This window comes from Etheostoma spectabile, unplaced genomic scaffold, assembly GCF_008692095.1.
Source record: "Etheostoma spectabile isolate EspeVRDwgs_2016 unplaced genomic scaffold, UIUC_Espe_1.0 scaffold00004905, whole genome shotgun sequence".
Classification (NCBI taxonomy): Eukaryota; Metazoa; Chordata; class Actinopteri; order Perciformes; family Percidae; genus Etheostoma; species Etheostoma spectabile.
In genome coordinates this window covers 1-70312 of record NW_022603208.1, presented here as the reverse complement: position 1 = coordinate 70312, position 70312 = coordinate 1, and the positions used below count along the sequence as shown (strand labels likewise).

At 39.4% G+C, this 70312-nt stretch overlaps 6 protein-coding genes and 1 long non-coding RNA gene across 10 annotated transcripts in view; 4 read left to right on the top strand and 3 right to left on the bottom strand.

Annotated features, from left to right (window-relative positions):
• LOC116677346 (uncharacterized) overlaps nucleotides 1–1358 on the top strand; it is a 6170-nt gene extending 4812 nt beyond the window's left edge. For both annotated transcript variants that reach the window (XM_032507902.1, XM_032507903.1), the window contains exon 4: nucleotides 1260–1358. In XM_032507902.1, coding sequence (XP_032363793.1) covers nucleotides 1260–1354 — 95 coding nt within the window. In that variant the 3' untranslated portion in view covers nucleotides 1355–1358. The remainder of the gene's footprint in view (nucleotides 1–1259) is intronic.
• Nucleotides 1359–2456: 1098 nt separating this feature from the next.
• Nucleotides 2457–6550, top strand: LOC116677347 (uncharacterized). Its single transcript, XM_032507904.1, has 4 exons — nucleotides 2457–2711; nucleotides 3274–3576; nucleotides 3661–3942; nucleotides 5979–6550. The coding sequence occupies exons 1-4, from the start codon at nucleotides 2663–2665 to the stop codon at nucleotides 6071–6073; spliced, it is 729 nt and encodes a 242-aa protein (XP_032363795.1). The 5' UTR covers nucleotides 2457–2662; the 3' UTR covers nucleotides 6074–6550.
• A 751-nt stretch (nucleotides 6551–7301) lies between these two features.
• On the top strand, nucleotides 7302–9820 carry LOC116677345 (uncharacterized). Of its 2 annotated transcripts, none has more exons than XM_032507900.1 (5): nucleotides 7302–7430; nucleotides 8117–8419; nucleotides 8510–8785; nucleotides 9343–9489; nucleotides 9636–9820. In XM_032507900.1, exons 1-4 carry the CDS (start codon nucleotides 7382–7384, stop codon nucleotides 9471–9473), a joined length of 759 nt encoding a protein of 252 aa, XP_032363791.1. In that variant the 5' UTR covers nucleotides 7302–7381; the 3' UTR covers nucleotides 9474–9489; nucleotides 9636–9820. The 2 variants fall into 2 exon arrangements, with proteins under 2 accessions (XP_032363791.1, XP_032363790.1); XM_032507899.1 differs by having other exon boundaries at nucleotides 7303–7430; nucleotides 8504–8785; nucleotides 9636–9693.
• Nucleotides 9821–11051: 1231 nt separating this feature from the next.
• LOC116677348 (uncharacterized) lies at nucleotides 11052–28679 on the top strand. Its single transcript, XR_004328970.1, has 3 exons — nucleotides 11052–11099; nucleotides 11993–11994; nucleotides 28519–28679. It is a non-coding gene; the product is annotated as an uncharacterized LOC116677348 (long non-coding RNA).
• Nucleotides 28680–36663: 7984 nt separating this feature from the next.
• Nucleotides 36664–42242, bottom strand: LOC116677343 (uncharacterized). The gene is made up of 7 exons (XM_032507897.1): nucleotides 42170–42242; nucleotides 41214–41297; nucleotides 40370–40672; nucleotides 40004–40285; nucleotides 38584–38706; nucleotides 38096–38139; nucleotides 36664–37061 (listed from the first exon to the last, which is right to left on the bottom strand). Exons 1-7 carry the CDS (start codon nucleotides 42225–42227, stop codon nucleotides 36897–36899), a joined length of 1059 nt encoding a protein of 352 aa, XP_032363788.1. The 5' UTR covers nucleotides 42228–42242; the 3' UTR covers nucleotides 36664–36896.
• A 6241-nt stretch (nucleotides 42243–48483) lies between these two features.
• LOC116677344 (uncharacterized) lies at nucleotides 48484–58495 on the bottom strand. The gene is made up of 6 exons (XM_032507898.1): nucleotides 58251–58495; nucleotides 56778–57080; nucleotides 56412–56693; nucleotides 50477–50599; nucleotides 49971–50014; nucleotides 48484–48935 (listed from the first exon to the last, which is right to left on the bottom strand). Exons 1-6 carry the CDS (start codon nucleotides 58306–58308, stop codon nucleotides 48771–48773), a joined length of 975 nt encoding a protein of 324 aa, XP_032363789.1. The 5' UTR covers nucleotides 58309–58495; the 3' UTR covers nucleotides 48484–48770.
• A 128-nt stretch (nucleotides 58496–58623) lies between these two features.
• On the bottom strand, nucleotides 58624–70295 carry LOC116677342 (ATP-sensitive inward rectifier potassium channel 10). 2 transcript variants are annotated; one of them, XM_032507896.1, is made up of 6 exons: nucleotides 70220–70295; nucleotides 65549–65862; nucleotides 63686–63897; nucleotides 62482–62613; nucleotides 62151–62328; nucleotides 58624–61031 (listed from the first exon to the last, which is right to left on the bottom strand). In XM_032507896.1, exons 1-6 carry the CDS (start codon nucleotides 70246–70248, stop codon nucleotides 60640–60642), a joined length of 1257 nt encoding a protein of 418 aa, XP_032363787.1. In that variant the 5' UTR covers nucleotides 70249–70295; the 3' UTR covers nucleotides 58624–60639. The 2 variants fall into 2 exon arrangements, with proteins under 2 accessions (XP_032363787.1, XP_032363786.1); XM_032507895.1 differs by lacking the exon at nucleotides 70220–70295 and having other exon boundaries at nucleotides 65549–65894.
• Nucleotides 70296–70312: the final 17 nt, after the last annotated feature.

Below are 70312 nucleotides of genomic sequence, written 5' to 3'. Positions count from 1 at the left end.
TTTGTACACTTAGTCATCTGAGAATGCAAGAGGTGCTGAATAGCTATGATAAAGGAAGGGGTTACTCTTGCAGTAAATACACAGTACTGAGCAGTTTTCTCATGGTTCGTTCCTCATCTTCTTGTCTTGACATGACAGTGAAAATGATCCTGAAGCTAACTTGCAAAACTAGTTAAGTTCATTAAAAAATAACAGAAATATTTTGGTAGTTTCTTGACAGATCTCGAGCCTTATAGCAGAGCTTAGGGAGGACGTTGATGAACATGGTAACATCCTGACAGTGTAGATGTAGAAGATAGACAAAGTGTGGTTTTGACAGGAAAGAGTAAAAGATTGAACCCTGCTGTAAGACTAAACGACAAACAGCTGATGATAGCCTAATGAACACTTTGAAATTTAACAAAAATGTATGTATAAGTTCTGAACTTGACTAAACCACTTCGCAGGGTATAAATGTTACATAACCCTTGTGTTGTCCTCGGGGCAATTATGACCCGTTTTCAAAGTTTGTTGTATGAGGAATATGGGTTTCTCTGAACCACAATGTCCGAAAATAACATGGATGTAGGGTGTATGTTGTATGGAACCCATAGTTCTTTGCGACTAAAATTAATGATTACTTTCGTGGAAAATTGGGTGTTTTATTTTATTCATAGCATTTTTTTTAAATGGTTTCAAAACAATATCCTAACTAAACTTTGACATAAGCCAGACTGTGATCCACTCAACCTCCTCTGAGAACTATTAGTCTAAAGGAATCATAATTTCTTAATTTTTTTGAAGTGACAAAAGGATAGACAAAAGGGACAAGCGACAAAAAAAAGTAATTTTCAATTTGACCCAGAACAATAACAGGTTCATGGTTGACAAGAAGACAACACAAGGGTTGAAGGAACATTAAATGACAACAATTTGAAATAAAATAATATGTGTAACTGTGTGGTGCATAGAATGGGCCATCTGCCTCTTTAAGTGTATTATTAAACAGAGAACACGTGGGACAGCCCTTGATTGTGAGTGTTTGAAATAGCACAACTATATATACCTGTTAAACTGAAGAACAAATAAATAATGCATCATTATCATGCTGTTTAACAGTCTGTAGAACTCAACTGCACTTTACTGTGCATGCATTCTGAATTGTAGGAGTTAAAATACAAAGTACACAAGATATCTTACCTGATGTGTTTAGTCTGGTCCTGGTGCCCTGCAGAGTCCCAGATAGGATCTGTTGTGAGTATTGTAATGTTGTGTTCCAGGTCCAGATAGTGGCTCTGCTGGTATCTCTGTGTGCCTGCTGAAGACAGCCGTGGTGTCCATCAGTCTGATCATCACGTGGGTGCAAACATTGTAAGATTTAAAAAATAATTGTAAAAGATCTGGGAAAAAATGCATTTCAACTCATTTGTAAAGCTTACATGAATCTTTAATGCAATTTTACAAGTGTAACTTCATGTAAATATTATTTCTTTCCAAGAAGACTCCACAGGGCACCTTTTTACGCAAATACAATGATTCTTAATTATCTATTGATTATACCTAATAATAACTGTGCTCACTGTGTAAATAAAATGATTGTCCAGAGATGTTCCAAAATCCTTCAGGAGCATGTTATCTTCTTAACAAAAACAACATTTATATTCTCATCATTTAGAACAAAGATACAAGAAATAGCCTTCATGTAACCCTGCATGTTATAACAATGTTCTAACAATATGTACTGTATGTGTTTGTGTTATTAGTATGTTATTATATTTGTTCACCTTTGGGTGACTGCAGTTTCTGCTACATGCACCATTATCTGAGAATCATTAAAGCTATACTCATATTATATTTTGTGGTGATTTTGTGAATTCATGGAAAGATCCCGGCTGCTGACTCAACCCAAACCCGGGGTAGATTGTGAGTTTTCAGCAAGGAATCCATCAGTTCTACTGTATTGTTACAGGAAACACACTGATTGTAAAACATATTGTGAATATTTACTGACACAATGAAAAATAAAATATTTATGAACTGAACTTGAAGGAATCCATCTTTTGAGCATTAAGGTGCTTTAAAGGCTTCCTTTCTTACTTTACCATAGGTCTGTTTAGTTTTCCACTCCAGTCATCTGAGAAAGTTAACACAGAGCTATGAGAAAGGAAGTGGTTATTGTTGCAGTGCAGTGAGACACACAGTATAAACTACAGCATTTAGTAGTTTTTATGCAGTGGACTCAATTTTGAAGTTATTTAATTCTTTTGTTCCTCATCTTATTGTCCTTTCAAATGACATGGAGAAAATTATCCTGAAGCTAACTTTCGGGGGAAACTTGCAAAATTAGTTCTTCCTAAGTGGATAAAAACAAAGACATAAATAGAGTGCTACTATTTATTTAAATTACCCAAAGGAGACTGCATTACTCTTGTTTAGCATATTTCATGCTTCCTTGATGATGGATTGAATTTAATCCCGTCAGTCTTTCTCAACAGATCTGGAGCCTTGTAGCGGAGCTTAGAGAGGAACGTCCAATAGAGAAGTTCATGAACATGGTAATGTTCTGATAGTGTGGTTTTGACAGGAAGACTGACAACCCCCTTGTGTGTCTGTTAGTACAGAACCCAACACCCACACCGTTGCATCGTGCAGTCAGGCAGGATAACTGGACGGAGACTCTGACATGTCTATCTTTGTGATACTGGGACTGCTGGTCTGCATAGAGGCACAAGGTAGGATCAGAACTCTGAAGTCTGATAACGTCTGATCAACAGATACAGCCATGATACGACAGGCTTCTTTATGAACTGAGCACCACAGGGTCGCTTCAGATTTCTTCTTATGATTACTGATACACACGTCAGGAGTGAATTGAATTGGCTTTTCTTTGTGATGAAATGAACTAAATGGTCACATATCTAAGTAGAGGGACTGATTTCTAAGAATATATGTAAAGTGAGTAAAATAATGTAATTCTAAGAAACGTTTTCTGATTCTTTCTGTATGTAAAGAAAAATCAGTTACCAGTTAAGACTTAAAAGATTTAAAGGTTAGGGATTGGCTGTAGTTTCCCCTCTATCCTGGGCCAGCTGTGTCTAAAGTTAATATTATTAGTGGTCGTAGTCATTTGGAATAGAATGGTGGAGCATTTTATTTATTTTATCAAAATGTATTTTTAAAGATAATGACGATCCGCTGCAGTATGTCATACATGAGGTACATAAATGGAGTATTGACTGAATTAATTAATAATATGTGGTGTTTTGATCATATGCTGTGTCTACTGTTTTCCAGAGCCCAGAGCTGAGACTCCTGTGTTTGTGAAGAAGGGAGAGGACGTGTTTCTGAATGTCACAATAGCAGATGTTACTGATGAAGATTTAATTTTCTGGAGATTCAATAAAAGTGTTAATTTAGTACGATTTGATGCTGCTGCAAAACCAACAATCTTTAGTGATTACTCTGGAAGGATTGAGGTGCTTGAGAAATACTCTGTGAAACTGAAGAATCTACAAGAGGCAGACAGTGGAGTTTATACTGCAGTACTGTCTGGGATTACAGACAAACAAATAACTGAATACAAGATCACAGTCCAAGGTGAGTTTATTAACAATCAGACACTGATGGAGAGTTTCTGCTGCCATGTTTCTAAAACCTCTCCACCTGCCTCTCCCCCCTCAGATCCAGTGTCTCCAGTTATTCTGTCAGTGGACTCTGTGTCCAGCAGCTCAGTCTGGTGTAACCTGACAGTGAGCTGCAGAGCACAGGACTCTCACATTAACAGCACCTTTAGATGTGACACCCACACCTGCAGTCAGGAGGGAGGAGAGAGACCACAGGTCACACCCTCTGCTTCTGCTCTCCATGTCTACCTGTCCAATGGCTCCATCATCTGTAACCATAGCAACCAGGTCAGCTGGACAAAGGACATGAAAACAATTAAAACTGTCTGCCAACATGCAGGTAAGACTGAAAGACAAACCACAAACAGCAGATCATAGCCTAATGAACAGTTTTAGACTTAGAGCATACAAACACACAAACACATTATTTTCATCTGAACATGACTAAACCACCTTGCAGGGTGAAATACAAACACTACCTCAGTCTAATAAAGGTTTTAACTACCTGTATCAGGTAGTATCAGACGTAACCAATGTAACTAATAGAAATAAATTGTAATAAAAACAAAACTGTGAGTCAAAACCTAAACCTAACTCAGAAAACCTTGGATATGTTTCACTCAAATGATGTGTGAAGATGTCACTAAACTGTCATTGGGTTGTATGCTACAGGAACTAAAACAAGCACACTCTTTACAAAATCTAGAAACTGCTAAGCATGCATACTCTTTCATCACCCTGCTCACACGCTTATAGCCACATGCTGCACAGGGATAGGTACAGAGCTCTGACTTGAGACTTCTCTGTGTCAAATGTTTCAGGTGTGTCTAGTTGTTATATATCACTGGTGCAATATACGTAAAGTACTCAGAAGTTCAGGTCAAATTAAAAGCGTGGCCTGCGTAAAAAACAGAATACTCACGCCCTATTTTATTGATACTTCTGGTTGGTTTTCTGTTAATTGTATTCCTGTTTCCTAGTACAGAGTGATTATTGTATAAAGAGGCCTGTGCAGGTTCCCCTTTTTTCAGCAAACAATGAATATAATCAGTGGAACATAGAAGTACAGTTTACCAGTTTACCATAGGTCTCTTCTGTTTTGTACACTTAGTCATCTGAGAATGCAAGAGGTGCTGAATAGCTATGATAAAGGAAGGGGTTACTCTTGCAGTAAATACATAGTACTGATCAGTTTTCTCATGGTTCGTTCCTCATCTTCTTGTCTTGACATGACAGTGAAAATGATCCTGAAGCTAACTTGCAAAACTAGTTAAGTTCATTAAAAAATAACAGAAATATTGTGGTAGTTTCTTGACAGATCTCGAGCCTTATAGCAGAGCTTAGGGAGGACGTTGATGAACATGGTAACATCCTGACAGTGTAGATGTAGAAGATAGACAAAGTGTGGTTTTGACAGGAAAGAGTAAAAGATTGAACCCTGCTGTAAGACTAAACGACAAACAGCTGATGATAGCCTAATGAACACTTTGAAATTTAACAAAAATGTATGTATAAGTTCTGAACTTGACTAAACCACTTCGCAGGGTGAAACACAAACACAACCAACATACATAAATGTTACATAACCCTTGTGTTGTCCTCGGGGCAATTATGACCCGTTTTCAAAGTTTGTTGTATGAGGAATATGGGTTTCTCTGAACCACAATGTCCGAAAATAACATGGATGTAGGGTGTATGTTGTATGGAACCCATAGTTCTTTGCGACTAAAATTAATGATTACTTTCGTGGAAAATTGGGTGTTTTATTTTATTCATAGCATTTTTTTTAAATGGTTTCAAAACAATATCCTAACTAAACTTTGACATAAGCCAGACTGTGATTTACTCAACTTCCTCTGAGAACTATTAGTCTAAAGGAATCATAATTTCTTAATTTTTTTGAAGTGACAAAAGGATAGACAAAAGGGACAAGCGACAAAAAAAAGTAATTTTCAATTTGACCCAGAACAATAACAGGTTCATGGTTGACAAGAAGACAACACAAGGGTTGAAGGAACATTAAATGACAACAATTTGAAATAAAATAATCTGTGTGACTGTGTGTGGCATAGAATGGGCCATCTGCCTCTTTAAGTGTATTATTAAACAGAGAACACGTGGGACAGCCCTTGATTGTGAGTGTTTGAAATAGCACAACTATATATACCTGTTAAACTGAAGAACAACTAAATAATGCATTATTATCATGCTGTTTAACAGTCTGTAGAACTCAACTGCACTTTACTGTGCATGCATTCTGAATTGTAGGAGTTAAAATACAAAGTACACAAGATATCTTACCTGATGTGTTTAGTCTGGTCCTGTTGCCCTGCAGAGTCCCAGAGTGGATCTGAGTATTGTAATGTTGTGTTCCAGGTCCAGATAGTGACTCTGCTGGTATCTCTGTGTGCCTGCTGAAGACAGCCGTGGTGTCCATCAGTCTGATCATCACGTGGGTGCAAACATTGTAAGATTTAAAAAATAATTGTAAAAGATCTGGGAAAAAATGCATTTCAACTCATTTGTAAAGCTTACATGAATCTTTTAATGCAATTTTACAAGTGTAACTTCATGTAAATATTATTTCTTTCCAAGAAGACTCCACAGGGCACCTTTTTACGCAAATACAATGATTCTTAATTATCTATTGATTATACCTAATAATAACTGTGCTCACTGTGTAAATAAAATGATTGTCCAGAGATGTTCCAAAATCCTTCAGGAGCATGTTATCTTCTTAACAAAAACAACATTTAATTCTCATCATTTAGAACAAAGATACAAGAAATAGCCTTCATGTAACCCTGCATGTTATAACAATGTTCTAACAATATGTACTGTATGTGTTTGTGTTATTAGTATGTTATTATATTTGTTCACCTTTGGGTGACTGCAGTTTCTGCTACATGCACCATTATCTGAGAATCATTAAAGCTATACTCATATTATATTTTGTGGTGATTTTGTGAAATCACGGAAAGATCCCGGCTGTTGACTCAACCCAAACTAGGGGTAGATTGTGAGTTTTCAGCAAGGAATCCATCAGTTCTACTGTATTGTTATAGGAAACACACTGATTGTAAAACATATTGTGAATAGTTACTGACACAATGAAAAATAAAATATTTATGAACTGAACTTGAAGGAATCCATCTTTTGAGCATTAAGGTGCTTTAAAGGCTTCCTTTCTTACTTTACCATAGGTCTGTTTAGTTTTCCACTCCAGTCATCTGAGAAAGTTAACACAGAGCTATGAGAAAGGAAGTGGTTATTGTTGCAGTGCAGTGAGACACACAGTATAAACTACAGTATTTAGTAGTTTTTATGCAGTGGACTAAATTTTGAAGTTATTTAATTCTTTTGTTCCTCATCTTATTGTCCTTTCAAATGACATGGAGAAAATTATCCTGAAGCTAACTTTCGGGGGAAACTTGCAAAATTAGTTCTTCCTAAGGTGATAAAAACAAAGACATAAATAGAGTGCTACTATTTATTTAAATTACCCAAAGAAGACTGCATTACTCTTGTTTAGCATATTTCATGCTTCCTTGATGATGGATTGAATTTAATCCCGTCAGTCTTTCTCAACAGATCTCAAGCCTTATAGCAGAGCTTAGAGAGGAACGTTCAATAGAGAAGTTCATGAACATGGTAATGTTCTGATAGTGTGGTTTTGACAGGAAGACTGACAACCCCCTTGTGTGTCTGTTAGTACAGAACACAACACCCACACCGTTGCATCGTGCAGTCAGGCAGGATAACTGGACGGAGACTCTGACATGTCTATCTTTGTGATACTGGGACTGCTGGTCTGCATAGAGGCACAAGGTAGGATCAGAACTCTGAAGTCTGGTAACGTCTGATCAACAGATACAGCCATGATACGACAGGCTTCTTTATGAAACTGAGCACCACAGGGTCGCTTCAGATTTCTTCTTATGATTACTGATACACACGTCAGGAGTGAATTGAATTGGCTTTTCTTTGTGATGAAATGAACTAAATGGTCACATATCTAAGTAGAGGGACTGATTTCTAAGAATATATGTAAAGTGAGTAAAATAATGTAATTCTAAGAAACGTTTTCTGATTCTTTCTGTATGTAAAAAAAATCAGTTACCAGTTAAGACTTAAAAGATTTAAAGGTTAGGGATTGGCTGTAGTTTCCCTTCTATCCTGGGCCAGCTGTGTCTAAAGTTAATATTATTAGTGGTCGTAGTCATTTGGAATAGAATGGTGAAGCATTTTTTGTTTTTATTTTATTAAAATGTATTTTTAAAGATAATGATGATCCGCTGCAGTATGTCATTCATGAGGTACATAAAAAGAGTATTGACTGAATTACTTTATATTATGTGGTATTTTGACCGCATGGTGTGTCTACTGTTTTACAGTTAACTCGTAATTTTGGACTAATGATCCAAAATATAAGAAATATAATAGTAACCCGGTAACATTTAGTATTGACCAAAGAACACTACACTGTGTTTGATTGTGTGTCTACTGTTTTCCAGAGCCCAGAGCTGAGACTCCTGTGTTTGTGAAGAAGGGAGAGGACGTTTTTCTGAATGTCACAATAGCTAATGTTACTGATGCAGATTTAGTTATCTGGAAATTCAATAAAACTGTTAATTTAGTACGATTTGCTGCTGGTGCAAATCCAACAGTCTATAATGGTTACTCTGGAAGGATTGAGGTGCTTGAGAAATACTCTGTGAAACTGAAGAATCTACAAGAGGCAGACAGTGGAGTTTATACTGCAGTACTGTCTGGGAGTGAAGACAAACAAATAACTGGATACAAGATCACAGTCCAAGGTGAGTTTATTAACAATCAGACACTGATGGAGAGGTTCTGCTGCCATGTTTCTAAAACCTCTCCACCTGCCTCTCCCCCCTCAGATCCAGTGTCTCCAGTTATTCTGTCAGTGGACTCTGTGTCCAGCAGCTCAGTCTGGTGTAACCTGACAGTGAGCTGCAGAGCACAGGACTCTCACATTAACAGCACCTTTAGATGTGACACCCACACCTGCAGTCAGGAGGGAGGAGAGAGACAACAGGTCACACCCTCTGCTTCTGCTCTCCATGTCTACTTGTCCAATGGCTCCATCATCTGTAACCATAGCAACCAGGTCAGCTGGACAAAGGGCATGAAAACAATTAAAAATGTCTGCCGACATGATGGTAAGACTGAGAGACAAAACTATAAACATCATAGCCTAATGAACAGTTTTAGACTTACAGAGCATACAAACACACAAACCCATTGTTTTTATGTGAACATGACTAAACCACCTTGCAGGGTGAAATAAAAACACAAAAGGTTATTTTCAATTTGACCCGGAACAATAACAGGTTCATGGTCGACAAGAAGACAACACAAGGGTTGAAGGAACATTAACTGACAATAATATAAAATCAAATAATATGTGTGACCGTGTGGCAAAGAATGGGCCATCTGCCTCTTAAAGTGTATTATTAAGATAACACGTGGGAGTGTTTGAATTAGCACAATTATGTACCTGTTAAACTTAAGAACAAATAAATAATACATCATTATCATGCTGTTTAACAGTCTGTAGAACTCAACTGCACTTTACTGTGCATGTGTTCTGAATTGTAGGAGTTAAACTACAAAGTACACATATATACATATCTTACCTGATGTGTTGAGTCCAGTCCTGGTGCCCTGCAGAGTCCCAGAGTGGATCTGTTGTGAGTATTGTAATGTTGTGTTCCAGGTCCAGAGAGTGTCTCTGCTGGTATCTCTGTGTGCCTGCTGAAGACAGCCGTGTTGTCCATCGCTCTGATCATCATGGTAGCTGCTGTCATCACTGTTCACCTCATGGAGAAGCTCAAGAAGAACAAATAAAAATTAAAGGTTAAAGGTACACTGTGCAGCTTTTGAACACTAATTAAAGCAGTTTTTTATTTGATTTTTTTTAACTAGAGTCCCTGTTTTGTTTGTACTGTGCACGCTTGAGCTCTCAGAGACGTGGCTCATTCCTGCCACTGTAATCATGCTGATTGGCAGTAGGTGGCAGTAACACACCAGGAAATACACCAACAAAGCCAGAATACATGGACATAAACAATATAGGATTTAAAAAATATTTGTACAAAATCTGGTGAAAATGTATTTCAACTCATTTGTAAAGCTTAAATGATACTTTTAACACAGTTTTGCAAGTATAACATCATGTAAATATTGTTTTTTTTCCAAGAAAACTCCACAGTTTTTACTTCAAAGGCCCCTTTTACGCAAATGCTAATGATTCTTAATCATCCAATAATCATACCCAATAATAACTGTGCTCACTGTGTAAATAAAATGATTGTACAGAGATGTTCCAAAATATTTTAGGAGCATATAAGCATGTAATCTCCTTAACAAAAAATAACATTTATGTATGTATGTATGTCAGTCATAGGTTATATAATGTAACCCTGAATGTTGTTATAGTCATATATGGATGTGTATGTTTATTTTTACATTATGTTTTTATATCTGTTCATTTTTCGGTGAATGCAGTATCCAAGATTCATTGAAGCTATACTCAGCATATATTTTGTAATGATTTTGTGAATTTCCATGTATAGTAAATACATATCATATGTGAATTAAAATGCACACTTGGACTTTATCCTACCTCTCTTTGGAAGATGACAAATTGTTGCAAAAAATATGATCAGAATGAGAATAATAAAGACAACAGCAACCACTGTGTCAGTAACATTACTGCGGCGTACAGACAGTGTAAAGAAAAACAAAAGCTGGGTTAGAAAAGTACGCCTGGTTTAAATCATGCAACATAGCTGAAAATGCAGAACTTAACACCATGTAGTGTAATATTGCAATTATGCAACGGTTACCAACTATATGAAAATATAATCAACTGGATGCACATGGGGCAATTCAAGATGAGAAGCAACAGAGGCAATATGTAGTCCCTCCCTGTTTACTCAGCTGACTGATACTACTAAGCTAACGTAAGCTTTGTAGAGATTGTGGGATCGTTTGGTAAAAGACCTGAACTATAGTAATATTCATATAATTGTATATTTAATACCCTAAAATAATAATACAATACTGTCAGGTTGTCACACTGTCACTGAATGATCTTACTTAAACACCACCTGCCTCTAGCCCCAGGATTAATTCAAATAATGGGGTTATTTCTGCCACCGGAACAACTCTTATCTTACATGAGAAATGTTTAAACCTACAGCCTTCGCACCCTTAAAACACAATGAAATATACATGGACTCTAAAAAAACTATTTTATTAATCACACCATGAAAGCTACAGAACTACAAACTGTGCGTTATTATCAGCTGTTTTTCTTTTGTCTTCCAATCTTACCAGCATGGCAGAAATGTTTAATAATTTTGATGCCCTCGGTCCAAGTGACCTGGTTGCTATGGTAACAGATGATGGAGCCAATGATGATGGAGGGTGTGACCTGTGGTCTCGCTCCTCCCTCCTGACTGCAGGTGTGTTTGTCACATCTAAAGGTGCTGTCGATGTGAGTCCACGGTCAGAATAACTGGAGACACTGGATCTGAGGGGGAGATGTTTTAGAAACATGAAAGCAGAACGAAACTATCAGTGTCTCAAATGTTCACAATCTGACCTTGAACTGTGAGGTTGCATCCAGTTATTAATTTAACTGTATCTGCTCTACTGTCTGCCTTCTGTAGATTCTTCAGTTTCAAAGAGCAATCATCAAAGATATTTGGTCCTATACCAGGTCAGAAATCATACTTAATTAACTTTTTATGGTATTGAATCTCCCAGAGCCCAGTTTTTCAAAAGTAATCCAGTGAGATTCAGATAACAGATTGGACCACATCTTGGAAATGTTTTGTTTTTTCAAAAGCAAAAGAAGGATTGCGAATTAAGATCAGACCATGTAATCCGATTTTACATTTGATCTGGATCAAACTGCTCTCTGGGTTTTTCAAAACTTGCAAGTCAACAGTTTGGGATCTCGGATTTGATCAAAAAAGAAGAAGGGTGGATCCCGATTTTTCGAATTGAACTGGGTAAAGAACAAATCTTTCTTCTCCAACTGCAGCAGATAACAGTGCAGATGGAGATACATCTCCTAAAGGCAGAGGTGGAAAGAGCTGGCATCTGTTCTGTAAATGATTCTTGACTATTGGATAGTATTTCTTTTGTTCATTTATTAACAGTATGACAAAATAAGGAATGTGAATGGTTTCTGTTCATTACAGTGTTTCTGTTTCTTAAAATTAAACAAACGATGGCTATTTGTGACCCGGTATTTTGCCTACCTGTTCTATGCTAAGCCAGTAGGCTACACTGTTGGTTCCATTTCAGGCTCTGGTAAACAGGATTCTGCAATCCTGACATTTGGTATTTCACAGTGGTCCAATCCAATGTTCCTTTAAAAAACTGCCATAAAAGTAAGATGGATCAGGTGATCCTGGAAAGCAAAACATTGGATTTCCAAATTTGGATCAATTTGATCCAGATTACATTTTTGGATGATGTTCATGTTGTAACTTATAGTCACATTTTATTTTAGTACTGGAAATCTTGCAGGAAGCAAATGTACCATAGCAAAACCAGAAAAACAATGAACTTCATTCACAGAGTATTTCTTCATCAATCAAGTTCTCTTTTGGTGTTAAAATCCATTCCTTTTACATTTGGGGCTGCCAATAAGTACCGTGGAGCTGTGGATCAGCTGTTTATCTTATGTTGTCTAGTGTATTCTAATCGCCTCACCCAAGATCAGACACAAGCCAACTGCAAATATGCCTGTACAATCAATCAATATATACATTTGTTGAAATATCACATTTTCATTTAACCTGTATACTAATAGGAAAATATTTGCATCCTGACCTTCTAACAAGATCTTTCAGAGGGAAATAATATGATATCACACTACAGTTTTAACTGTATCTGCTCTACTGTCTGCCTTCTGTAGATTCTTCAGTTTCAAAGAGCAATCATCAAAGACATTTGGTCCTATACCAGGTCAGAAATCATACTTAATTAACTTTTTATGGTATTGAATCTCCCAGAGCCCAGTTTTTCAAAAGTAATCCAGTGAGATTTCAGATAACAGATTGGACCACATCTTGGAAATGTTTGTTTTTTCAAAAGCAAAAGAAGGATTGCGAATTAAGATCAGACCATGTAATCCGATTTTACATTTGATCTGGATCAAACCTGCTCTCTGGGTTTTTCAAAACTTGCAAGTCAACAGTTTGGGATCTCGGATTTGATCAAAAAAGAAGAAGGGTGGATCCCGATTTTTCGAATTGAACTGGGTAAAGAACAAATCTTTCTTCTCCAACTGCAGCAGATAACAGTGCAGATGGAGATACATCTCCTAAAGGCAGAGGTGGAAAGAGCTGGCATCTGTTCTGTAAATGATTCTTGACTATTGGATAGTATTTCTTTTGTTCATTTATTAACAGTATGACAAAATAAGGAATGTGAATGGTTTCTGTTCATTACAGTGTTTCTGTTTCTTAAAATTAAAACAAACGATGGCTATTTGTGACCACCGGTATTTTGCCTACCTGTTCTATGCTAAGCCAGTAGGCTACACTGTTGGTTCCATTTCAGGCTCTGGTAAACAGGATTCTGCAATCCTGACATTTGGTATTTCACAGTGGTCCAATCCAATGTTCCTTTAAAAAACTGCCATAAAAGTAAGATGGATCAGGTGATCCTGGAAAGCAAAACATTGGATTTCCAAATTTGGATCAATTTGATCCAGATTACATTTTTTGGATGATGTTCATGTTGTAACTTATAGTCACATTTTATTTTAGTACTGGAAATCTTGCAGGAAGCAACATGTACCATAGCAAAACCAGAAAACAATGAACTTCATTCACAGAGTATTTCTTCATCAATCAAGTTCTCTTTTGGTGTTAAAATCCATTCCTTTTACATTTGGGGCTGCCAATAAGTACCGTGGAGCTGTGGATCAGCTGTTTATCTTATGTTGTCTAGTGTATTCTAATCGCCTCACCCAAGATCAGACACAAGCCAACTGCAAATATGCCTGTACAATCAATCAATATATACATTTGTTGAAATATCACATTTTCATTTAACCTGTATACTAATAGGAAAATGTTTGCATCCTGACCTTCTAACAAGATCTTTCAGAGGGAAATAATATGATATCACACTACAGTTTACGATACAGTTCTGTTGTAACGAGTTGCTAATTACCCACTAAGAAGCCACTAATAGGGACGTGACTGGGAAATGAAAATGTGTATGTCCTGCAGCTTTCACAGCCAATATGTGATTGGATAGTCACATTATAACTTCTAATGTCATGCACATCACACATATATATATATATATATATATATATATATACAGTATATGAAGCAGTTTTTGCTGTTCCACTGATAGGTAGTAGGTGGCAGTAACATACAAAGAAAACAAGCAACAATGCAAGTAGGCCAGAAAACATTAATGTAAGATTTGAAAAATGTGTACAAAATCTGATAAAAATAGATTAAACACAATTGTAAAGCTTTAAAGATTCATAAATGATGCAGTTTGACTTCATGTGAATATGTTTTTCTTTCCAAGAAAACTCCACAGGGCGCCTTTATACCAATGCTGAAGATTCTTAATTATCCATTAATTATTCCCAATAATCATTGTGTTCACTAGAATAGACTGTCGAGTTTCAGATGAAAGTTCTCTTTTTCTGGCCATTTTGAGCGTTTAATTGACCCCACAAACGTGATGCTCCAGAAACTCAATCTGCTCAAAGGAAGGTCCGTTTTGTAGCTTCTGTAACGACCTATATTGTTTTCAGATGTGTGAAAATGATTGCACAAGGGTTTTCTAATCATCAATTAGCCTTCTGAGCCAATGAGCAAACACATTGTACCATTAGAACACTGGAGTGATAGTTGCTGGAAATGGGCCTCTATACACCTATGTAGATATTGCACCAAAAACCAGACATTTGCAGCTAGAATAGTCATTTACCACAATAGCAATGTATAGAGTGTATTTCTTCAAAGTTAAGACTAGTTTAAAGTTATCTTCATTGAAAAGTACAGTGCTTTTCCTTCAAAAATAAGGACATTTCAATGTGACCCCAAACTTTTGAACGGTAGTGTATATATATATATATATATATATATATATATATATATATATATATATATATATATATGTACAGTGTATGAAGCAGTTTTTGCTGTTCCACTGATAGGCAGTAGATGGCAGTAACACGCAAAGAAAATTAGCAACAATGCAAGTATGCCAGAAAACATTAATGTAAGATTTGAAATATTTCTACAAAATCTGATACAAATAGATTAAACACAATTGTAAAGCTTTAAAGATGCATAAATGATGCAGTTTGACTTCATGTAAATACGTTTTTCTTTCCAAAAAAAACTTCACAGGGCACCTTTGTACAAATGCTGAAAATTCTTAATTATCCATTAATAATTCCCAATAATCATTGTGCTCACTTTGTAAATAAAACGATTTTACAATGATGTTATATTATAATACAATATTGAATGAACTGTTATATTTGTACAATCAAGTCCAACAACACGAAATTGATGGATCTCTGAATGTGGTCCTGTTCACTATGTTCTAAAAAAGCATAGAATCCATCATTTTCATCATCATCCATCCATTTTCTGCACAGAATCCATCAATTGAATGTAAAACAAAGCATATTTTCAATGACACATGGCTCAATAAAAACCTTTTTGACAATAATAAACCACCACCATGCAGTTGCTTGTAGCCAAGGAGGACACAGAGGATTAAAAAACATGGAAAACATGGACGTTTAGAAGAGGTTATTATCTTCACTCTGCTTGTGCTTCTGCTTGTGAAAGTTGACGGATTACAACATTTTGTGAACATAACTATACTGAGAACTACAGAGAGGATTTCTAGTCCCCCCCTGTTAGTCTGCCCGCCAAGTTGAGCTAACGTTAGCTTTGTAGAGCTTGTGGGATTTCCAAAGCTTAATGAATAGCGCTACAATAAACTGTTGCTAGCTCTATCGTGTTATATCTGAGATATTTGCTAGAAAAAAAATTGAAGCAACAGTATAATAATGTAATGGCTTCACCCCAGGTATATACACACACACACACACACACACACACACACACACACACATAAATTAACACACAAACACACACACATATTAACATAATACTACAAAAAATACTACTAATATTACATTATATTACAGCTGTTTTCATTGAAATATTTCTGTATGGGAGAAGTCTCTCCATACCAGAGCAGCTCACATAAAAAAAGCCAGCGCAGTATATGTGTAATACCCTGCTGATTACCTGTTTAAGATTCTGCCAGGCTTATCCACCTGAGCATACAGACTCTCTGGCAGAGTCGAACTGGAATCCAGAGATGCAGTGTGAGGCCCTACCAAGCAGTAGGTGGAGGTCGGCAAAAGACCTTCAACTGTTGAACTCTGAGTTAAGGCTGTAGGTAGGACCTGGAAAATAAATCACATACAGTATGATTAGCTAAGTCTTTCTTTTCCATTTTTAATTTTAGAATTCTAGTTCTTCACATCTGAAACAACTTGAGTACATCAAACTCTCTTGGTTGCGAGAGCACAACACACTGCAGCTTACACACAAGCACATGAAGACACACAAGCACATGAAGACATCACTGTGACAGCACACAGAGCAAGTAACTGCAAATCACAGTTGTTCTACTTTACTTGATTTGTTCGAGGACTGAAAATATGAGTGCATTTGAGTCTTTTGCTCACAATATGTAATGTGTAAGAGAATGCAGAAGATAAAACAGTTTGGTATAGTAGGAAGTCACATGTAGCTTTGGTTAAATGCTGTGTGATAAAAACAGAATCAAAGGGAGAAAATTGTCTTTCAGGCACCAGTATGAGATCTGAGTTTTAGAATGAAGGTTTGAGAACACAACACATTTTGGAACATGCATTCGCTGTTTTGCAAAGTAGAACACAGTTTGGTCTTTTTGTCCCCTTGCCTCAAAAATGTAACTTTTGTTTTGAAAGGATGCAAAAACTATAATAAAACACAAGCAAACAACACGTACGCAGCATAAAGAAACACAAGAAACACAAACAGTGTTTAAGTAGAACGTTGCAGCAGCAGGTTTGGACAGATAGATTGTGGTGCATCGTGATGCATTCACCAGCTCCAAAACATTATAGTGCAGCGCAAACAAGCAGCACAACCAGTGTGTGTGCATGAGGCCGGACGGAGCAAGCAGTAAGAGCTGGAACAGCTGAAAATACAAAAGTTAGTATAGATAACTTGTTCAGGAAAATGTGTTACTTTGCCATCATTCTCAAACTGGTATATATTATTGAAATTGTGTTTGTCAGTGAGTCAGAAAAAAAACTTGATGCTCACCTGAGGAACTTCATATACTGTATTCTCCCGGATCTCTCTTGTATCTGCAGGCAGTCATAAAAACACATGTTGATTTGATATAATTTTCCTTTTTTCAGCTTTACCTTGATTACTTTACATTTAGATGATAAGATTTTGTGTCTAAAGTTCTCCATCTTCACACAGCAGCACACTTTAAAGCCTCTATATGTATAGGATTTGGTAGGTTGTGATGTTGGCGGGTCAGGGTTAGGGTCAGAGTTAGGGTTAGGGTTAGGTTTAGAGTACAAAAAAAATGGTCGAGTTTAAACGTTAAGATTATGGTTAGGGTTAGGTTTAGAAGGTTAGGGTTAGGGTTAGGTTTAGAGTACTAAAAAAATGGTTGAGTTTAAACGTTAAGATTATGGTTAGGGTTAGGTTTAGAGGGTTAGGGTTAGGGTTAGGTTTAGAGTACTAAAAAAATGGTTGAGTTTAAACGTTAAGATTTATATTTTGGATTAAGGGTTAGGGTTAGGGTTAGGTTTAGGATACTAACTAAGTGGTCGAGTTTAAATGTTTAAGATTTATATTTGGGATTAGGGTTAGGGTTAGTTTAGAGTACTAACTAGGTGGTTGAGTTAAATGTTAAGATTTATATTTGGGAATAGGGTTAGGGTTAGGTTTAGAATACTAACTAGGTGGTCGAGTTAAATGTTAAGATTTATATTTGGGAACAAGGGTTAAGGTTAGAGATCCAGGCTAGGGTTAGGATTTTCAGTTTAGGGTTAGGGTTAGAAGGTTAGGGTTAGGTTACGGGGTTAAAAGTGGAGGTAGGTTTGGATCAAGGGGCCAGGAAACTACAAGAGTGGTTGAGTCCAAATTTTGTGAAGAGTCCGGGTAGAGTAGAGATGAGAAGATTTGTCAGTTCGGGATTCATTTCCTTCATGTTGGATTCAGTTCTCTGCCTCCCACTCGACTCCATGAGGGAAGAGCGAGGAGGAGAGAGGTAGGTGTTGAGTTACTGTGAAGAAATGTCTAGGAAGGAGGTAGAGTCAGGGGGAAAAGGTTGGATCGGAGCCAATCCCCCCTGCCGGGTCTGGCATGTACACTCTACCTCCCCCTACTCCCTCATTCGCATGAGGGAAGAGAGGGGAGAAGATAGAAATGGTTTGTTTGAAGCTTCCCTGAGTTGTAAATGCATAATTAACTTTATCATCAAGTTGTAAAAAAAGGGGGGGAGGTTATTATCATGAAGCTTCTTAAAGAGAGGACTGGAAGGGAATTGGTGTTGGGTGTATTCTGGCCCTGCTGTCATGGAAAAAGGTTCTTAATCCAGACTTTTGCCTTGAATAAATTCCCAAAATGTCGTCACTTTCCCAACCAAATCCTCAAAAGAAACTTTATTTTGGAAAGAACTATTTATAATAAACAGTGTAAGTAACAATTTACAAAAGGGTTAAATCCATATTAACAGCTTGTTAAACTATATACAGGTATTCATTAAGGTATAAATGTTGTTGTCTTTGTTTACATTAATTTTTCATTGAGGCCAAAGGGGTGATCCGTTCCAAGTTTTATGATCCAATGTCTTTCCGCCCGTCTCCTTTGGGCAGTGGTCCATTCCTGATTGTGTTTGAGTCCTTTCAATGAGAAGTTTGGAAAGCCATGTTCACTGAAATGTTGAACCAGGTGGGTGTGTTTTTTGTGTCCGTGTGTTATGTTATATTTGTGGTTGGCCAGACGGGCCCTGAGCGTGTTTCGCGTCTCCCCAATGTATTGCTGAGGGCATATTTTGCATTTTACAATGTAAACACAATTAGACTGATTTGATGGAATGTTCCTGGGCAGAGAAACTCTGGCACCTGTTTTCCTGTTTTTAGCCGTTTGGTTCGTCGAGAGGGCATTCTTATGTCTGGGTGGGTGGAGTTTGGCCCTTACAAGAATATCTTTCAGGTTCGGGTTTTTCCTGTAGGCTGATATGACTTTGCAGTGTTTTGGTATTGTAGTTTGGGAGAGTATCTTGTTGAAGTTCTCTTTGATTATTTTGTTTGCCCTTATTGCGTATCCCGAATAGGTTGAAATTAGGGGGATGACGTTTTTCTCGACCTCAGTTGTCGGAATAGGGTTCCTAGGTTCGAAGATTGTATTTCTTTGGGTTTTTCGAAGAAAGGATCTTGAATACCCCCTTTGTCTAAGTGTTCTGACTAGGGTTTGTGTCGCCATTTCTTTGTCTGACGGGTTGCTGCATATCCTATGAAATCTAAGGAATTGTGATTTTAAGATTCCCTTAAAGACATGCTGTGGGTGGAAACTCTCTTTGTGCAGTAGTGCATGTGTGTCCGTAGATTTGAAGTAGACTCTTGTATCCAGGGTGCCTGTCTTTGAAAACTGTGAAGTCTTTGTGAACTGTGAACTTTGAAGACCGTGGTGTCCAGAAAGTTGACCTCGCTGTCATGTAAGATTGGATCGAGTTCAATTGAGTCATGGTGACTGTTGAGGGTTTGGACAAAGTTTTTGAACTCCCCGTCCGAGTGGATCCAGACTCCCCAAATGTCATCAAGGTATCTGAAGTACTTTAAAGGGAGTTTGTCACATTTGAGGAATGCCGTTTCCTCCCAATCCGCTATGTAGATGTTCGCATAGGCTGGCGCAAAGCGTTTGCCCATGGCTGTGCCTTTGACTTGAAGGTAATATTTACCGTTGAACTCAAAGTCATTTCTCGTTAGGCTCAAATGTAGAAGCTGAAAGATTTCGTTGTCGGGCATGCCCGGTACGGGGTATTTTTTGAGCCATTTTGCTATGGTTGTCATGCCCATGGGGATTTCAATGTTTGTATATAAGCTCTTGACGTCCATAGTAAAAAGCTTGCAGGGTTCATTTATTATGGTTTACCTAATCTTGTGGACAAAGTCGGCAGTATCTTTGAGGTAGCTCGGGTGTTTGATTGACAGTGGGGTTAAGAAGAAATCCAGTATTCTGCTATGCCATAGCTTTCGCTGCCGCAATCCGATACAATTGGTCTCCCTGGTGGAATATTATTGGACCAACTGTTTTTTGGTTTGTGTATTTTTGGGAGAGTATAGAAAAGACTTGATCTATAGGGGGCTTGCCCCTTAAGATAAGAGCATTATTTCCTTGTGAGACAGTGTTTTTGTGCAAGGTTTTGCAGGATCTGAGATATTTGGGTTGCTGTTGTGTCTTTAATTGGTTCTGCTAATGGCCTATAGTAATTGTGTCCTGGAGCTGGCGTAAGCCTCCTTTACGTAGTCAGTACGATCCATAAAACTATTGCGCTGCCCTTGTCCGCGGTTTGATGACAATATCCGTTCTTTCCTTAAGATCATGTAATGCCTGCTCTTCGTCTTTTGTCAGATTGGGTTTGTCTTTAGTAAATTTAAGTTGGTTAATTGAGTCTTGGTCTTTTTGTATCAAGTCTTTTAGGGATTGTGGTAGTTTCGAGGGTTCTGGTTCCCAATCAGAAGGTACATGGAATGGTTTAGTTTTGGGGGCTGGTGTCGGGCCAAATATGTATAAAGTTTCAAGCGCCTGTGATATTGTGTTAGGTCAACTCCAAAGGTATTTCGTGTGTTTGGATATATCGACGGTACGAACGAGAGACCTTTCTTAAGTAAGTTCTTTTGGGGGTTTGTCAGTTGTTTTTGTGAGAGATTAACTATATTTGTCGTGGGTTTGGGGACCTCATTTGAGGTCCCAGTTAGGCTAAAAAAGACACCCAGTGTTCCCACATTTCTTGTGCGGTTTGATTGGTCTAATGGAGGTTATCAAATCCCGTGGTAAATCTCTCTTTTTGTAGTCTTGGGATCTGGTGGGTGATGTCCTTGATTAGGTGGTTGAGACGTTTAATATTGCCATGGAAGTATTGTGGCAAGTTCTCAGAGTAGTTTATGGTAGGTATGACGATCGTTGCTTGTGGAAATGTAGCATCCGCTGCCCTGAGCATGGCCTGGAGGTCTTTTCCAAGGTGAGTGGGGTTGCTGATTTTACGATTGTTTAGACCGAAGGAAAGGATCACCTTCTGGACCTCATCCGAGGTTGGAGTCTTGTTTTTGAGGAGGTGTGCTGCATGGCTAAGATTAGCTCCCGGAAAGCAATCAACCTGTATTTGTGGGTTGTTTATCAAGGGCAATCTGGAGATGTTCGAATCACCATGATCAGTATTCGTCTGGTTGGACTTAGGGTCCAGTTCTTGTATTTGTTGCCATTATGGTCATGAGATTGAAATAGGGAGTTTGACTATGGTGGGTTGGGTTTGTGTTGCCCACTGACGGTGGGGGCAAAACAGGAAGTATTGGGCTTAGGGTTGTGTTTTGTGGGTCTGGTGTCGTGGGTTTCTCTGACGTGTAGAGTGGTTGTGGGGACCAGAGGGTTAACGGGAACTAAAATCAAGGGAACATCTGGCCTCACTGATGCGTCTTTTTTTAGTCTGGGGGTTTAAGTCCTTTGAGGTGTTAGTGTTGTTGAATAGGATTGTCTTGTTCCAAGTTATATGGTGTTTTGTTTGCGGTCTGCATCATGGGGGGTTCCAAAGGAGTTTGTATTTTGAGTATCTTTTCCTTTGCTTCCTGTATTGTTTGGTTGGTTATTCTTTTGAGGTCCCTTTTCGCCCATCTTATGGCGACAAACATTGCCTGGTCCCAATCTTCTCTGGGGGTTGGGGTAAGATTAACTGTGCAAGTTTCAAGGGTACGGTGATAATGTTCCTGTAACATTTGGAGGGTAGTTTGGGTCCAGTTTTGGGCATTGCCTGTCTTGAGCTGATCTGTCAGGGCGTTCGGAAAGCTGGACGGAACGTCAAGATTAAATTGTGTGAATTCTTGTGAGCCTGGCAGGGGTTGGGGTTGTTGGTTCACAATTTGAGTGTGTAAGGTGATGATAAGTCTTGATGAAGGTTGCCATGTTTTAACGATTGTCCGGAAGGTGTTTTTGGTTCGGATGGATCCGCCATGGTTGAGTATCTAAGAGATCGTAGAAAAAGAGAGAAGGAAGGATTGGGTGATCATTGTGTAATGGAATTAAAGTAAGTTATCTTGTCCGACAGGCACTGGCTAAGGTTAGGTAGAAAAAGTTGTCACGATGATCCACCCCGCTTCGTCCGACGACTGGGCAGTTAGATAGGGGATCAAAGGCAGATGCACGGACCGGCGCACGTCAGTATAAACTTACAATTCCTACAATGTCCTCTACCATATTCTCTATTTTGTTGTTTAGTGGACATGAATAAACTGAGGAGACAGAGATAAAATCTTCACCGCATCCGAGATGACAGTGCCCCAGATATTCAGCATCCTTTGGTTGTATCATATGTCGGGGTGTTGGATCTTATTGGTGATGTTTTATGGTGGACTTGATAAACTGGGAAGTAGATTGACTCTTCACCGCAGCCGAGCTGAGTGTCCCAATACTCTGCGTCATTATTTGAATCCCATGTCGGGGTGTTGGGTTTAAACTATTCCTGTTTTAATTTATAAAGTTTTTGCGTCCACTGTCTGTGTTTGTGTTTTAAGGTATTAGAGAGCAGGTTCATTTGTATCCCATGTCGTGGTGTTGGGTCATCTTTTCAATCAATGGGTGCTTTTAAGAGCGGAGCTATTTGTTTCCCATGTCTGGGTGTTGGTTTGTTCCTTTCCGGCCGGTGCTATAGGGTGGATTAGGTCTTACATTTGTATCTCATGTTTGGGTTAAGGTTGCATTTCTGACCAGTTGGTGGTTTTGTTTCTCACGTCAGGGTGTCGAGTTTGTTTCTAGGTTTGTATCAGTTGCTTGGGGTAATGAGTTTGTTCCGAGGTATGTATCCTATGTTTAGGTTAAGGTTGTCTCTTTCTGATCAGGTAAGTGTTTTCATTATTACTGTTGAGTCTGTTTTAGGTATTTTTCTCATCTCCAGTTGTTAGGTAGGTTATGTATCATTTTTTTGGAAAAGGTTTTTTAATGTATGGATGTTTTTCAGGTGGATACGGATGGATCGAGGAGGCCGTAATTGATTCTTCGTTGAGGTAGGTTTTGTATTCAATTATGTTGTTGTTATATCAAAGCGGTATTGTAATTAAGATAAGAGTTTTGTGGTTCTATAGTTGTAAGTGAAAGAATTAGATAAATTGTGGTGTCTATATTATTCCCTTAGGGGGAGCTAAAAATATTAGAAAGGGATTGGGTGAAGAAAAGTTGCTCAGTTTAGAATCAAACCGTATTTCTGGTTTCCTTCCCACAAGAGAGGGGAGTCGGAGAACCAAGGGTTACATTTGTAGATGAATATTTTTAGTAGGTTTGTTGAGAATTTGTTTAAATGCTAGAAGCAGTAATATATTTAGGTTTTCCAGGGTTAATTTTAGGGTTAGGGCTAGATCTTAGGGTAGGATTAGGTTTTAAGGTACGGGTTAGGGTTCAGGGTTTAGGGTTAGGTTTAAGATAGTTTTTTTTTTTGTTCAGTAAAAGACTATGGTTAAGTTAAGGGCTACATTTTTAGGGTAAGTTTTAAGGTCGCTGTTAAGTTCCTAGGTTGTAGTTAGATTATAAGACTTCAGTTAAAGTTTTAAGGTTAAATTTCAGGACACATCGTCAGTAGTGAACCTCAGTATCATCGAGTGTTTCGGCCATTACAAACTAGACACTCTCCACTGAGGGCGGCCCTCCCAGGATTGATCAAGTCCTGGAGTGTGTCCCATAGCCAATTGTTTTTTGTTGAGAAAATAGAGGCGTAGTTTTAGGATAATAAAGTTAGGTTTTTGGGTGTTTAGAAGAGGTTAAAGTCTAAATAAGGGTAAATTGGATCATAATGTCATGTTTAGAGGCCAATTTTAAGTGGTAAGCCAGGAGTTTAAAGTAAAGTTTTAGGGTTAAAATTTAAGGAGTCATAATGCTAAGTCTCAGGAGCTAATTCGTAAAGAAGTAGGTTAGCTAGCTAGGTAGATTTTGGAGCAAAGGAATTGGAAACGCGTTTAAGGATCATAATGCTACGTTTTGGAGTCCATTTTTTAGAAGAGGGGAAGGGGGGGCTAAAAAATCTACCACGTAGCGATTTGGGAATGAGCTGGAGATATCCTTGAGTAATGTTTCTAAAAAAGTCTGTTTAAGGCCTAGATCATAAGTTAGTTTAAGACTGGATAAGGAATTAAGGGCTAAAAAGTAGTTGGTGGTTAAGAAGTAACTAATGGCTAAAAAGTAGCTAGTTTAAGGCCTAGATAATAAGTTAGTTTTAGACTGGATAAGGAGTTAAGGGCTAAAAACTAGCTAATGGCTAAAGAGTAGCTAATGGCTAATAGATAAGTAGAAGAGTCGAAGCGGAGGTCCAAGCTGAGGGGGGGGCCTAGGTCCCGTTGCATCCACGGCCTGACCACCTAAGCTGGGTCAGGGGACGGAGAATTTAGGTGGTAAAAATTTAGAGGGTCCAGTTTCAACCAGATAAGGACCAGATTAGATGTATGTGGTGCAGATGGGCTGTTGCATTGAGCGAGGCTAAACCTCATAGAAGACTGGGCGACGTTTAAGGTCCTGATGCCCTAGACCACCACTCCCACAGTGCTGCTCTACAGTCGGGACATGGGGGGCCGCATACTTACCTCCTGGCCGCCCAAACCATTCGTTAGCACCGCTAGGTATCCCTGTTTTGGCCAGTACAGGACTGGAGATCTAGGTCCTGGATCTGGAATTTCAGCTAAAAGAAAGACTGGTTAATGAACTAAGAAAACAACCCAGCATAGGGCCAGGTTATTGTTTTTAGAAGCATTCCTGTACTCCATACAACGCTCATTCCCAGGAAATAATAAGGCTAAAGCTAATTTAAAGAGCCAAGTAATGGAATTTTAAAGAATAAAATTTTTATGAAAATTTAACTTCAAAACAATGTTTTAGACCTTTCCTGTGTCCCATACAACGCACAACCCCAGGTATGAAGAGCGACTCACCATAAAGGATGTGACTTCAGAAGTTCTCTATTTTGGATCAATTCTTTGAGGGTAGTGTTGTACGAATGATATTTTTCGATTACGGTGTATGCCCCATAATGCATCGTAACGTTTAAATTAAAGACTTCCGTCCAAGAAGAAATTGCTTCCTTGAGTCGCCACTAGGTGGCAGCAAAAACTAAGAACTGGCCAGATCCCAATTTTTTTACCGTAATACCAGAAATTAACCACTAGGGGTAGTGTTCTCCATGGTTTTCAATTGTAATATAAATGACCACTAGGGGTAGTGTTTTCACGGATTATTATTTAAATGTAAATGGCCACTAGGGGGAGTGTTGCCCTCGGATTACTATTTTAATATAAATGACCACAAGGGGCAGTGTTAACCACAAAATTCTATTTTATCATTAAAGACCACTATGGGCAGTGTTGTCCACGGATTTTAATATGAATGACCATTAGGGGCAGTTTTACCCACATAGTCCATTTTTAATATAAATTTCCTCTAGGGGCAGTGTTTGCCTGTAATTCTAATATAAATTACCACTAGGGGCAGTGTTATTTACAAATTCTATTTTTTTGAAACAATTAAAAAATTAAAAAATTAACCCGAATTTAGATTTTCATATATTATTATGCTAAATTAGGGTTAGGGTTAGGGTCAGGGTTAGGGTTAGGGTTAAGGTCAGGGTTAGGGTCAGGGTTAGCTTCTGCAGAGCTTGTAAATTGCAGCTGAAAATTCTCCAATATAATAAACCTTTATAATCAAGAAACAGTGTCAAGCGGATTCCTTATCAACACATCATCCAGTAATGCTGTTCAAACACCACACTACAACACTGAAATCCCATGTACACTTAATGTATATGTATTTGTTAATTAAAATGCACACTTGGACTTACCTTGTCCTTTCTTTTGATGATAACAAAATGCTGCTACTACTACTAATGCTGCAGCACATAGGAAGAGAAGGATGCCTATGCCAAGACCAGCACCCACAGAGATGGCACTGGTGGATGGATCATGAACTGTACAAAAGAAGAAAAAAAAAGCCAGTGAAGAAAAGGAGGCCTGGTTTAAGCCATGCAGCGTAATTGAGAGAGTAACACTGTTACTTTTGACAGACTGCAGGTTGAATTCATTGGTAATAGATCTCAACTGTAAGAAATCATTTAGTTTGTTTCATTTAACCCTAATGGGTGAAGCTAAACTGTCACAATTTCACTTTACAACTACCAACCTTCCAAAGGTCCCTGACTGATCTAATTTAACACCACCTTCCTCTTAGTCATATAACACCAACCTGGTAGAGGTTCATACTGATAGCTAGTTCGGTTTATTATTATTAATTCCACTGACCTACAGTATGTCTTTATGACCTACTGCATACTAACACTTGATGCTAGCTGATAGATGAGGCTTTTATTTCTTTTTAGTTTTTTTGCTATATTTCATTGAAAAATGTGTTAACTTTAAAGAAAATATGTAAAAACTACGTTTTATATCCTTCTCCCCAAAAGACACAAGTTTGTGGGTTCCATGTCCAAGAAAACACTGTTCACAGCAGCTTACAGTAAAAAAGGTGAAGATAAAATATCGTTACCAGGTTTTGCATTGCAAATGGTGCTTTTAAAAAAGCAAACCCAATATGGTTTAACTCAGTTAATGATTCATTTCTGCCACCAGAACAACTCTTGTTTGAGAAATGCTAAAATCCTCCACCATACACAGCCCTTAATAAAATACATGGTTTCACCATCATGTTGTCCTCAGGTCAAATTGACCCATTTTCCTGTATCAATGTTCTTTGTAATTACCCAAAATAACATTCTTAATTCCACACAACGCTCTTTGGCAAGTACAAATCTTTACTTTCATTAATTTTGGGGCGTCTTATTCAATTTTATAGCATTTAGAGTAGGGCTGCACAATTAATCGAATTTTAATCGCGATCACGATTTGGACTTCCCACGATCAAATTTGCGTGATTGAGCGATTATTTTTTATAAAGCGTCATTTCATAGAACGCTCCGGGTTTTTTGCAAAGCCCATCTCCCTCTCCGTAAAGCCGTCTGATCATGAGCCAGTCAGGGTAGTTCACTGCACCCCGTGCAGCTTAGTTTCTAGATGTAGACAGTCACAGAGGACAGAGTAGCGTGAGGAAAACTCAACAGATAGTCGATAATACGTCAGTCTCAAGGTTTACCAGTAAACGCAACACTTTGTCCCATTTGTTGTTTTTCAGACAACAGCAGTGACCAGTGCTAGTCAGCGTCTGTTAGCTGTTAGCTCTTCTAGGATGCACCTGTGCTAATGTCCTCGCATCCGCTGCAATGCTGTTTATATGGATATGGTTTAATTTTGCGTTACATGACCCATTTCGTCTGTGAAGCCGTGCCTGTGTTGGATCTTTCTACGCTCTCTCGTCCTACTCTCTCTCCTCTCCTCTCTCTCCTCTTACTCTCCGCGCCCCGCCACACAGCGGCCGCAGCCGCAGCGGATATTTGTCTACAGTTTTAATTTTTCATTAACACAGCTGTATATTGTTAAGTATGAGGGGGCAAACCAGTATTTGTACCAGTGTTTCCGCGGGTAACTGTTATCGCGGCCGCTACGGTGAAGAACACAGAAGAAGTTATTGAATTCAACTAACTTCAGTTGGTAGAGTAACAGCGTGGGAGACGGAGCTGCTGTACCGAAGCCTGGACCAGGACCAGGACCAGAGATGTGACCCATGGCCAGAATATCATAGTTCATAAAAATGCAGCGCAAAGAAGATACAGACGTTTAATACACACAACGTGTGTATCCGCCGTTCGACCCGTGCTGGACCTGTTCATAATGAGTCAGCCGTCTCTCTGTGAGTGCGTCCATCACACTCCCTCTCGCAGTTATAAATAGCCTATGTGACAATAAAATTTGTTTTGGTTAAAAACAAATAATCGTGAGAATAATCGCGATCAAAATTTTGATCAAAATAATCGCGATCATCATTTTGGCCATAATCGTGCAGCCCTAATTTAGAGAAATAAAATTGAAATGGTTTTAAAATGGTATTGAGTAAAAGTTGACATATTCCAGTTTGTGATTATCCATCAACATACATTCCTTTAATTTTAGTCTAAATAATTCCAAATCTCTGCTTTTCTAACTCAACATTAGGTATGATTTCCTATAAATGAGGTTTATTGACCGTAAATTCTAAGTTATAAGTTAGTGTTACGTAGTGTTGAAAACGTCAAAAAAGTATTGATTAAAAGCTTCAAAGAAAGGGTTGATTTCACTTTTGACTGAAAGACAACCCAAGGGTTAAACCTAGCAAACCTAATCAATGCATCATACCATGGTAGAAATCAAAACATATTAACTTGGACATATAATTTGATACTCGTACAAAACCTTAAACAAGTCTAACCACACTGTACATTATTATCAGCTGTTTGTGGTTTGTCTCTCAGTCTTACCATCATGTTGGCAGAGAGTTTTAATTGTTTTCATGTCCTTTGTCCAGCTGACCTGGTTGCTATGGTTACAGATGATGGAGCAATTGGAAGTAGACATGGAGAGCAGAAGCAGAGGGTGTGGACCTGTTGTCTCTCTCCTCCCTCCTGACTGCAGGTGTGGGTGTCACATCTAAAGGTGCTGTTAATGTGAGAGTCCTGTGCTCTGCAGCTCACTGTCAGGTTACACCAGACTGAGCTGCTGGACACAGAGTCCACTGACAGAATAACTGGAGACACTGGATCTGAGGGGGGAGGCAGGTGGAGAGGTTTTAGAAACATGGCAGCAGAACCTCTCCATCAGTGTCACATTGTTAATAAACTCACCTTGGACTGTGATCTTGTATCCAGTTATTGTTTGTCTCACTCCCAGACAGTACTGCAGTATAAACTCCACTGTCTGCCTCTTGTAGATTCTTCATTTCACAGAGTATTTCTCAAGCACCTCAATCCTTCCAGAGTAATCACTAAAGATTGTTGGTTTTGCACCAGCAAAGAATCGTACTAAATTAACAGTTTTATTGAATTTCCAGGTAAAAAGATCTTCATCGGTAACATTAGCTATTGTGACATTCAGAAACACGTCCTCTCCCTTCTTCACAAACACAGGAGTCTCAGCTCTGGGCTCTGGAAAACAGTAGACACACAATCAAACACAGTGTAGTGTTCTTTGGTCAATACTAAATGTTACTGGGTTACTATTATATTTCTTATATATTGGATCATTAGTTCAAACTCATGAATTACTTCAGCGTTAGCATTGTCTCTAAGATGCCTTGGATCAGATATGTCTCTGGACTCAGCTTGCCTCAGCATTGAAGACTTGGCTAAACTAAGCCCACTGAGACCAAGATGTTACTCAAAGTCTGGATTTTTATTTTTAACAAGAAAAAAAGTCTTTCCCTCTTCGGCCTCTTCTGAAAATTAGGGAACTTTATTTTCACCTTGTCCTTATTTTTCTCCTCTATTTCCCACATTAGTAACACAAGGGTTAAGTCTGTTCTAGTTCTTTTTTTAAAATTCTGCTTTACATTTTAAAACATATTCAACTTTACAGTAGATAACATCAGTGGAACTTTCAAATACAACCCTCTGGAGGTGGTTTGAGATGCATTATCAAATGTTGAAAACATGTCCGTCTTTTCAAGATGCATGTGCAAACTTAACCTCTCCCATGGTGTTCCAACCTCATGTGGTTACAGCCACTTCCTGTCTGATAGTCAGTCTTTCTCCTCTGTACAATTTGGGGAACTATAGTGTGGGTAATAGAGGAGAACAAAGGACAAGGTGAAAAAAAGTAGAACAGCCTTAACTCTTGTGTTGTCTTCCCGTTGAACGTGCAAATTTCTTTTTTTTGTTGCTAAAAACTTCAAATTAAAACCTTTTCCCAAATGTTTTAGAAGCTTTCCCGGCTGTTGTTTTGTCACTTTTCCTGACATTTATGTCACTTTTTCCAATGTCTTTGTTGATTATTTCTTCTTCTTTTTTCAAATACTATAAAATTGAATAAACCACCCAAATTCAATAAAGTGATCAAATGATCATATATTTTACTTGTGAAGAGCGTTGTATGGACAATTTGGTTAACAGAAACCTACGTTTTTGAAAATGGGTCAAATTTGAGGTCAAAGAGTGCATACTTCCAACAAAGACAACACATATTAAATGTGTTACTTAAATAACTTAGTTATTTGTTATCAGTATTCACAGTATATCTAAATCTAAAATCTACATCAGAATGCAGATAAAAATTTAAATACCAAAATACCATTGTGTGTTGACAGGTTGATAACTGAATTATCATTCTGTCTCAGCATAGAGATTAGGGCCTTGAACAAGAATAAACACATTTTAGTTAAATGTACTTTCTCTTAAAACAGAGAGAAACACAATCGTTTTGGGACCCATGGGTAAAGAATGGAGTAACATCTGATATAACTGTATATCTGAATACATATATCAAAGTCTTAGTTTTACATGTCATTAGGATTACTTTTGAAATAATCGACAATGAGCGTATGAAAGAGAAATCTACAGAGATTTGTATACATTTCTCAATACTAAATAATTCAAAATGAGTTCCTATAAAACATTACATTTCTTACCTAACTTCTATACTGCTGAAATAGTGCTACAGCAACTTTGACAACTTTGACTTTGAAAACCAACTAAGTTGATCAACCACAGGAAATAAAATAAAATTCATACCTTGTGCTTCACATGAATGCAGCAGAGACACGGCACAGAGTAGGATGACGAGCTCCATTTTGCAAAATGTGCCTTCAAGGAAGAAGTGAGGCTATTTATGAACTGAGCTCAGAATCTTCTCAGGTGTGTTTCTGGGCAATGCGCTGACAAGGCAATCACCTCTGGTCCTCCCCATGTTCCTGCCCTCTAGACCGGAAATAAAAGGGGCTGGGATAAAATGTTTGTTGTTATTCAACAATGTTAGTAACTCAGGAAACACATTGACATGCAGGAGGCTCCCTCTTTACACAGAAAGGAGAGCTTCTTTGATGTTTACAGTACCATTTGCAACCCACAATAACCTCATGGGCCTTCATATGCATGTATGATCAGAAAACATGATGTCATTTATATGAGTCAGTTTCCTTAAAGCCACTGAGAGAAAGAAACTGCAATCAGTTTTGTAGGAAGAAAGATCTGTTTTAAAGTCTATTCTAACTGCTTCAATTGTATTTCATTGTGTAAGTGCTTTTAGTGTTATTAAAATATATCTTCCTAAGTTAATCTTCCTACGGTGCTAGACGCACATCATGTACTTCCTTAAAGTGCTAACTTTCTGTAAAACAGCAGTGACAGCTGTACAGGAAATGCTTACACCATCGAGAGATTCAGCACAGAGCACCATGAACACAGAATAATCATCGGAAGTTTGCCTACTTTCCACTTGTAATGCTACATTAGTTTAACAGAAAGTGCTTTAGATACAAATTACACTGCATTCTCATTTACAATACACATACATGTCATGTTGTTTATGTTTCAAGAACTTCAGTCTTTTTACAACAGGAAATGTAAAATGATCAGTATCAGGGTGTTTCTAACTGAGTGGTGTAGGAGTTTTTTTAAGTCCTAGAAGAACTTAAAAACTGGCATTGCATTACTCATTGGTGATTTTTAAAGGGATTGAGTACCCATACCCTTCCCTAAAGTGGGAGGTGCTTGTGCACTTGCATCCCTCAAATGTAAATCACAGCTGCAGTTATGCCGTCACATGAATACAGGTAAACCAGTGTAAAACATGAGTCAACCCATGTATAACAATGACAAACTTCACATTTCCTTTCTGCATCATCTGGTGCTACTAGGGCATAGATATCATCCAAAAGTTAAAAGAGTCAAAGAGACAGTCTCCAGAGTAGTTTTGATGATGTCTCCTGCTGTCTCCGGCTGTCTCCTGCTGTCTCCTGACACGCTCCCTTCTCAACCATTTCATTTGTTCACACATTGCTGATGCGAACACTGAGAGGAGTGTCTCTGACACGGCCACGCTCCTCCCCTCTCTCCCTGTAACTCTGCTCCAGACGGATCTTCTCTGGATCAGACCCCTCAGACACCCCCGTTTCTCTGGTACCCGTGCTGAGGGCTGGATGTGTTTGAAGATGGGCGTGGTCTTGGTCTTGACCACTAACTCCCATCACGGAAAACATTACAGCCAACTATGTTTGTTGTTATTTACCGAGCTCCAGGACCATATTCTAAATTTTAATCTGAATTCTCTTAGTGTTTAATCAGGTGTAGTCCTCAAATCAGACAAAGTTCTTATTGTAGGTGATTTTAATATCCATATGGACATTGCCATTGATAGCCTTAGTATTGCTTTCAACTCCCTACTAGATTCAAATGGTTTCAGTGTGCAGAAGGTCACTCAGTGTTTTAACCACACCCTTGACTTGTGCTGACATATGGATCGAATTGAAGATTTAATGTTATTTCCGTAGAATCCTTTATTATCAGACCATTCTCTAATAACTTCTGAATTCTTACTACCGACTATACTAAAGTAAATAAAGCTTCTACACTAGATGCCTATCTGACAGTGCTATAGCTAAATTCAGGAAGATATTCCAACAGCGTTTAATTTAATTCCTTAATATACCAGAGGATCTTTATGTTAACTTTAGTCCTCCCAATTGATAAATTTGGAGATGGTGCGACAACCTGCCTACAGACAACTTTAGACTCTGTGCTCCTCTCAAAAGAAGATGATGAAGCAAAAAACTAGCACCTTGGAATAACTCCCAAACTTGAAAATGTAATCAATCCGCGAAAACTTGAGAGTAAACGGCGTTCCACCAAACTGGAAGAATCTTGTTACATTGGCAGACAGTCTGAAATGTATAGGCCCTCAGAAATGCCAGATCAGCCTCACAACAACCCAAGGTTTCTCTTCAGCACTGTAGCCAGGCTGACCGATAATCACAGCTCTATTGAGCCATCTATTCCTATAGCTCTGACTAGTGATGACTTAATGAGCTTCTTTAATGATAAAATTATAACAATTAGAGATAAAAATGAATCACATTTTGCCCGCAATTTCTAACAGTTCACCTTTACACGCAGTAGCACTACAAAGAACGACAAAACCTGACATATACTTAGACTGCTTTTATCCTATAGACCTTCAACAATTAATGTTAAATGGTAATGTTAATGTTAAATGTCTCTTCAGCTAAGCCATCTACCTGTCTCTTAGACCCCATTCCAACGAGGCTACTTACCTCGTAGCGTTACCTGTGGTCAACACTCCATTACTAGATATGATCAACATGACTCTATTAATTAACTGTGTTATTGAATCTCCCAGAGCCCAGTTTTTCAAAAGTAATCCAGTGAGATTTCAGATAACAGATTGGACCACATCTTGGAAATGTTTTTTTTTTTTTTAAAGCAAAAGAGGGATTGCAAACTAAGATCAGACCATGTAATCCGATCTTACATTTGATCTGGATCAAACCTGTTCTTTGGGTTTTTTTAAAACTTACAACTCAACAGTTTCGTATCTCGTATCTCGGATTTGATAAAAAAAAAAATAGAAGGGTGGATTCCGTTGTGATTTTTCAAGTTGAACTGGGTAAAGAACAAGTCTTGCTTATCCAACTGCAGCAGATAACAGTGCAGATGGAGATACATCTCCTAAAGGCAGAGGTGGAAAGAGCTGGCAACTGTTCTGTAAATGATTCTTGACTATTGGATGGTATTGCTTTTGTTTTGTTATTTAACAGTATAACAAAATAAGGAATGTGATTGATTTCTGTTTATTACAGTGTTTCTGTTTCTTAAAATTAAAACAAACGATGGCTATTTGTGACCACCGGTATTTTGCCTACCTGTTCTATGCTAAGCCAGTAGGCTACACTGTTGGTTCCATTTCAGGCTCTGGTAAACAGGATTTAGCAATCCTGACATTTGGTATTTCACAGTGGTCCAATCCAATGTTCCTTTAAAAAACTGCCATAAAAGTAAGATGGATCAGGTGATCCTGGTCAGCAAAACATTGGATTTCCAAATTCGGATCAATTTTATCCAGATTACATTTTTTGCATGATGTTCATTTTGTAATTTATAGTCACATTTTATTTTATTACTGGAAATCTTGCAGGAAGCAACATGTCCCATAGCAAAACCAGAAAACAATGAGATTAAAAATCTATCTCATGGGCTTTTTTGGTGTTAAAATCCATTCCTTTTACATTTGGGGCTGCCAATAAGTACCGTGGAGCTGTGGATCAGCTGTTTATCTTATGTTGTCTAGTGTATTCTATTCTCCTCACCCAAGATCAGACACAAGCCAACTGCAAATATGCCTTTACAATCAATCAATATATACATTTGTTGAAATATCACATTTTCATTCAACCTGTATACTAACAGGATAATATTTGCATCTATTAGGCATTTTTGTCAATGTGTTGGAATGACCTTCTAATAAGATCTTTCAGAGGGAAACAAGATGATATCCCACTAGAGTTTACGTTACAGTTCTGTTCTTATGAGTTGCTAATTACCCACTAAGAAGCCACTAATAGGGACGTGAGAAATATATACATAGTATAGTATATGTATACATATGTACATATATATACATGTATGAAGCAGTTTTTTCTGTTCCACTGATAGACAACAGGTGGCAGTAACATACAAAGAAAATAAGCAACAGTGCAAGTAGGCCAGAAAACATTAATGTAAGATTTGAAATATTTGTACAAAATCTGATAAAAATAGATTAAACACAATTGTAAAGCTTTAAAGATTCATAAATGATGCAGTTTGACTTCATGTAAATATGTTTTTCTTTCCAAGAAAACTCCACTGGGCACTTTTATACAAATGCTGAAAATTCTCAATTATCCATTAATTATTCCCAATAATCATTGTGCTCACTTTGTAAATAAAATGTTTGTACAGTAATGTTATATTATAATAAAATAATGAAAGAACTGTTGCATTTGTACAAAAATTGATGGATCTCTGAATGTGGTCCTGTTCACTATGTTCTAAAAGATTGCATACACATACATGTATGTTTACACAGTATGTACAGTATGTTATTATATATTTTCATATGTGGAAGCAGTTTCTGCTACTTGCACCATTATTGGAGACATATTAAAGCTCTATTCTCATCTAATATTTGTTTGTAATTTGTAAGTTAATGAAAAGATCATGTGCCACGGATTTTCCCCTCATATTGTGAGGTTTTCTGCACGGAATCCATCAATGCTACTGTACTGTTATAAGAAACACACTTGACACACTGAATGTAAAACAAAGCATATTTTTAATGACAAATGGCTCAAGAAAAACCTTTATGACATGAATAAACCACCACCACACAGTTGCTTGTAGCCAAGGAGGACACAGAGGATTAAAAAACATGGAAAACATGGACGTTTAGAAGAGGTTATTATCTTCACTCTGCTTGTGCTTCTGCTTGTGAAAGTTGACAGACTACAACATTTTGTAAACATAACCATACTGAGAACTACAGTGAGGATTTCTAGTCCCTCCCTGTTTAGTCTGCCCGCCAAGTTGAGCTAACGTTAGCTTTGTAGAGCTTGTGGGATTTCCCAAACTTAATAAATAGCGCTACAATAAACTGTGTTGCTAGCTCTATCGTGTTATATCTGAGATATTTGAGAAAAAGAATTCAAGAAACAGTATAATAATGTAATGGCTTCACCCCAGGTATTTACACACACACACACACACACACACATAAATTAACACACAAACACACACACATATTAACATAATACTACAAAAAATACTACTAATTTTACATTATATTACAGCTGTTTTCATTTAAATGTTTCTGTATGGGAGAAGTCCAGAGGTGGGTAGAGTAGCCAAAAATTGTACTCAAGTAAAAGTACTGTTACTTCAGAATAATATGACTCAAGTAAAAGTAAAAGTTGTCATCCAAATAATTACTTGAGTAAGAGTAAAAAAGTACTTGATGAAAAAACTACTCAAGTAGTGAGTAACTGTTGAGTAACGTCTGATTTATTTCTTAACACCAGCATCAATCAGACAGACAAAAATACAAAATAATCATATTTAGGCAAACTATTGTTCATCCAATCAACAGAATAAATTAAAATGTATTTATTAATTACAAAATAGCTTATTTGAGAGACTTGTCACATCAAATTAGGATGGATACTGCATGTGTAAAAAATATTGTATGTAACCTAAAAGACAAAGATCCACCTCTCCACAGCAGAAACTAAAACCACCGCTACGTCTCCTCAGGTTAGATGTTGAGTCGTTGAACGCGCACATGTCCGTTTGTTTTGGTCGACACTGAAGGCACCGCATAATGTAGCTGCTGTTTCCACTTTTCCTAAAAGGTAACCATGCTTTCACTATGAGGCCGGGGGGGGGGTCCTCCTGGTCTGCGTTGCCTTGGCGACATTTGATTCTGACGTCTTTGCTTTGCTACGACTGTAAAGTTAACCTGTCCCGCTGCTGCATAGACATATAAAGAGATACCTCTTTATATGTCTATGCGCTGCTGAAGCGAGTATGGTCACGTGACTGCACAACGACGTGTGATTGGTTAAAACACAGTCACGTGGTAGAGCCTTCAGCGGAAGACTCTCTCTCTCTGTCAAAATAAAACGTTAAAATGAGACGTACGCTGGGGTAAAAACAATGAGGCGTAGTAACGAGTAACAAGCTCATTGTAGCCTGATGTAGCGGAGTAAGAGTACAGTTTCTTCTTCACTAATCTACTCAAGTAAAAGTAAAAGTATAGTGATTTAAAACTACTCCTTTAAAACTAAAAAGTACAATTTTTTCAAAAACTTACTCAACTAAATGTAACGGAGTAAATGTAACTCGTTACTACCCACCTCTGGAGAAGTCTTTCCATACCAGAGCAGCTCACATATAACTTACATTACTGTTAACATCGAGAGCTAAACTGTAAATTGCAGCCAGCGCAGTATATGTGTAATACCCTGCTGATTACTTGTTCAAGATTCTGCCAGGCTTATCCACCTGAGCATACAGACTCTCTGGCAGAGTCGGCCTGGAATCCAGAGATGCAGTGTGAGGCCCTACCAAGCAGTAGGTGGAGGTCGGCGAAAGACCTTCAACTGTTGAACTCTGAGTTAAAGCTGTAGGTAGGACCTGGATAATAAATTACATACAGTAAGTTTAGCTCAGTCTTTCTTTTCCATTTTTACTTCTAGAATTCTAGTTCTTCACATCTGAAACAACTTGAGTACATCAAACTCTCTTGGTTACGAGAGCACAACACACTGCAGCTTACACACAAGCACATAAAGACACAGAAGCACATGAAGACATCACTGTGACAGCACACAGAGCAAGTAACTGCAAATCACAGTTGTTCTACTTTACTTGATTTGTTCTAGGACTGAAAATATGAGTGCATTTGAGTCTTTTGCTCACAGTGTGTAATGTGTAAGAGAATGCAGAAGATAAAACAGTTTGGATCAGTAGGAAATCACATGTAGCTTTGGTTAAATGCTATGTGCTAAAAAACGGAAGCAAAGGGAGAAAAAAAATCAGCTGTGATGATGTAGTTGATGTGATGTGCATAAAAACCTTTGGCCCAATGCTAACAATATTGGTACAGTATTGTCTTTCAGGCACCAGTATGAGATCTGAGTTTTAGTATGAAGGTTTGAGAACACAACACATTTTGGAAGATGCATTCGCTGTTTTGCAAAGTAGAACACAGTTTGGTCTTTTTGTCCCCCTTCCTCAAAATGGTAACTTTTGTTTTGAAAGGATGCAAAAACTATAATAAAACACAAGCAAACAACACGTACGCAGCATAACGAAACACAAGAAACACAAACAGTGTTTAAGTAGAACGTTGCAGCAGCAGGTTTGGACAGATAGATCGTGGTGCATCGTGGTGCATTCACCAGCTCCAAAACATTATAGTTAAGCACAAACAAGCAGCACAACCAGTGTGTGTGCATGAGGCCGGAAGGAGCAAGCAGCAGGAGCTGGAACAGCTGAAAATACAGAAGTTAGTATAGATCACCTGTTCAGGAAAATGTGTAGCTAGGGATATGAATGTAATCATGAGAGGCTCCAGTTTGTGATTTGAAATTTGCCATTATCCTCAAACTGGTATATATTATTGAAATTGTGTTCCTCAGTGTGTCAGAAAAAAACTTGATGCTCACCTGAGGAACTTCATATACTGTATTCTCCCGGATCTCTCTTGTATCTGCAGGCAGTCATAAAAACACATGTTGATTTGATATAAGTTTCCTTTTTTCAGCTTTACCTTGACTACTTTACATTTATATGATAAGATTTTGTGTCTAAAGTTCTCCATCTTCACACAGCAGCACACTTTAAATCCTCTATATGTGTAGGATTTGGTAGGTTGTGATGTTGGCAGGTTAGGGTCAGGGTTAGGGTTAGGGGTCAGGGTTAGGGTCAGGGTTAGGGTCAGGGTTAGGGTCAGGGTTAGCTTCTGCAGAGCTTGTAAATTGAAGCTGAAAATTCTCCGATATAATGAACCTTTATAATCAAGAAACAGTGTCAAGCGGATTCCTTATCAACACATCATCCAGTAATGCTGTTCAAACACCACACTACAACACTGAAATCCCATGTACATGTAACGTATATGTATTTGTTAATTAAAATGCACACTTGGACTTACCTTGTCCTTTCTTTTGATGATAACAAAATGCTGCTGCTACTAATGCTGCAACACATAGGAAGAGAAGGATGCCTATGCCAACACCAGCACCCACAGAGATGGCATTGGTGGGTGGATCATGACCTGTACAAAAGAAGAAAGAAGCCAGGTAGAAAAGGAGGCCTGGTTTAAGCCATGCAGCGTAATTGAGAGTGTAACACTGTTGCTTTTGACAGACTGCAGGTTGAATTCATTGGTAATAGATCTCAACTGTAAGAAATCATTTAGTTTGTTTCATTTAACCCTAATGGGTGAAACTAAACTGTCACAATTTCACTTTACAACTACCAACCTTCCAAAGGTCCCTGACTGATCTAATTTAACACCACCTTCCTCTTAGTCATATAACACCAACCTGGTAGAGGTTCATACTGATAGCTAGTTCGGTTTATTACTATTAATTCCACTGACCTACAGTATGTCTTTATGACCTACTGCATACTAACACTTGATGCTAGCTGATAAGTAAGGATTATATTTCTTCTTTTCTTTAGTTTTTTTGCTATATTTCATTGAAAAATGTGTTAATTTTAAAGAAAATATGTAAAAACTACATTTTGTATCCTTCTCCCACAGACACAAGTTTATGTGGTCCATGTCCAAGAAAACACTGTTCACATTAGCTTACAGTAAAGAAGTGAAGATAAAATATCATTAGCAGGTTTGGCATTACAAATGGTGCTTTTAAATTAGCAAACCCAATACGGTTTAAGTCAGTTAATGATTATTTCTGCCACCAGAACAACTCTTGTTTGAGAAATGCTAAAATCCTCCACCATACACAGCCCTTAATAAAATACATGTTTTGATCCATCATGTTGTCCTCAGATCAAATTGACCAATTTTCCTGTATCAATGTTCTTTGTAATTACCCAAAATAACATTCTTAATTCCACACAACGCTCTTTGGCAAGTACAAATCTTTACTTTCATTCATTTTGGGGCATCTTATTCAATTTTATAGCATTTAGAGAAATAAAATTGAAATGGTTTTAAAATGGTATTGAGTAAAAGTTGACATATTCCAGTTTGTGATTATCCATCAACATACATTCCTTTAATTTTAGTCTAAATAATTCCTAATTTCTGCTTTTCGAACTCAAACACTAGGTATGATTTCCTATAAATGAGGTTTATTGACCATAAATTCTAAAGTTAATAAGTTAGTGTTACGTAGTGGTGGAAACGTCAAAAAAAATATTGATTAAAAGCTTCAAAGAAAGGGTTGATTTTCACTTTTGACTGAAAGACAACCCAACCATGGTAGAAATCAAAACATATTTACTTGGACATCTAATTTGATACTCGTACAAAACCTTAAACAAGTCTAACCACACTGTACATTATTATCAGCTGTTTGTGGTTTGTCTCTCAGTCTTACCATCATGTTGGCAGAGAGTTTTAATTGTTTTCATGTCCTTTGTCCAGCTGACCTGGTTGCTATGGTTACAGATGATGGAGCCATTGGACAGGTAGACATGGAGAGCAGAAGCAGAGGGTGTGACCTGTTGTCTCTCTCCTCCCTCCTGACTGCAGGTGTGGGTGTCACATCTAAAGGTGCTGTTAATGTGAGAGTCCTGTGCTCTGCAGCTCACTGTCAGGTTACACCAGACTGAGCTGCTGGACACAGAGTCCACTGACAGAATAACTGGAGACACTGGATCTGAGGGGGGAGAGGCAGGTGGAGAGGTTTTAGAAACATGGCAGCAGAAACTCTCCATCAGTGTCTGATTGTTAATAAACTCACCTTGGACTGTGATCTTGTATTCAGTTATTTGTTTGTCTTTACTCCCAGACAGTACTGCAGTATAAACTCCACTGTCTGCCTCTTGTAGATTCTTCAGTTTCACAGAGTATTTCTCCAGCACCTCAATCCTTCCAGAGTAATCACTAAAGATTGTTGGTTTTGCACCAGCAAAAAATCGTACTAAATTAACAGTTTTATTGAATTTCCAGGTAAAAAAATCTTCATCGGTAACATTAGCTATTGTGACATTCAGAAACACGTCCTCTCCCTTCTTCACAAACACAGGAGTCTCAGCTCTGGGCTCTGGAAAACAGTAGACACACAATCAAACACAGTGTAGTGTTCTTTGGTCAATACTAAATGTTACTGGGTTACTATTATATTTCTTAAATATTGGATCATTAGTTCAAACTCATGAATTAACTTCAGCGTTAGCATTGTCTCTAAGATGCCTTGGATCAGATATGTCTCTGGACTCAGCTTGCCTCAGCATTGAAGACTTGGCTAAACTAAGCCCACTGAGACCAAGATGTTACTCAAAGTCTGGATTTTTATTTTTAACAAGAAAAAAAGTCTTTCCCTCTTCGGCCTCTTCTGAAAATTAGGGAACTTTATTTTCACCTTGTCCTTGTTTTTCTCCTCTATTTCCCACATTAGTAACACAAGGGTTAAGTCTGTTCTAGTTCTTTTTTTTAAATTCTGCTTTACATTTTAAAACATATTCAACTTTACAGTAGATAACATCAGTGAAACTTTCAAATACAACCCTCTGGAGGTGGTTTGAGATGCATTATCAAATGTTGAAAACATGTCCGTCTTTTCAAGATGCATGTGCAAACTTAACCTCTCCCATGGTGTTCCAACCTCATGTGGTTACAGCCACTTCCTGTCTGATAGTCAGTCTTTCTCCTCGGTACAATCTGGGGAACTATAGTGTGGGTAATAGAGGAGAACAAAGGACAAGGTGAAAAAAAGTAGAACAGCCTTAACTCTTGTGTTGTCTTCCCGTTGACCTTGCAACTTTTTGTTTTTTTTGCTAAAAACTTTACATTAAAACCTTTTCCCTAATGTTTTAGAAGCTTTCCCGGCTGTTGTTTTGTCACTTTTCCTGACAATTATATCACTCTTTCCAATGTCTTTGTTGATTCTTTCTTCTTCTTTTTTCAATTGCTGTAAAATTGAATAACCACCCAAATTCAATTAAGTAATCAACTGATTATATATTTTACATATGAAGAGCGTTGTAAGGACAGCTTATACCTCCAACAAAGACAACACATATTAAATTTGTTACTTAAATAACGTAGTTATTTGTTACAAGCATTTACAGTTTATCTAAATCTAATATCAGAATGCAGATAAAAATTGAAATACCAGGCTGATGACTGAATTATCATTCTGTCTCAGCATAGAGATTAGGGCCTTGAACGAGAATAAACACATTTTAGTTAAATGTACTTTCTCTTAAATCAGAGAGAAACACAATCGTGTTGGGACCCATGGGTAAAGAATGGAGTAATAACTGATATAACTGTATATCTGAATATATATCAAAGTCTTAGTTTTACATGTTATTAGGATTACTTTTGAAATAATTGACAATTAGCATATTAAAGAGAAATCTACAGAGATTTGTATACATTTCTCAATACTAAATAATTCAAAAAAGAGTTCCTGTAAAACATTACATTTCTTACCTAACTTCTATACTGCTGAAATAGTGCTACAGCAACTTTGACAACTTTGACTTTGAAAACCGACTAAGTTGATCAACCAAAGGAAATAAAATAACATTCATACCTTTTGTTTCACATGAATGCAGCAGAGACACGGCACAGAGTAGGATGACGAGCTGCATTTTGCAAATTGTGTCAATGAGGAAGTGGTAAGGCCATTTATGAACTGAGGTCAGCATTTTCTCAGGAATATGTCTGGGCAATGCGCTGACAAGGTTTTCAACTGGAACTGTTTCTACAAGACAAGTCATCAATTTCAACTATTTTGGAGCAACATAAATAATAAATAGAGCATGGTGTGTACTATACTGTAGGTTGTGGCTTGTGCCATGGCTCCCATCGATGTAAGAATTGTCTAATTCAATCTCTCCTTCTGCACTTTAAATCTATTAACATTCCAGAGCTTATTTTTAATTCAGAAAATGTTACAAATACCAGAAGTTCCATTTCCAACATATTCATATCCATCATTCGCATCCTTGCTTCCTCATTGTCACAGTTCACCTCCACGTATATAATCATTATCAGTGACTTCCTACATCATGTTTCCATTCTCAGCAATCACCTCTGGTCCTCCCCATGTTCCTGTCCTCTAGACTGGAAATAAAAGGGGCTTGGATAAAATGTTTGTTTTTATTCAACAATGTTAGTAACTCAAAAAATACATGGAGATGCAGAAGGCTCCCTCTTTACACAGAAAGGAGAGCTTCTTTGATGTTTACAGTAACATTTTAAACCCATAATAACCTCATGGGCCTTCATATGCATGTATGATCAGAAAACATGATGCATTTATATCAGTCAGTTTCCTTAAAGCCACGGAGAGAATAAAACTGCAAATAGTTTTGTAGGAAGAAAGATCTGTTTTAAAGTCTATTCTAACTGCTTCAATTGTATTTCATTGTGTAAGTGCTTTTAGTGTTATTAAAATATATCTTCCTAAGTTAATCTTCCTACGGTGCTAGACGCACATCATGTACTTCCTTAAAGTGCTAACTTTCTGTAAAACAGCAGTAACAGCTGTACAGGGAATGCTCACACCATCGAGAGATTCAGCACAGAGCACCATGAACACAGAATATTCATCTGACGTTTGCCTACTTTCCACTTGTAATGTTACATTAGTTTAACAGAAAGTGCTTTAGATACATGTTACTCTGCATTTTCATTTACAATACACACACATGTCATGTTGTTTATGTTTCAAGAACTTCCTATTTTTTTACAAGAGGAAACATCAGTATCAGGGTGTTTCTAACTGTGTGGTGTAGGAGTTTTTTTAAGTCCTAGAAAAACTGAAGAACTGGCATTGCATTACTCATCGGGGATTTTTAAAGGGATTGAGTACCCATAACCTTCCCTAAAGTGGGAGGTGCTTGTGCACTTGCATCCCTCAAATGTAAATCACAGCTGCAGTTATGCCGTCACATGAATACAGGTGAACCAGTGTAAAACATGAGTCAACCCATGTATAACAATGACAGACTTCACATTTCCTTTCTGCATCATCTGGTGCTACTAGGGCATAGATATCATCCAAAAGTTAAAACAGTCAAAGAGACCAGAGTTGTTTTGATGATGTCTCCGGCTGTCTCCTGCTGTCTCCTGACACGCTCCCTTCTCAACCATTTCCTTTGTTCACACATTGCTGATGCGAACACTGAGAGGAGTGTCTCTGACACGGCCACGCTCCTCCCCTCTCTCCCTGTAACTCTGCTCCAGACGGATCTTCTCTGGATCAGACCCCTCAGACACCCCCGTTTCTCTGGTACCCGTGCTGAGGGCTGGATGTGTTTGAAGATGGGCGTGGTCTTGGTCTTGACCACTAACTCCCATCACGGAAAACGTTACAGCCAACTATGTTTGTTGTTATTTACCAAGCTCCAGGACCATATTCTGAATTTTAATCTGAATTCTCTTAGTGTTTAATCAGGTGTAGTCCTCAAATCAGACAAAGTTCTTATTGTAGGTGATTTTAATATCCATATGGACATTGACAATGATAGCCTTAGTATTGCTTTCAACTCCCTACTAGATTCAAATGGTTTCAGTCAGAGTGTGCAGAAGGTCACTCAGTGTTTTAACCACACCCTTGACCTTGTGCTGACATATGGGATCGAAATTGAAGATTTAATGGTATTTCCGTAGAATCCTTTATTATCAGACCATTCTCTAATAACTTCTGAATTCTTACTACCCGACTATACTAAAGTAAATAAATGCTTCTACACTAGATGCCTATCTGACAGTGCTATAGCTAAATTCAAGGAAGATATTCCAACAGCGTTTAATTTAATTCCTTAATATACCAGAGGATCTTTATGTTAACTTTAGTCCTCCCAAATTGATAAATTTGGAGATGGTGCGACAACCTGCCTACAGACAACTTTAGACTCTGTTGCTCCTCTCAAAAAGAAGATGATGAAGCAAAAGAGACTAGCACCTTGGAATAACTCCCAAACTTGAAAATGTAATCAAATCTCGCGAAAACTTGAGAGTAAACGGCGTTCCACCAAACTGGAAGAATCTTGTTAACATTGGCAGACAGTCTGAAAATGTATAGGCCCTCAGAAATGCCAGATCAGCCTCACTAATAGAAGAAAGTAAGAACAACCCAAGGTTTCTCTTCAGCACTGTAGCCAGGCTGACCGATAGTCACAGCTCTATTGAGCCATCTATTCCTATAGCTCTGACTAGTGATGACTTAATGAGCTTCTTTAATGATAAAATTATAACAATTAGAGATAAAAATGAATCACATTTTGCCTGCAATTTCTAACAGTTCACCTTTACACGCAGTAGCACCAGAAAGAACGACAAAACCTGACATATACTTAGACTGCTTTTATCCTTTAGACCTTCAACAATTAATGTTAAATGGTAATGTTAATGTTAAATGTCTCTTCAGCTAAGCCATCTACCTGTCTCTTAGACCCCATTCCAACGAGGCTACTTACCATTACTAGATATGATCAACATGATTCTGTTAATTAACTGTTTTATTGAATCTCCCAGAGCCCAGTTTTTCAAAAGTAATCCAGTGAGATTTCAGATAACAGATTGGACCACATCTTGAAAATGTTTTTTTTTTCAAAAGCAAAAGAGGGATTGCAAACTAAAATAAGCCCATGTAATCCGATCTTACATTTGATCTGGATCAAACCTGTTCTTTGGGTTTTTTTAAAACTTACAACTCAACAGTTTTGTATCTCGTATCTCGGATTTGATTAAAAAAAATAGAAGGGTGGATTCCGTTGTGATTTTTCAAGTTGAACTGGGTAAAGAACAAGTCTTGCTTATCCAACTGCAGCAGATAACAGTGCAGATGGAGATACATCTCCTAAAGGCAGAGGTGGAAAGAGCTGGCATCTGTTCTGTAAATGATTCTTGACTATTGGATGGTATTGCTTTTGTTTTGTTATTTAACAGTATAACAAAATAAGGAATGTGAATGGTTTCTATTTATTACAGTGTTTCTGTTTCTTAAAATTACAACAAATGATGGCTATTTGTGACCACCGGTATTTTGCCTACCTGTTCTATGCTAAGCCAGTAGGCTACACTGTTGGTTCCATTTCAGGCTCTGGTAAACAGGATTTAGCAATCCTGACATTTGGTATTTCACAGTGGTCCAATCCAATGTTCCTTTAAAAAACTGCCATAAAAGTAAGATGGATCAGGTGATCCTGGAAAGCAAAACATTGGATTTCCAAATTCGGATCAATTTTATCCAGATTACATTTTTTGCATGATGTTCATTTTGTAATTTATAGTCACATTTTATTTTATTACTGGAAATCTTGCAGGAAGCAACATGTCCCATAGCAAAACCAGAAAACAATGAGATTAAAAATCTATCTCATGGGCTTTTTTGGTGTTAAAATCCATTCCTTTTACATTTGGGGCTGCCAATAAGTACCGTGGAGCTGTGGATCAGCTGTTTATCTTATGTTGTAGTGTATTCTATTCTCCTCACCCAAGATCAGACACAAGCCAACTGCAAATATGCCTGTACAATCAATCAATATATACATTTGTTGAAATATCACATTTTCATTCAACCTGTATACTAATAGGATAATATTTGCATCTATTAGACATTTTTGTCAATGTGTTGGAATGACCTTCTAATAAGATCTGTCAGAGGAAAACAAGATGATATCCCACTAGAGTTTACGTTACAGTTCTGTTCTTATGAGTTGCTAATTACCCACTAAGAAGCCACTAATAGGGACGTGAGAAATATATACATAGTATAGTATATGTATACATATGTACATATACATGTATGAAGCCGTTTTTGCTGTTCCACTGATAGACAACAGGTGGCAGTAACATACAAAGAAAATAAGCAACAGTGCAAGTAGGCCAGAAAACATTAATGTAAGATTTGAAATATTTGTACAAAATCTGATAAAAATAGATTAAACACAATTGTAAAGCTTTAAAGATTCATAAATGATGCAGTTTGACTTCATGTAAATATGTTTTTCTTTCCAAGAAAACTCCACTGGGCACTTTTATACAAATGCTGAAAATTCTCAATTATCCATTAATTATTCCCAATAATCATTGTGCTCACTTTGTAAATAAAATGTTTGTACAGTAATGTTATATTATAATAAAATAATGAAAGAACTGTTGCATTTGTACAAAAATTGATGGATCTCTGAATGTGGTCCTGTTCACTATGTTCTAAAAGATTGCATACACATACATGTATGTTTACACAGTATGTACAGTATTTTATTATATATTTTCATATGTGGAAGCAGTTTCTGCTACTTGCACCATTATTGGAGACGTATTAAAGCTCTATTCTCATCTAATATTTGTTTGTAATTTGTAAGTTTATGAAAAGATCATGTGCCACGGATTTTCCCCTCATATTGTGAGGTTTTCTGCACGGAATCCATCAATGCTACTGTACTGTTATAAGAAACACACTTGACACACTGAATGTAAAACAAAGCATATTTTTAATGACAAATGGCTCAAGAAAAACCTTTATGAAATGAATAAACCACCACCACACAGTTGCTTGTAGCCAAGGAGAACACAGAGGATTAAAAAACATGGAAACATGGACGTTTAGAAGAGGTTATTATCTTCACTCTGCTTGTGCTTCTGCTTGTGAAAGTTGACAGACTACAACATTTGTAAACATAACCATACTGAGAACTACAGTGAGGATTTCTAGTCCCTCCCTGTTTAGTCTGCCCGCCAAGTTGAGCTAACGTTAGCTTTGTAGAGCTTGTGGGATTTCCCAAACTTAATAAATAGCGCTACAATAAACTGTGTTGCTAGCTCTATCGTGTTATATCTGAGATATTTGAGAAAAGAATTCAAGAAACAGTATAATAATGTAATGGCTTCACCCCAGGTATTTACACACACACAACACACACACACATAATTAACACACAAACACACACACATATTAACATAATACTACAAAAAATACTACTAATTTTACATTATATTACAGCTGTTTTCATTTAAATGTTTCTTATGGGAGAAGTCCAGAGGTGGGTAGAGTAGCCAAAAATTGTACTCAAGTAAAAGTACTGTTACTTCAGAATAATATGACTCAAGTAAAAGTAAAAGTTGTCATCCAAATAATTACTTGAGTAAGAGTAAAAAAGTACTTGATGAAAAAACTACTCAAGTAGTGAGTAACTGTTGAGTAACGTCTGATTTATTTCTTAACACCAGCATCAATCAGACAGACAAAATACAAAATAATCATATTTAGGCAAACTATTGTTCATCCAATCAATAGAATAAATAAAATGTATTTATTAATTACAAAATAGCTTATTTGAGAGACTTGTCACATCAAATTAGGATGGATACTGCATGTGTAAAAAATATTGTATGTACCTAAAAGACAAAGATCCACCTCTCCACAGCAGAAACTAAAACCACCGCTACGTCTCCTCAGGTTAGATGTTGAGTCGTTGAACGCGCACATGTCCGTTTGTTTTGGTCGACACTGAAGGCACCGCATAATGTAGCTGCTGTTTCCACTTTTCCTAAAAGGTAACCATGCTTTCACTATGAGGCCGGGGGGGGGGGGGGGTCCTCCTGGTCTGCGTTGCCTTGGCGACATTTGATTCTGACGTCTTTGCTTTGCTACGACTGTAAAGCTAACCTGTCCCGCTGCTGCATAGACATATAAAGAGATACCTCTTTATATGTCTATGCGCTGCTGAAGCGAGTATGGTCACGTGACTGCACAACGACGTGTGATTGGTTAAGCACAGTCACGTGGTAGAGCCTTCAGCGGAAGACTCTCTCTCTCTGTCAAAATAAAACGTTAAAATGAGACGTACGCTGGGGTAAAAACAATGAGGCGTAGTAACGAGTAACGAGCTCATTGTAGCCTGATGTAGCGGAGTAAGAGTACAGTTTCTTCTTCACTAATCTACTCAAGTAAAAGTAAAAGTATAGTGATTTAAAACTACTCCTTTAAAACTAAAAAGTACAATTTTTTCAAAAACTTACTCAACTAAATGTAACGGAGTAAATGTAACTCGTTACTACCCACCTCTGGAGAAGTCTTTCCATACCAGAGCAGCTCACATATAACTTACATTACTGTTAACATCGAGAGCTAAACTGTAAATTGCAGCCAGCGCAGTATATGTGTAATACCCTGCTGATTACTTGTTCAAGATTCTGCCAGGCTTATCCACCTGAGCATACAGACTCTCTGGCAGAGTCGGCCTGGAATCCAGAGATGCAGTGTGAGGCCCTACCAAGCAGTAGGTGGAGGTCGGCGAAAGACCTTCAACTGTTGAACTCTGAGTTAAAGCTGTAGGTAGGACCTGGATAATAAATTACATACAGTAAGTTTAGCTCAGTCTTTCTTTTCCATTTTTACTTCTAGAATTCTAGTTCTTCACATCTGAAACAACTTGAATACATCAAACTCTCTTGGTTGCGAGAGCACAACACACTGCAGCTTACACACAAGCACATAAAGACACAGAAGCACATGAAGACATCACTGTGACAGCACACAGAGCAAGTAACTGCAAATCACAGTTGTTCTACTTTACTTGATTTGTTCTAGGACTGAAAATATGAGTGCATTTGAGTCTTTTGCTCACAATATGTAATGTGTAAGAGAATGCAGAAGATAAAACAGTTTGGATCAGTAGGAAATCACATGTAGCTTTGGTTAAATGCTATGTGCTAAAAAACGGAAGCAAAGGGAGAAAAAAAATCAGCTGTGATGATGTAGTTGATGTGATGTGCATAAAAACCTTTGGCCCAATGCTAACAATATTGGTACAGTATTGTCTTTCAGGCACCAGTATGAGATCTGAGTTTTAGTATGAAGGTTTGAGAACACAACACATTTTGGAACATGCATTCGCTGTTTTGCAAAGTAGAACACAGTTTGGTCTTTTTGTCCCCCTTCCTCAAAATGGTAACTTTTGTTTTGAAAGGATGCAAAAACTATAATATAACACAAGCAAACAACACGTACGCAGCATAAAGAAACACAAGAAACACAAACAGTGTTTAAGTAGAACGTTGCAGCAGCAGGTTTGGACAGATAGATCGTGGTGCATCGTGATGCATTCACCAGCTCCAAAACATTATAGTGCAGCGCAAACAAGCAGCACAACCAGTGTGTGTGCATGAGGCCGGAAGGAGCAAGCAGCAGGCGCTGGAACAGCTGAAAATACAGAAGTTAGTATAGATCACCTGATCAGGAAAATGTGTAGCTAGGGATAATGAATGTAATCATGAGAGGCTCCAGTTTATGATTTGAAATTTGCCATTATCCTCAAACTGGTATATATTATTGAAATTGTGTTCCTCAGTGTGTCAGAAAAAAACTTCATGCTCACCTGGGGAACTTCATATACTGTATTCTCCCGGATCTCTCTTGTATCTGCAGGCAGTCATAAAAACACATGTTGATTTGATATAAGTTTCCTTTTTTCAGCTTTACCTTGATTACTTTACATTCATATGATAAGATTTTGTGTCTAAAGTTCTCCATCTTCACACAGCAGCACACTTTAAATCCTCTATATGTGTAGGATTTGGTAGGTTGTGATGTTGGCAGGTTAGGGTCAGGGTTAGGGTTAGGGGTTAGGGTCAGGGTTAGGGTTAGGGGTAGGGTCAGGGTTAGGGTTAGGGTTAGGGTCAGGGTTAGCTTCTGCAGAGCTTGTAAATTGAAGCTGAAAATTCTCCGATATAATAAACCTTTATAATCAAGAAACAGTGTCAAGCGGATTCCTCATCAACACATTATCCAGTAATGCTGTTCGAACACCACACTACAACACTGAAATCCCATGTACATGTAACGTATATGTATTTGTTAATTAAAATGCACACTTGGACTTACCTTGTCCTTTCTTTTGATGATAACAAAATGCTGCTGCTACTAATGCTGCAACACATAGGAAGAGAAGGATGCCTATGCCAACACCAGCACCCACAGAGATGGCATTGGTGGATGGATCATGACCTGTACAAAAGAAAAAAGAAGCCAGGTAGAAAAGGAGGCCTGGTTTAAGCCATGCAGCGTAATTGAGAGTGTAACACTGTTGCTTTTGACAGACTGCAGGTTGAATTCATTGGTAATAGATCTCAACTGTAAGAAATCATTTAGTTTGTTTCATTTAACCCTAATGGGTGAAACTATCCATCCATCCATCCATCTTCATCCGCTTATCCGGTATCGGGTCGCGGGGGCAGCAGCTCCAGTAGGGGACCCCAAACTTCCCTTTCCCGAGCCACATCAACTAGCTCCGACTGGGGGATCCCGAGGCGTTCCCAGGCCAGGTTGGAGATATAATCTCTCCACCTAGTCCTGGGTCTTCCCAGAGGTCTCCTCCCAGTTGGACGTGCCTGGAATACCTCCCTAGGGAGGCGCCCAGGAGGCATCCTTACCAGATGCCCGAACCACCTCAACTGGCTCCTTTCAACGCGAAGGAGCAGCGGCTCTACTCCGAGCTCCTCTCGGATGACTGAGCTTCTCACCCTATCTCTAAGGGAGACGCCAGCCACCCTCCTGAGGAAACCCATTTCGGCCGCTTGTACCCTTGATCGTTCTTTCGGTCATGACCCAGCCTTCATGACCATAGGTGAGGGTAGGAACGAAAATTGCCCGGTAGATCGAGAGCTTTGCCTTCTGGCTCAGCTCTCTTTTCGTCACAACGGTGCGATAAACAGAATGTAATACCGCACCAGCTGCTCCGATTCTCCGACCAATCTCACGCTCCATGGTCCCCTCACTCGCGAACAAGACCCCAAGGTACTTAAACTCCTTCACTTGAGGTAAGGACTCCATCCCTACCGGAGAGAGCACTCCATCGGTTTCCTGCTGAGAACCATGGCCTCAGATTTAGAGGTGCTGATCCTCATCCCAGCCGCTTCACACTCGGCTGCGAACCGATCCAGTGAGTGCTGAAGGTCACAGGCCGATGATGCCATCAGGACCACATCATCTGCAAAAAGCAGCGATGGGATCCCGAGCCCACCGAACTGCAACCCCTCCCCGCCCCGACTACGCCTCGATATCCTGTCCATATATATTACAAACAGGATTGGTGACAAAGCGCAGCCCTGGCGGAGGCCAACCCTCACCTGGAACGAGTCCGACTTACTGCCGAGAACCCGGACACAGCTCTCGCTTTGGTCATACAGAGATTGGATGGCCCTAAGAAGGGACCCCTCACCCCATATTCCCGCAGCACCTCCCACAATTTCTCCCGGGGGGACCCGGTCATACGCCTTCTCCAGATCCACAAAACACATGTAGACTGGTTGGGCATACTCCCAGGCCCCCTCCAGGATCCTTGCGAGAGTAAAGATCTGATCCGTTGTTCCACGGCCAGGACGGAATCCGCATTGTTCCTCTTCAATCCGAGGTTCGACTATCGGCCAAACCCTCCTTTCCAGCACCTTGGAGTAGACTTTACCAGGGAGGCTGAGAAGTGTGATACCCCTGTAGTTGGCACACACCCTCTGGTCCCCCTTTTTGAAGAGGGGAACCACTACCCCGGTCTGCCACTCCTTAGGCACCGTCCCAGACTTCCACGCAATGTTGAAGAGGCGTGTCAACCAAGACAGCCCCTCCACACCCAGAGCTTTCAGCATTTCTGGACGGATCTCATCAATCCCTGGGGCTTTGCCGCTGTGGAGTTGTTTGACTACCACAGCGACTTCCGCCAGGGAAATTGACGACAATCCCCATCATCCTCCAGCTCTGCCTCCACCACAGAGGGCGTGTCAGCTGGATTTAGGAGTTCCTCAAAGTGCTCCTTCCACCGATCTATTACTCCCCATTTGAGGTCAACAAAGTCCCATCCTTACTGTATACAGCTTGGATGATCCCTCGCTTCCCCCTCCTGAGGTGGCGAACGGTTTTCCAGAAGCACCTTGGTGCCGACCGAAAGTCCTTCTCCATGTCTTCTCCGAACTTCTCCCACACCCGCTGCTTTGCCTCTGTCACGGCAGAGGCTGCAGCCCTTCGGGCCCGTCGGTACCCTGCAACTGCCTCCGGAGTCCTCCGGGATACATATCCCGGAAAGACTCTTCTTCAGTCGGACGGCTTCCCTGACCACCGGTGTCCACCAGGGTGTTCGTGGGTTACCGCCCCTTGAGGCACCTAAGACCCTAAGACCACAGCTCGCTGCCGCAGCTTTAGCAATGGAAACTTTGAACATTGTCCACTCAGGTTCAATGCCCCCAGCCTCCACAGGGATGCACGAAAAGCTCCGCCGGAGGTGCGAGTTGAAAGCCCGTCGGACAGGGGCCTCTTCCAGACGTTCCCAGTTTACCCGCACTACACGTTTGGGCTACCAGGTCTGTCCAGAGTCTTCCCCCACCCCTGACCCAACTCACCACCAGATGGTGATCAGTTGACAGCTCTGCCCCTCTCTTCACCCGAGTGTCCAAAACATACGGCCTCAGATCAGATGAAACGATTATAAAATCGATCATTGACCTTTGGCCTAGGGTGCTCTGGTACCACGTACACTTATGAACATCCCTATGTTCGAACATGGTGTTTGTGATGGACAATCCATGACTAGCACAGAAGTCCAACAACAGACAACCGCTCTGGTTTAGATCAGGGAGGCCGTTCCTCCCAATCACGCCTCTCCAAGTATCTCCATCATTGCCCACGTGTGCGTTGAAGTCCCCCAGGAGAACAATGGAGTCCCCTACTGGAGCCCCATACAGGACTCCATTCAAGGTCTCCAAGAAGGGAATACTCCGAACTCTTGTTTGGTGCATACGCACAAACAACAGTCAGAGTTTCCCCCCAACACCCGCAGGCGTAGGGAGGCGACCCTCTCGTCCACCGGGGTAAACTCCAACGCAGCGGCGCTCAGCCGGGGGCTTGTGAGTATCCCCACACCCGCCGGCGCCTCACACCCTGGGCAACTCCAGAGTAGGAGAGAGTCCAAACCCTATCCAGGAGTACGGTTCCAGAACCGAGACTGTGCGTAGAGGTAAGCCCCACCAGATCTAACTGATAGCGCTCCACCTCCCGCACAAGTTCCGGCTCCTTCCCCCACAGAGAGGTGACATTCCACGTCCCCAGAGCCAGCCTCTGCTGCCGGGTCTGGTCCGTCGAAGCCCCTGACCTTCGCCGCCACCCATGTGGCAGCGCACCCGACCCCTTTGGATCCTCCCACAGGTGGTGGGCCCATGGGCTGGAGGGAGAAGTGCCACGTTGCTTCTTCGGGCTGTGCCCGACCGGGCTCCGTGGCAAACCGGCCACCAGGCGCTCGCTCACGAGCCCACCGTCTGGGCCTGGCTCCAGACGGGGGCCCCGGGCTTCCAACGGGCAGGGTCCCTCTATCCCTTCCTTGATATTCCATAAGAGTTTTTGAACCATTCTTTGTCTGGCCCCTCCCTGAGACCTCTTTGCCATGGGAGACCCTACCAGGAGCACAAAGCTCCAGACAACACAGCCCTCAGGTTCATAGGGACACACAAACCTCTCCACCACGATAAGGTGATGGTTCCCGGAGAGGAACCATCACTAATGGGTGAAACTAAACTGTCACAATTTCACTTTACAACTACCAACCTTCCAAAGGTCCCTGACTGATCTAATTTAACACCACCTTCCTCTTAGTTAAATAACACCAACCTGGTAGAGGTTCATACTGATAGCTAGTTCGGTTTATTATTATTAATTCCACTGACCTACAGTATGTCTTTATGACCTACTGCATACTAACACTTGATGCTAGCTGATAAGTAAGGATTATATTTCTTCTTTTCTTTAGTTTTTTTGCTATATTTCATTGAAAAATGTGTTAATTTTAAAGAAAATATGTAAAAACTACATTTTGTATCCTTCTCTCCCACAGACACAAGTTTATGTCGTCCATGTCCAAGAAAACACTGTTCACAGCAGCTTACAGTAAAGAAGTGAAGATAAAATATCGTTACCAGGTTTGGCATTACAAATGGAGCTTTTAAAAAAGCAAACCCAATATGGTTTAACTCAGTTAATGATTCATTTCTGCCACCAGAACAACTCTTGTTTGAGAAATTTTAAAATCCTCCACCATACACAGCCCTTAATAAAAAACATGTTTTGACCATCATGTTGTCCTCAGGTCAAATTGACCCATTTTCCTGTATCAATGTTCTTTGTAATTACCTAAAACAACATTCTTAATTCCACACAACGCTCTTTGGCAAGTACAAATCTTTACTTTCATTAATTTTGGGGCGTCTTATTCAACTTTATAGCATTTAGAATAGGGCTGCACAATTAATCGAATTTTAATCGCGATCACGATTTGGACTTCCCACGATCAAATTTGCGTGATTGAGCGATTATTTTTTATAAACGTCATTTCATAGAACGCTCCGGGTTTTTTGCAAAGCCCATCTCCCTCTCCGTAAAGCCGTCTGATCATGAGCCAGTCAGGGTAGTTCACTGCACCCCTTGCAGCTTAGTTTCTAGATGTAGACAGTCACAGAGGACAGAGTAGCGTGAGGAAAACTCAACAGATAGTCGATAATACGTCAGTCTCAAGGTTTACCAGTAAACGCAACACTTTGTCCCATTTGTTGTTTTTCAGACAACAGCAGTGACCAGTGCTAGTCAGCGTCTGTTAGCTGTTAGCTCTTCTAGGATGCACCTGTGCTAATGTCCTCGCATCCGCTGCAATGCTGTTTATATGGATATGGTTTAATTTTGCGTTACGTGACCCATTTCGTCTGTAAAGCCGTGCCTGTGTTGGATCTTTCTACGCTCTCTCGTCCTACTCTCTCTCCTCTCCTCTCTCTCCTCTTACTCTCCGCGCCCCGCCACACAGCGGCCGCAGCCGCAGCGGATCTTTGTCTACAGTTTTAATTTTTCATTAACACAGCTGTATATTGTTAAGTATGAGGGGGCAAACCTGTGTTTGTACCAGTGTTTCCGCGGGTAACTGTTATCGCGGCCGCTACGGTGAAGAACACAGAAGAAGTTATTGAATGCAACTAACTTCAGTTGGTAGAGTAACAGCGTGGGAGACGGAGCTGCTGTACCGAAGCCTGGACCAGGACCAGGACCAGAGATGTGACCCATGGCCAGAACATCATAGTTCATAAAAATGCAGCGCAGTGAAGATACAGACGTTTAATACACACAACGTGTGTATCCGCCGTTCGACCCGTGCTGGACCCGTTCATAATGAGTCAGCCGTCTCTCTGTGAGTAGCGTCCATCACACTCCCTCTCGCAGTTATAAATAGCCTATGTGACAATAAAATTTGTTTTGGTTAAAAACAAATAATCGTGAGAATAATCGCGATCAAAATTTTGATCAAAATAATCGCGATTATCATTTTGGCCATAATCGTGCAGCCCTAATTTAGAGAAATGAAATTGAAATGGTTTTAAAATGGTATTGAGTAAAAGTTGACATATTCCAGTCTGTGATTATCCATCAACATACATTCCTTTAATTTTAGTCTAAATAATTCCAAATCTCTGCTTTTCTAACTCAAACATTAGGTATGATTTCCTATAAATGAGGTTTATTGACCATAAACTCTAAAGTTAATAAGTTAGTGTTACGTAGTGTTGAAAACGTCAAAAAAGTATTAACTAAAAGCTTCAAAGAAAGGGTTGATTTTCACTTTTGACTGAAAGACAACCCAAGGGTTAAACCTAGCAAACCTAATCAATGCATCATACCATGGTAGAAATCAAAACATATTAACTTGGACATATAATTTGATACTCGTACAAAACCTTAAACAAGTCTAACCACACTGTACATTATTATCAGCTGTTTGTGGTTTGTCTCTCAGTCTTACCATCATGTTGGCAGAGAGTTTTAATTGTTTTCATGTCCTTTGTCCAGCTGACCTGGTTGCTATGGTTACAGATGATGGAGCCATTGGACAGGTAGACATGGAGAGCAGAAGCAGAGGGTGTGACCTGTTGTCTCTCTCCTCCCTCCTGACTGCAGGTGTGGGTGTCACATCTAAAGGTGCTGTTAATGTGAGAGTCCTGTGCTCTGCAGCTCACTGTCAGGTTACACCAGACTGAGCTGCTGGACACAGAGTCCACTGACAGAATAACTGGAGACACTGGATCTGAGGGGGGAGAGGCAGGTGGAGAGGTTTTAGAAACATGGCAGCAGAACCTCTCCATCAGTGTCACATTGTTAATAAACTCACCTTGGACTGTGATCTTGTATCCAGTTATTTGTTTGTCTTCACTCCCAGACAGTACTGCAGCATAAACTCCACTGTCTGCCTCTTGTAGATTCTTCAGTTTCACAGAGTATTTCTCAAGGACCTCAATCCTTCCAGAGTAACCACTAAAGATTGTTGGTTTTGCAGCAGCATCAAATCGTACTAAATTAACACTTTTTTTGAATCTCCAGAAAACTAAATCTGTATCATTAACATTAGCTATTGTGACATTCAGAAACACGTCCTCTCCCTTCTTCACAAACACAGGAGTCTCAGCTCTGGGCTCTGGAAAACAGTAGACACACAATCAAACACAGTGTAGTGTTCTTTGGTCAATACTAAATGTTACAGGGTTACTACTATATTTCTTATATTAGTTCAAAATTATGAATTAACTTCAGCGTTAGCATTGTCTCTAAGATGCCTTGTATCAGATATGTCTCTGGACTCAGCTTGCCTCAGCATTGAAGACTTGGCTAAACTAAGCCCACTGAGACCAAGATGTTACTCAAAGTCTGGATTTTTATTTTTAACAAGAAAAAAAGTCTTTCCCTCTTCGGCCTCTTTATTTTCACCTTGTCCTTGTTTTTCTCCTCTATTTCCCACATTAGTAACACAAGGGTTAAGTCTGTTCTAGTTCTTTTTTTTAAATTCTGCTTTACATTTTGAAACATATTCACCTTTACAGTAGATAACATCAGTGGAACTTTCAAATACAACCCTCTGGAGGTGGTTTGAGATGCATTACCAAATGTTGAAAACATGTCCGTCTTTTCAAGATGCATGTGCAAACTTAACCTCTCCCACTCTGTACCAACCTCATGTGGTTACAGCCACTTCCTGTCTGATAGTCAGTCTTTCTCCTCTGTACAATCTGGGGAACAATAATGTGCGTAATAGAGGAGAAAAAAGGACAAGGTGAAAAAAACTAGAACTCTTGTGTTGTCTTCCCGTCGACCATGCAACTTTTGGTTTTTCTTGGTATAATTAAAATTAAAACCTTTTTACTTTTCCACAATGTTTAAGAAGCTTTCCCGGCTTTTGAATTATCATTCTGTCTCAGCATAGAGATTAGGGCCTTGTACAAGAATAAACACATTTTAGTTAAATGTACTTTCTCTTAAATCAGAGAGAAACACAATCGTGTTGGGACCCATGTGTAAAGAATGGAGTAATAACTGATATAACTGTATATCTGAATACATATATCAAAGTCTTAGTTTTACATGTCATTAGGATTACTTTTGAAATAATTGAGCATATGAAAGAGAAATCTACATAGATTTGTATACATTTCTCAATACAAAATAATTTAAAAATGAGTTCCTGTAAAACATTACATTTCTTACCTAACTTCTTTACTACTGAAGTAGTGCTACAGCAACTTTAAGAACTTTGACTTTGAAAAGCTAAAACTAAGTTGATCAACCACAGGAAATAAAATAACATTCATACCTTGTGCTTCACATGAATGCAGCAGAGACACGGCACAGAGTAGGATGACGAGCGCCATTTTGCAAAATGTGCCTATGAGGAAGTGGTAAGGCTATTTATGACCTGAGCTCAGCATGTATCTTTTTAGCAATGTTTATGGGCAAAACACTGGGAAGTTTTTCAACTGGAACTGTTTCTACAAGAGAAATTTCAACTATTTTTGACAAATGACACAAATGAAATATAGGTGTACTGCACTGTAGGTTGTGGCTTGTGCCATGGCTCCCATCGATGTAAGATACTCCTACTCTACATCCTGCACTGCCTGCCTGTACAAGATATGAAAACAAATATGGCCTAATTCATAATCATCTTTATTAAACCACATATTTTGGAAAGAATTGTCTAATTCAATCTCTCCATCTGCACTTTAAATCTATTAACATTCCAGAGCTTAATGTTAATTCAGAAAATGTTACAAATACCAGAAGTTCCATTTCCAATATATTCATATTCATCATTTGCATACTTACTTCCTCATTGTCACAGTTCACCACCACATATATAATCATTTCCATCATTTCCATTCTCAGCAATCACCTCTGGTCCTCCCCATGTTCCTGTCCTCTAGACTGGAAATAAAAGGGGCTGGGATAAAATGTTTGTTGGTATTCAACAATGTTAGTAACTCAAAAAGCACATGGACATGCAGAAGGCTCCCTCTTTACACAGAAAGGAGAGCTTCTTTGATGTTTACAGTAACATTTGCAACCCACAATAACCTCATGGGCATATGCATGTATGATCAGAAGACATGATGTCATTTATATCAGTCAATCAGTTTCCTTAAAGCCACTGAGAGAATAAAACTGCAATTAGTTTTGTAGGAAGAAAGATCTGTTTTAAAGTCTATTCTAACTGCTTTAATTACATTTCATTGTGTAAGTGCTTTTAGTGTTAATAAAATATATCTTCCTAAGTTAATCTTCCTACGGTGCTAGACGCACATCATGTACTTCCTTAAAGTGCTAACTTTCTGTAAAACAGCCGTAACAGCTGTACAGGAAATGCTTACACCATCGAGAGATTCAGCACAGAGCACCATGAACACAGAATATTCATCTGAAGTTTGCCTACTTTCCACTTGTAATGCTACATTAGTTTAACAGAACAGTGCTTTAGACACATATTACACAGCATTTTCATCTACAATACACATACATGTCATGTTTTTTATGTTTCAAGAACTTCCGTCTTTTTACAACAGGAAATGTAAAATGATCAGTATCAGGGGGGTTTCTAACTGATTGGTGTAGGAGTTTTTTTAAATCCTAGAAGAACTGAAGAACTGGCATTGCATTACTCATCGTGTTTTTTACAGTAATGAAAGCAACCCGAGTTAAAACTCAACATCATATGACTTCTAAATGTCTAGAACATACACTGTGTGTATTAACCACACATTTTTAGAGGAAGTATAGAAGGTTTTACCCTGTCCTGTCCCCTTATCACACAAACCTTACAGTCCCCAGTCCAATTTTTTCTCTTTGTGATTTAACATTCAGTAAGCGTGGGGAGGACCCAAAATAGACAACTGGGGTTTCCACTGTCTCCTCTGCTCGTTTACTTGAGTTTTGAATCTTTTTGTGTATTTCTTTGCAATTAAACAACCAGATGTGTTATTTTCTTAGTTAGAAAAGGATATACAGTATATTTGTTAGGACTGGATATCAATAAAAACAATTACAATACCACTTCCCTTAAAGTGATACAGATACCAATAGACTTCCCTTGATAGCTTTTTTCTTCTACTTGTATCAAGTATTCAGTTGTGTGTCACACAAACCTTCCATAGCCGCTGCAGGAGCGGGCCAATCACATGCTGCTATACATTAAAGAATGCTTGTGGTGGTTGGCTGTGAGAAAAACAATACACATACTAATTTTTTTATAGATCTGGATACAAAAAGGATCAAATGTCGGCATTATTTGACCAGAGAGAAGTTTCAACATTACTTAGTACTGGGATACTACAATTACTACCTTAAAGGGATTGAGTACCCATACCCTCACCTAAAGTGTTAGGTGCTTGTGCACTTCCTCAAATGCAAACCACAGCTTCAGTTATGGCGTCACATGAACACAGTCAAACCAGTGTAAAACATGAGTTATACCAGGAAATGTATAACAATGGCAAACCATACAGTAGGCCATGGTCATAGTCCATATTTGCTTTCTGCATCGTCTGGTGCTACTAGGGCATAGATATCATCCAAAAGTTAAAACAGTCAAAGAGACAGTCTCCAGAGTAGTTTTGATGATGTCTCCTGCTGTCTCCTGCTGTCTCCTGCTGTCTCCTGCTGTCTCCTGCTGTCTCCTGACACGCTCCCTTCTCAACCATTTCATTTGTTCACACATTGCTGATGCGAACACTGAGAGGAGTGTCTCTGACACGGCCACGCTCCTCCCCTCTCTCCCTGTAACTCTGCTCCAGACGGATCTTCTCTGGATCGGACCCCTCAGACACAGCACCCCCGTTGCTCTGGTACTCATGCTGGGGGCTGGATTTTTTGAAGATGGGCGTGGTCTTGGTCTTGGCCACTTTATCAAAGAAGGCAAAGTCCGCTATGTATTTCCCCGATGGGGAAAGGGAGACTACAGGTGGAAACTCATAACCCCAGAGAATCTCATCCGGCAGGTATGAGGTGCGAACCTGGCAGGTGGCCGAGGTCGGCTCCACTGTAGCGCTCATGATGACCAGCAGCTCGAAGTCTGCCAACTCTGGGTCTGTCCAGCCTCCACCTGGGAGGAGGGACATGAGATAAGTGGAGATGGCACATTACAGAGGGGTGTGAACATGAGCAGAAGAGGATGAAAAGGAAAATGGGAGAGCGGAAATAAGAGTAAACCGTATTTGTGTCTGAAATGTTGGAAAAGCTTGAGCAGATAAATAAATAACACTCCAAAAGTTTAAAGACTTAATTTGCTAAAGAAGTCCCTTAAGGATCAACTACAATTTTCAATTATTAGATCGGGAAAAAAAATGATGGTAGAGAAAACCCTAATTAAAGGTACACTGTTATGTTTGTGACCCCCAGGAGAGCTACAGAGGAATGTTGTCATAAGCAGTTCCCCATTTTGTTTGTATCTTGTGATGCTTATAATGGTGCACATGTGTGCACAGGCATACAGGCCATATTAATTCCTGCCAAGTAACTGTTTTGGGGGGTAATGCACCAAGAAATATGACAATGCCCTATTAAAAGGAGAGGAAAAAGAAGTCTGCTAACTTTTGTGCAGATATAATAAACAAGTGAAGAAAACAAAAGGCGAGGACCAGTAAGGAAACAAGAAAAGGAAAGTCAGTATTGAGGAAAGGAAAAGTACGTAGAGATGCAGGAAGAAGTAGAGGAACTGAAGTTGGAAGGAAAAACCAAACACTCACTATACTTACCCACAATAATTTCAGTAATAAGGTATTGAAATACCTCTCAGGTTGCAGAAAGACTCAAACGAAAAATAAAACCATGTCAAGCAAGTGGTTCACACCATCGGATTTCAGCTCACCAACTAGTACAAAGAGGACATGTATGCAGAATGTGTACGTTGCAATCTTGTCACATGATTTATCAGAAATAAACTCTCATCAGATTTTATTACTAAAAATCTTGCAGGGAATCAGTACGTACCACAGCAAGCATCCACACTGATTCTGTTCTTTATTTGCACTAAAATCCATCCTTGTTGCCATGTGATGATGCCAGAAAGTACTGCAGAGCTTTGTATGACTTGTGTATCTCGTTTTAAAGAGTTTTCTAATGTATTCTACCCCCATAAAGTTTGTTAACTCAGCGTAAGTGAAAAGATTGCAAAGATAAAACACCTTCTACTTGCAACACCCAGCAGTTCTCCTCGTCTTACCCTTGTCTGCCCAGGCTCGCAGGGGGCTGTTGTCATCGATGAGGTGGTAGAAGGTGAGGGGCAGGATGAGGAAGGGGCTGTCGCTAGATGTGTCCACTTGGAAGGGAACGTTTCTCTGGTCCAGGCGAACCGTCTCCCCTTCCTTGGTCAGAGATGTCTGGAGCAGTTTTCCACTCACCTGGGGGGAAACAATATGCAAAAAAGTGTTTTAACTTTTAATTCGAGAAATTGTTCATACACACAACATCTACACATAACTTGTAGAGTTTGAAAAATGGTTGACATACTGTATATGACAATAGATATTCTCTATCTCTACACACTTAGTTACCTGACAGCCGAGCAGGAGACTCTTGCGCATGTTGGCCACCCTGATCATCAGGCAGGGCCGGCCTTCGTGGGTCGACACCACTGCGTGTTGGCTAAACTTCACCGTCTCACCTCGCTTCTTTGGCCGAGCAACCTGAGCAGAGAAAGCTCACTCAGTTCTGGTTTCAGTCTGATAACAAAAAGGACTCGTGGAAGAGCCTTGCACATTATGCAGTTTGGGATTTTTTCTGTCTTTTAGTGTGTTATATAGTATAGTCTGAATTTGGTTGACCACTCACAACAGAAGGCGAGCCAAAAACGCTCAGACAGAGTGTTTCAGGCAGAGGAGCTGCAGCAACGGGCTGTTTCTTTTTTGAACATCAAAGCATGTGAACCTTTTCTAGTAGACCCAAAGAGTTCAAATCTGACACTGAAAAGGAGCATAATAGGGGCTCTTTAAAGGAGCGCTGCCACACAAAACCGTTTTCACTTGCATTTATGAAATATGTTAGGTCTATGTGTGTTGGTGTTATGTGGTGATTGTGAAAATGAACTGCTACCTCCTCTGTCACCTCTAACCACTGGAAAGAAATAAGAGGAGAAATCTGGCCAGTTACAACAGCTGGTCAGTCTGATCTCATGTTGCCTGAGCTAATTCCTATTCACAAGCTTATCTAGTTGCGCTGGGTAAAGGATACTGATAGCCAGGCTCACATTGGCTAGCTGTTAGCCCATCAGAGTCAAGCAACTTAGCTCATTGAATGTCAATGAGAAATGGCACAAATTGAGCTGAGTCTTCCTGCAGGCTTACACTAGAATGGCTTGAAACAAAGTAACCAAGGCATTTTCTCCCTTTCCCATGGTAGAACTTCAGACATTACCACAAAGTAATGAAATACTGAATGTGTGGCAGGGGCTATAGTGCGTAGTTTCTGTCTACCCATGAGGAATTCTAAGTGATGACAAAAAAAACTTTTGGCGCATCCACATGAAACAGGCCTTGCAGGACCGCCCACCCCCCCTCCTCCACACGGTTGCTTGTAGCGACCATGGTAGCCATGGAGGACATGGAGGATTCAAAAAACATGATGGACTCTTCAGAAGAGGTCATTATCTTCACTTGTCGCAAGACCACACATTTGTATGGCCACGCAAACTGCCTGGTTCTATGTTTAAAGAACGTATTGCTGCTCACTCTGCAGCTGGATGTGTTATGCATTGGCTACCTTGGCCAGGAAGGTACCAGTGATGAAGATCTCCATCAGCATGGTGATGACGAGCTGGACGATTAGGAGGATGATGGCTGCGGGACACTCCTCAGTGATGCAACGGAAACCATAACCAATGGTGGTCTGGGTCTCCAGGGAGAAGAGGAAAGCCCCTGTCAGGGTCTGCATCTGCATCACACAGGGCGTGTGGTTCGACGGGGGGTCGAACTCTGGAGGAACACGGGTGAAAAAGAAACAAAGGCTCATCCAAGGTGTTATCATGCTTTATTTTGGCATTACAACACCAGTTTGTGTGATTTTTGTTTTTTTTACTTCTTCTACCTATGCTGGAAAACATTTTCAAGGCAGAATATGTGTCAGCCACAAAAACATCCTCTTGATATGCAACATTAGACTGTGCTTTCTAAAACTTTTATTTCCCCACTCGCATTGGAAACATAAGTGACAAAAGAGGAAGTGTGGGAGAGCAGGTGTCTAACTGATGATGTGAAATCATTTCCCACCCTCAAAAAAGTTTCATTTTATCAAGGTTAAAAGCTCAAAATGCTGTTCAGGAATTACAACAAACACTAACATCTACAGTATACATCTTTTACAACTCCGCTAGAAAGAAGGCTCACTCTGTGTACACATGGATGAAGGTGTATTCAAATCTTACAGCGTAAACTTATTCACTAGACACCAATTAAAATTAAGTTACAAAGTACTTCATGTATGTAAATTTGATGAAACAGTTACACAAATTAGATTTAAAAGACAGATGGAATCAAAAGGACATATAAAAGATGTGGTTGCTTTGAAACTGCAGTTCTCACTGTTTCCAGTGACACCCTGCACCACTGCATGCAGCTATGACACTCTAAAAGGGTGTCAAACTGAGTTTCACTAAGGGCCACACTGGAAAATAAGAATTAAATCTAGGGACAGTTCATTCACATGCTTTTGTTTCATCGAAAAAGTCAAGCATCTTTAACTTTATTTCAGTTTCCTCGACATAAAACCCCAAAAAAGTAACTTGGTCATCGAAGAAAAAAACGTTGGAAAAGCTGATTAAAAACATTGGAAAAAAAAGGGGCAAAAACATTCGAAAAAGCAACAAAGGTGTCAAGAAAATAGACAAATACATTGAAAAAGCTACAAAAACTAGGTGGGTGTAAGTGTATTGTTGTACTAAATTGATGTGCGCGCCGGATCAAAAGTTGATCTGCCTGCCGCAGGCCTTGAGTTTGTGCTCTACACCAACACGCCACCCACCCTAGTAGTCATATTCTCACCTAAGCTCACCACCCAACCAGCCTCCTTACCCTTATACTTAAAGAACCCATCACTTTTCGTTCTACTTTGCTTTCATCATCAACTACTATGGCCACCAAAGTCTGCCACCTTTATAAACCTAAATACTGCTTGAACAAATGACTTGTGGGGGTGTTTTTTGGGGAAGGAAACTTTTTTGTGCTCACACTTTTTTTTTCTTTAGTGTGAACGATGCTGAAGCTGTTCATTGTACTTTGTCATGCCCTTTTGTTCAAAGCACTGTGGGTGTGGTTTAATCCGATTTGACTGACAGTGAAACTACCTGCCAACTGTCACAGATTCAGAGAGTGCTCCATGCTGAATGGTGAATGGAATGAATAGTACTGTATGTCATCACCTTTTTTTAAATGAGCCCCTGTCTGACTCAGTTAAAGGGTCTATTCCGCCTATTTTTTTCTCACCTCTATGCAGATAGTTCCAGTGTTCTTGCTGAGGTATTGACATACTGTATGAAATTTTTATGGTGACCTACAAAGAACTGTGGGTAGACCGTATGGCAATGAAAAGAATTTTGTTAATGCTGCAAAAGATTTGCCACACTCTCACCAAGCAGGTCTCCGTGCACCAGGGCCATCAGATACCACAGCACCCCGAACAGGAACCAGGTCCCCGCAAACGTGGCCGTGAACAGGAACAACTTGTAGCGCCACTGCATGTCCAGAAATGTTGTCCAGAGGTCCCGCATGTACAGAGCATTCCGGCCGTTGACGTGCTCGATGCGCACGTTGCTACGCCCATCTTTGGACAGGACACGCCTCCTCTTCCTCAGAGTCCCTCCCACACCGGATAAGCCACCACCCAGTAAGGGCTTTAAAACATCAGTCTGTGTTTGGGAGTGGCACACCTTCTGAGGGGAGGAGCTACGAGAGGACGGAGGTGTGGCAGATGTCATCTGGTAAATAAAAAAGATGGAGGAGTTAAATAATTTCTCTGATTAACTTGTTTCCTGGTCGGTGGTTCAATGGGCTTGTATGGGATTATTTTGGGGTTAGTCGTGCATTGCCAGCCCTTCTTCCAGGGTGCTGCAGAGGAGGGTCTGGCTAGTCCACACAGCATTCTGGGATGGGAGAACAACCTGCTCTGGCATATTGGCATTTCTTTGAACAAAATTACACTCGTCTTGGGCACTAAGCGCCGGACGGAGCAATGGGGCCTCTGCAAAATAGTCTAGGGAAATAACTTGTTTTGGTGGAACATGTGTACGTACAAAGGTTGTTTTAGTTCAACAGAAAACTCAGATTGGACAGATAGTCTAGCTAGCTGCCTGGATTTACCCTGCAGAGATGACGAACGTTGTCAATATAGATTAGTTTGGGGTGATTTGGGATAATTTCTTAAATATCTTACAGAATATACAGGTTCAACAGTGACTTATGATCCAATTAAGACTAAAGTGACTGTCTGTGGCGTGCAGGGAAGGCTAGAAACTATCCGAACTACTACCGAAATAAAACTGTGAAAACAACGAGCTAACAAGTTAACATCAAACTGTTCCTTTGAATCATAAAGCAGGAAACCACAGTTTTAATCTGCGAAACAAATCTAAACAAACTTAAAGGCATGCACACTCACACAAGTGTTTTGAAATTATTTGGCTAATTTTCAGTTGAAATTTGGTGAAAATGTAGTGGGAGTTCCCTGAGGTCAACACACACACGCACACACACAAAAACTAAATTATACCGCGGGAGTGTGTGAACGGTCTTATCACGTGGACTCAGGCACTCACACTGTGCGTTTGCTTCAGACTCTAAGCCGCTAAATTTAAAGTATACTGAGTCCCTTGAAAGATTAAGGGTTTCCGTATTAAAGATTAAAAGACATAAAGCAAGCAACTTTGCTACAAGCAGATATTCTTGTCATAAGAAGGAAGTTGCACACCTAGAAGAGTGGCTGACATCTGACAGGCGGAAAAGGCATTTCCTAATTTTCAACATCTCATGCTATTGCCTGCTGGCCCACACAAATATGAAGCGAAAGCACTTTAGAATACAAAGCTAACGACAAGAATTATGTCTCTCTTTTTAAGGTATGTGTCAGTATTCTAGGAATTTGTTTAAGTAGGTTGGAGGCTGAAGAGATTTATTCGAACAATAAAATGAATAAGTGAAAGAAAGACAACTGTGGGGATTCGTGACAGCCATAATCAAGAGCCATGCCGTTTCCTGTCAGTGTTTTTCTCAGAATTATTACCACGTCGTGGACTGTGAACCACGTTTCGAAAACCACGTCGAAAAATGAAACCAAAACGACACAAGAGAGAGTAGAGGTGAGAGTAGAAAAGAAATACTGTGTGAGACCTGAATGATATGTCAAAGATGTTTTTAATCAAGTGAAAAGGTTAGGCCCTACGTTTGAATGTCAAAAATATTTCTCCATAAGAAGAATTACAATGACATTTTGTACAGACAATAATGGTCCCTAGATGCTAAATCTTAATGACATCAGAGATCCTCTCACTTTTCCTGTAGCACCATCTTCAGGATGAAAGTTAATTGTGTCCAAGATTGAAGTTTATGACCACATACCTGCAGAATAATGTCATGAGCCGCAGCTGGACTTTGTGTTTACTGCTATTTAGGAAATGTTAGCTTGCTAACATGCTAAGCCAAGATGGTGAACATGGGAAACATCAGTGTTACTATTGTTTCTGTGAGCCTTTTAGCATGATAACCACTTGCATCATTGCATTTACTTCCTTAATAAACTTGTAGCTATCTTACGTTTAGTTTTTTTGTAACCACAGCCTTGTTAGGCCTTGGTTACAGGAAGTAGGCTACTTGATAAAAAGTGTCAACACCAACAAAAACACTTCCCGCCGAGTATTGATTCTGAGCTCTTTTCACAAGAAAAAAAACCATGTATTGTTGTCTGTATATTAGGGAAAATTAAGTGAAATATGTGTTTTAATGCTTTAATAATCACGTCTAGATTATTGCAACGCTCTTTATGTTGGTCTAAATCAAAAATCCATCTCACGTCTGCAGCTTGTGCAAAATGCTGCTGCCCGCTTTCTGACAAATACTTCTCAGAGCGCACACATAACTCCCGTTCTTTTTACACTACACTGGCTTCCGGTGCGTTTTAGAATTGATTTTAAAATTGCATTGTTTGTTTTCAAAGCCTTAAATGGCCTTGCCCCGGAGTATTTGTCCGAGCTTTTAACTTTGGGTGGGCAAAATCGGCTGTTGCGGACTTCCGATCTTGGGACTTTAGAAGTCCCGAGGTCGAGGTACAAGCAGTGGGGCGATCGGGCCTTTGCTGTTGCTGGCCCAAAACTCTGGAACAAGATCCCACCAGACATTTGCACTCTAACGGATGTTGTTCATTTTAAATCAAAACTTATTTATTTCGAATGGCTTTTAATACGCAGTAGTGGTGTAACAACTCTTCTTCTGATGATTATAGGCAATTTTATCTGTTTAACTGTTTTCTATGCTTCAGGTTTATTGAATGTTGTGTTTGTTCATTCTTGGATGATGTAAAGCACTTTAGACAACTGTTGGTTGCTGTAAAGTGCTATATAAATAAATGTTGATTGTTGATTGATGTACACTGTGGGATGTGTGCTCTTGTCAGGACATTCAGATGATCTCCACCCCTGTGACGCACAGACAGACAGACAGTTACTGTATCTCCACACATGTGACACGCTCACTTACGTTCAAGAAAAGATGTAGGCCAGTAGGAAGAGGATAGCCCACAAGAGAGGACGATAAGAGAAAAGAAGAGAAGGAGAAAGAATAGAATTAGGATGAAGATGTACTGCAAACAGAGTCACATTTGTCAGCTGGAGGAGAGAGAGGAGTGAATGAATCAATTAAGGTAAAAGTCTTCGAAAAGTTGGACGTTTATCTAGATAAAGTTTGTTTAAGGCTTTAGTGTAGATTTGAACCAGAAAGGCCTTTAGTGGACAAAGAGTGAACTCCTGACTGGTAACTGGAGACTTTGGTAAGAGTTTGGTCGGAAAAGGGCCAAACGTTAGGCTGTCTGGATGCTCTGATCAAGACTCCAGCCTGACACAAGGGGCCTTTTGGGAGCTTTCTCTCAGGTGTTCTCAGCTGCTTTATACTCTGGATCCTCACAAGTCTCTCTGTTTCTCCATCTCACACACATTAATGCAAAGCATACTATTCCACCTGATGAAGATCTTCAAAGTGCACTATAAGGCCAAAAGTATATGGACACTCTGGGGCGACCTCTCCTCTAGCTCACCCGTTAGAGTTTGAGCCCCAGTGCAGGTTGAGTCCTTGGCAGTGGCCGGGGTTCAAATTAGCCCTTCAGCCCTTTGCTGCGTGTCATGCCCTTTCTCTCTCTACCCCCTTTCCTATTGGTTCAAACTATCTAATGAAGTAAAAAAAAGCCCCAAAAATATATGTAGTGTGTGGACACCTTGGGGCGACCTCTCCTCCATCTCACCCATACAAATGTAGTATGTGGACACCCTGACAAAACAATTGTAATTCCAGCATTTTCTCTTCTGGTTTCAGGCTTTCCAGAATATTTTGGAGCCTGGCTGCGGTGATTGGCTCCCTTTAGCCAGATAATTATTGGGTCACATAGGCGTAATTTAAACAAGAAAAACCCCAGAATGCAGAAAATGAAAAAAAAAGTGTTTGACTCTCAAAAGTGGAGGTAAAATTAAATATTTTCTGACAGACAACAGGCCTTAACGTTTTTCTTATCTTTCTTATCTTATCTTATCTTATATTAAAATGACTTTCCACCATTTGGGCCTGGTTTGCAGTCAGCGTTTCAGCTCATCGTAGAGGTGTTGGTGGTGTTGATGTCAGCGCTCGGTGCAGGCCAGTCAAGTTCTTCCACAATAAACAAAAAATATTATTCAGGCTTTCCTTACTTTTAGACCAAATGCAGAAAAACATCCAGGACCAAAGGGTGTCCAAATACATATGGCCACATGCGTGAATAAGAATAGGCTTTTTGTAATGCTGATCATGGATTACACAACCAATCAGCTTTAATTACATCACACTTTTGTGATTATGCAAGGGTGAGCCCTTTATAAGCTTCATAATTACAATGACACCATTGAAAACTTCACTCTTTCAGCGCTGCATTGGCCTCTCACTCAATCTTCTCTTCACACACACACACACACACAAGACAAATTCCACAACAGCCATACCGTGTATCAGATAACTAATAGGGCGGATGGCAGTGAGTGAGAGGGAAAATAGGGAAATATTTATGACCAACCTCTCCAGTAGGATGTATTCCATCTCCATGGCAACAACTTTACTGTACTGCCGTGCCTCAGTGATTGAATCCAAAAACTGAATCAAAACTTTT

Excerpts from the sequence above, each read along its gene's own strand:
- LOC116677347 (XM_032507904.1), top strand. The coding sequence starts at position 2,663 with ATGTCTATCTTTGTGATACTGGGACTGCTGGTCTGCATAGAGGCACAA. Across the intron at positions 2,712-3,273 it reads GGTCTGCATAGAGGCACAAG|AGCCCAGAGCTGAGACTCCT; the intron begins GTAGGATCAGAA and ends ACTGTTTTCCAG. Across the intron at positions 3,577-3,660 it reads ATACAAGATCACAGTCCAAG|ATCCAGTGTCTCCAGTTATT; the intron begins GTGAGTTTATTA and ends CTCCCCCCTCAG.
- LOC116677345 (XM_032507899.1), top strand. The coding sequence starts at position 7,382 with ATGTCTATCTTTGTGATACTGGGACTGCTGGTCTGCATAGAGGCACAA. Across the intron at positions 7,431-8,116 it reads GGTCTGCATAGAGGCACAAG|AGCCCAGAGCTGAGACTCCT; the intron begins GTAGGATCAGAA and ends ACTGTTTTCCAG. Across the intron at positions 8,786-9,342 it reads AAATGTCTGCCGACATGATG|GTCCAGAGAGTGTCTCTGCT; the intron begins GTAAGACTGAGA and ends GTTGTGTTCCAG.
- LOC116677343 (XM_032507897.1), bottom strand. The coding sequence starts at position 42,227 with ATGCAGCTCGTCATCCTACTCTGTGCCGTGTCTCTGCTGCATTCATGT. Across the intron at positions 40,286-40,369 it reads ATACAAGATCACAGTCCAAG|ATCCAGTGTCTCCAGTTATT; the intron begins GTGAGTTTATTA and ends CTCCCCCCTCAG. Across the intron at positions 38,140-38,583 it reads TCATCAAAAGAAAGGACAAG|ATACAAGAGAGATCCGGGAG; the intron begins GTAAGTCCAAGT and ends GACTGCCTGCAG.
- LOC116677344 (XM_032507898.1), bottom strand. The coding sequence starts at position 58,308 with ATGGCGCTCGTCATCCTACTCTGTGCCGTGTCTCTGCTGCATTCATGT. Across the intron at positions 57,081-58,250 it reads GCATTCATGTGAAGCACAAG|AGCCCAGAGCTGAGACTCCT; the intron begins GTATGAATGTTA and ends ACTGTTTTCCAG. Across the intron at positions 50,015-50,476 it reads TCATCAAAAGAAAGGACAAG|ATACAAGAGAGATCCGGGAG; the intron begins GTAAGTCCAAGT and ends GACTGCCTGCAG.
- LOC116677342 (XM_032507895.1), bottom strand. The coding sequence starts at position 65,894 with ATGACATCTGCCACACCTCCGTCCTCTCGTAGCTCCTCCCCTCAGAAG. Across the intron at positions 62,614-63,685 it reads CTGGTACCTTCCTGGCCAAG|GTTGCTCGGCCAAAGAAGCG; the intron begins GTAGCCAATGCA and ends TTCTCTGCTCAG. Across the intron at positions 61,032-62,150 it reads GCGAGCCTGGGCAGACAAGG|GTGGAGGCTGGACAGACCCA; the intron begins GTAAGACGAGGA and ends CCCTCCTCCCAG.